The 60,577-nt window shown below is 26.0% G+C and overlaps 3 protein-coding genes across 3 annotated transcripts in view; 1 reads left to right on the top strand and 2 right to left on the bottom strand.

Moving 5' to 3' along the window:
* The window catches only part of LOC135925457 (CTP synthase 1-like), a 15,587-nt gene extending 2,392 nt beyond the window's left edge, over window positions 1-13,195 (bottom strand). The window contains exons 1-11 of the mRNA XM_065460788.1: window positions 12,966-13,195; window positions 12,753-12,923; window positions 12,613-12,713; window positions 12,455-12,571; window positions 12,328-12,408; window positions 12,200-12,280; window positions 11,994-12,151; window positions 2,091-2,223; window positions 1,679-1,767; window positions 1,102-1,196; window positions 505-887 (exon numbers count right to left, since the gene is read on the bottom strand). Of these exons, the coding sequence (XP_065316860.1) occupies window positions 505-887; window positions 1,102-1,196; window positions 1,679-1,767; window positions 2,091-2,223; window positions 11,994-12,151; window positions 12,200-12,280; window positions 12,328-12,408; window positions 12,455-12,571; window positions 12,613-12,713; window positions 12,753-12,923; window positions 12,966-13,131 (1,575 nt within the window). The 5' untranslated portion in view covers window positions 13,132-13,195. The remainder of the gene's footprint in view (window positions 1-504; window positions 888-1,101; window positions 1,197-1,678; window positions 1,768-2,090; window positions 2,224-11,993; window positions 12,152-12,199; window positions 12,281-12,327; window positions 12,409-12,454; window positions 12,572-12,612; window positions 12,714-12,752; window positions 12,924-12,965) is intronic.
* An 18,481-nt stretch (window positions 13,196-31,676) lies between these two features.
* LOC135923966 (vesicle-associated membrane protein-associated protein B-like) lies at window positions 31,677-38,189 on the bottom strand. The gene is made up of 6 exons (XM_065459004.1): window positions 38,077-38,189; window positions 37,878-38,030; window positions 37,733-37,836; window positions 37,615-37,692; window positions 37,477-37,572; window positions 31,677-32,422 (listed from the first exon to the last, which is right to left on the bottom strand). The coding sequence occupies exons 1-6, from the start codon at window positions 38,132-38,134 to the stop codon at window positions 32,123-32,125; spliced, it is 789 nt and encodes a 262-aa protein (XP_065315076.1). The 5' UTR covers window positions 38,135-38,189; the 3' UTR covers window positions 31,677-32,122.
* Window positions 38,190-43,947: 5,758 nt separating this feature from the next.
* LOC135924098 (dnaJ homolog subfamily B member 1-like) lies at window positions 43,948-55,031 on the top strand. Its single transcript, XM_065459144.1, has 3 exons — window positions 43,948-44,085; window positions 45,342-45,826; window positions 54,548-55,031. The coding sequence occupies exons 1-3, from the start codon at window positions 43,948-43,950 to the stop codon at window positions 55,029-55,031; spliced, it is 1,107 nt and encodes a 368-aa protein (XP_065315216.1).
* The last annotated feature ends 5,546 nt before the right edge of the window (window positions 55,032-60,577 follow it).

Below are 60,577 nucleotides of genomic sequence, written 5' to 3'. Positions count from 1 at the left end.
TTTTAATAAAATATATTTGAAGAAATAAAATCGGCCATCCAATTTTTTTAAAAATATATAATAAATTATTTTTCCCCTGGGAATTTAAATATCTTTTTTAAATTTAGATTTTTCATCTAATTTCTATAATAGGGAATAGCGATGATTGTAAAATGAGTCATAAATAAACCTGAAACCAACGTTAAATGAATGAATGTAAATTATAGTGCCCACAAATTGAATGTTCCAACGCAGCGTTTTAAAACGCAAATAAAAAAACGTAAACACAGCTAAGTTTAAATTGAATCGTTAATAATTTTTTTAATATAAAACGTCTAAATTTAAAACAAAAAAAATGGTGTTCAATTTAAACGAATGCATTTAAAATGCATTATTTGTGTTTTGAAACGCGTTGAAACGTTCAATTTGTGTACACTATTAGTTTTTTAAAAAAAATTTATGTTAATTAAACCTAACTAATATAATTGAAAATGATTTTTTTAAAAAATACTAATGAATGTAAACTTCGTATCTATGCCTATGCCTTTCCTCGACACTCTCAACGTCCCCGTATAATTTTTTGACCACTGAAACATAATGGATCTTTTCCGATCCTAAACTGTTTTCTTTACAACTAAACGTATTTTTAAAAATAGTCGTGCGTACGCCCAATCTCATAGTTCCGCCTTTAAATCGCGGGTTGTACTCGGGCATTTCTTTGATGATGATTATAGGAGTCTTATCTTTATTTAAAGTTGGGGAATTTGTGGGATTAAATTTGTTATTATGATGTTCTTCGGCGTCGTTGGGAATGGGCGAATGTATGAATTCGGATGAATTCGCTCCTTCAAGGTTTAGGACATCTCGAGCTATCTCTACCAAAGCTAATTGCATGCCCAAGCAGATGCCTTGGATATAAGAAATAGTGGTTTCATTTTTTTGAAAAAATTATAGGTGTTTAAAAAAAATCGTCTATTAATAAAGAAAAATCATAATTTTGAAATATCCAAATATAGTAACTTGGAATCATGTAGAATTTAAAAACAACAAAATCTAAGATAGATGGTAGAAATGTTATAGAATAAAGCTAATAAACTTACGCCAATTATTTTATTTATTTACCTAAAAATGGTTTTTTATTGATACGGGCCCATCTGATAGCCAATATTTTACCTGTGATACCACGATCTCCAAATCCACCTGGGACGATTAATCCTCTTTAAAAAGATTGATTAAAATAATGATTAGCATTAAATTTATTAAAATGTTGTTTTTTTGTTAACAACATGCTAATATTTAACTATTTGGTATTGTTATCTACATTACACTTTTCTTATCGATTCGCACTTAAATAAGTCAGCTCTTGGCTAAGTCGTTTTGGAGTAAGCTAGAGTGGATTGATCTATATAAATATTTATTGTTATATACATTTCATCTTTCTTAATTAACGGATACTTCAAAATATTTCTAGGGTTGATAAATTGATCCCTTTTAGCCTATTCCAAAACGACTCAGCCGAGTTTCCACTGACTCATCACCTAAGTGTGAATCGATACTTTTATTAGGTGAATATTCTCCTAGCAAATTAAATCAATTATAAAATTGTTTACTTAAATCAACTCTAAAGTGATAAAAAAAAATATGGAAGCTTCATTTTGATTTTAAAAATTCCTAACAGATCTAAATCCTCAATTATTACTGGCTATCTTTTAGGACACTCCAAGCCTTGTTATATTCTTCAAGATTTTCCAGTTTAAATTCATCTTCCAATTTTATGGATTCTATAAACTTCGAATATTTTTTTTTATAAAGTAAAAATTTGTAAATATTTAGATTGTAGGTAATCATTTCGGTTCCTTATTTTCCTAAATGATCAATAACGCGTGCACAACGCGAAAATAAAAATAATCATATAAGGCCAACTAATCTAAAATACTACATTTTTATTGGATCCCCTAAATCTTGATGTGGACTACGGTTAATCTATGAGATGTTTAGATCAATTGACTGTGAACCAAAATAAATGTCTTACTTAAAAAATTAATGAAGCTATAGATTAATATAAAATCTTAAAAATTTTAAGAATTTCCTATGAATGCAAAAAAATTTACTTTTATTTTAATTTTATGATTTGCTGTGATAGAAGCATGTTGTAGTGCTTTGACAACTGACGTGTAAGAATCTTCAAACTGTGTATATTTACCCACAAGAGCTATCACTACCTCTTCTTTGACACTATCAAATCTAAACAAAACAAATATAATAAATATGCCTACATCTTCTATATTAATGTTTGTGTAGCATAGAATGCATTTATTTCAATCAATAATAATTTGAATAATGATAAATTCATCTTAAAACCCCAGAGTTGTTAAAGTAACGCGCTACGCTATCTTTTTTGGTAGCTATAGCTAATAGCGAGCTACTTTTTTCCGATTATTTATTTTTTTTATCGCGCTACTTAGCTACTTTTTAAAAATAAATGAATGTTACTATAAACATGAAAATTTAAATATAATAACATAATTAATTATAATTTATTGTTTAATTTTGAAATTTTTATTTTCAATTTGTATTATAAATCTAAATCATCTGGTGTAAATTATTTAAAATGTCATGGCAAATGGATATCCAAATCGATGTGAGTCAGAGAATTATTATTAATTAAATGGAAGGTACCTGGAAGAAAATGTTCTTGATAACAATAATACAAATTTTCCATTTCCAAAATTTGAAAATATTTTCAAATTAATGTAAAACAAAAGGTGGTTACAAATTTATTTGCAAACTGTAAAAAAAATATATCCTCAAATAAATCTAGTAGCTATAACCTCAAAAAAAAACCTAAAGGTATCATTTTTAAATTCTAATACTATTTTATTTTGTAAGAATGTTCATGCCAACAGTTTTAAATAGATAGAAAAACATCCTAATAATTCTGGTATAGGGGAGACTACATTCAAAAATACCAATTCAATTTGAGCTAAAATAATTAATAATATTGCATATACCAATATTTGTCAGAAACTAGCTGATAAAGTTATTGTCGATTTTATAAGATACAGTTCAACCAATGTCATTGGTTGATAATCCATCATTTACCATGATGATTAAAACTCTAACCTATGGTACAACAATTCTTTTGTCGTTGAATACTAATGATTGAGATAACAAACAAAGATACTGTTAGAACCAAAACGAATATTTTTGAAATAAAGGATACTAATATAATAGAAAATCCCCTAGATGCGTTTTTAACTTTAAAAATACAAATGAGTATTTTTGATAATTTTTCTTATATTAAAAATATGTATATAAAATTAAATACTGCCTTGGGCTCAAGTGTAGTGTTGAGAGATATTTAGTAAGGAGAAACTTAATTTTCTGGTCGTCACTCTAGACTTGGGGATGATAGTATAGAATATAAAATGCAAAAAAAATAAATAAAAAATGAATATTACCATAGTTATTTTTATTATATAAATTATAATTTTACATAAAATTTTATAATCAAACTTACTATATTTAAATATTTATAAATGAACTATGCAATTACATTATAAGCAAAAAATAAAACAAATTTCTTTCAATTTTTTTTAAATAAAAATTATCCTAAAAAGAGGCTAAAGCTACTTTAAAAAAAATATTAGCAGTGGTGCGTTACTTTTTTTGATGGGTAGCGCTAGCGGTTGCGCGCTACTTTTAAAAGTAGGTTGTAACAACTATGTAAAAAAACAATATAATATAACGGCGTCATTAACTTTCAGTTATTGTAATTCTAAGGTTTGGCAAACTACTCAGTAGGAGTTTTGAACAAATTTTGCCCAAAATTCCAAATTTGTAAGTAAATCTTTTAAATTTTGTAAATTTTTTATAAAAATTTTCTTAAATTTTTTATCCTAAAAATTCAGGGCCCTTTGGTTTATTCTCATCGGATCTAAAATACCGATAATAAATAAAATCTTGGGGAAAAAAAATTTATATCCTTGGCTTCTAACCCACGATATTTGCTATCAAAATTATAAGATGTCATGAATATTTTTTAAATATTGTATAGATATTCGGTAGGAAAGGTAAAACAAAATAAATCCATCAAATGTTTATAGATTATATTGAAAAAATAAATATATAATTATAAAAATGAAAAGATTGTAATAATAAAAAATTATTTACAAATAAATTAAATATACGATTATTTAACAGATAAGTTAATTAGATATCGAATTTTTAGAAATTTCTATAGAGAATAATATTTATAAAAGAAATAATGAGAACAATTTTATAGGAAAAAAAACAAGAAAACAATCAGCGTAGATCCATATATAAAAATCTTTTTAAAAATAAAGCACAAGAAACTAAATGTCCTCACTGAATTGTCGTCTTAATATACGTGAAAAATTATTTAGCAATGAGTAATGCATTGCAAAGAAATTATGAATAATATAATCTTTAACAATTGGGGTTCAGATTGCTCCACAAGGTTCCTTTTTTAAAATGTAGTCGGCTAAATTTAGATTAGAGGTCTGCGGGAAAATTTTTAATCTCAACCTTGTCCCAGTAGCCCCTACAACAAAAGGGAGGGGAAGGGGAGGCACGAAATTAATATTTTTCAAAATTTGAAAGAGATACTTTTTTTTAAATATTGTTAGAGGTCTGCATTGAGCGGGGTTTCAGCCGACCTGCCCATCTAAAAAAATTTTCGAGAATGGGCAGGCGGGTGGGCGGATTAAAAAAATTGAAGCTATGGGCGGGCTGGGCGAGCGGGTTAAGAAATTTAAACAATGGGCGGGCGGGTTAAGGAAATTTAGAATTTTTGTTCAAAAACAAACTAAAAAAAATAATTGTTTAAATGATCTATAACAATATTTCTTTTTTTATTGTATGAATCGTTTTTTTTAAGTGAAGAACATATACTTAACTATATTATGTAATACACACAACAATAAAACTTTTTTCTTATTCTTAGAATAAATAAACATTTTTGTCTATTAAAAATTTCCTTTTATGGGAATATAATAAAAATTTTCTAGTGCCTTTTCCGAACGCGGTATTAGCATTGCTGGAAGATTTTTAGAACAAAGAAGAACGTGTTTGAATCCAGAAAATGTCGATTCATTATTATTTTTGCATTATAATTACATAAAATATTAATTTTACATTTATATTTTTTTCATAAATATTCAATTTGATCAAATAAATTGTCCATAATTTACATTGATTATTTTTATACTTATATTAATTTCATAAATTATAAAATTTTTGTAGAGGTGTAATTCTGAAATATTTTTATTAGATATTTAAAAAATGAAAGAATGACCATAATTAAATTTTATATAAGCGGGCTTGGGTTAAAAATTTTTTATAAATAATGGGTGGGCGGGTAAAAATTTTTAGACTAATGGGCGGACGGGCAAGGAGTTTTAGATAAATGGGTGGGCTGGGTGGGCAGGTTATTTTTAATTGAATGGGCGGGTTTTTCTCTATATTGTACCACCATGATAATGGGGAGTGGGTGGTACTTAAAAATTTTTTTTAATTTTAATTTATTGTGAAGGATATGAGTTAAATGTCAATTTGGTGCAGGGTATTCTCTATCATGTCTGCCATAAATTATTTTCATGGACTGGACATTGCAGATCTCTAATTTAAATTGAGTTTAGAAACCAAATGAAGTTATTTTGTCACTTAGCTTAGGCTTAGCCAAAAAAATCGGTTAAGGCTTAGTTTTAGCCAAAATAAATGTGCTTAAATAGGCTTAGGCTTATTCTTAGCCAAGAAAAATGCACTTAGCCTTAGCTAAAAAAATCGACCAGGCTAAATCGATTACCCACCTATACATCTATCCAAGCCAAAAATTTTAACCATAGTTTCACTATCAACCAGGGTTTTACAAAAATCTTCAAATAAAAATTTGAAGATTTTTTTCGCCCAAAATTTTGAGGAAAAAATCTTTGAAGATCAATTTTTTGCGAAGATTTTTTCGCTAAAAAAAATTTTGAGCTTGCTCAAAGAAGATTTTTGAGTAAAATAAAAAATATTTTTTGTAAAAAAATCTTCTATAATTTTGAGAAAATATTTTGAGAATTTTATAATAAAATAAAATCTTTTGTAAGGAAATCTTTATTAAAATATTTTTGAAATTTTGATCTTAAAATTTTTTGGTAAATTCTTTGAAAATAAAATTTTTGATATATATTTTTTTTTATTTTATTATGTTAATGAAAATATTTTTTTTGAATAGGTTGTAAATGTGAGAATTGGTCATAATACGACTGCATTTTTTTTAATATTTGGAATAAGTAATAATGATTATTTTAAAAATGTAATGTCATAATTTTAATGTTTTATATTTAATGTAAACTATAAAAGTGACAATTGTCATAATACTCATCTCAGAACCTTTAAAAATAATTATAATTAAAAAAGGCTAGTTGAGCATGTTTTGAGATGGTTTCAGTGATTGTAAAGCATATAAAGGTGACAATTGTCATAATATTTATTTCACATATGTTTTAATTGGAAATAGAGAAAAATGATTATTTCAAACATGAATTAATATAATGTGTAAACTATAAAAGTGACAATTGTCATAATATTCATAACAGAACCTATAAAAATAATTTTATTTTTAGGTATTAAATAGGCGAGAAAAAATTTTTTGAGCATGTTTCGAGATGGTTTTAATGATTGTAAAAATTGTCACAATGTTATTTTTGAACTTTTTTAAAGCAAGTAGATAAAAATTAATTAAATATAAAATTAAATGTGGATGTACCATAGAGCAGTGACAATTGTCATAATCGTTATTTTTGAACTTTTTTGAATTTTTTTGAAGCAACAGAGTAAAATAATAAATTGTAAACATGTTAAATTGAAATTTAAATGTGGATGTACCATAGAAAAGTGACAATTGTCATAATCGTTATTTTTAATCTTTTTTGAATTTTTTTGAAGCAAAAGGGTAAAATTATATATTGTAAACATGTTAAATAAAAATTTCAGTGAAGATGTACCATAGAAATGTGACAATTATCATAATTGTTATCTTTGAACTTTTTTTATAAGCAAATAGGTAAAAATATATATTGTAAACCTGTTAAATTAAAATTTCAGTGAATATGTACCATAGAAAAGTGACAATTGTCATAATCGTTATTTTTAATCTTTTTTGATTTTTTTTGAAGAAACTATATATTGTAAACTTATTAAATTAAAATTTCACTGAAGATCTACCATAGAAAAGTAAAATTGTCTTAATCGTCATTTTTAATCTTTTTTAATTTTTTTTGAACTTACAGGGTAAAATAATAAATTGTAAACTTGTTAAATTTAAATGTGGATGTACCATAGATAAGTGACAATTGTCATAATGGCCATTTTTAATCTTTTTGGAATTTTTTTGAAGCAAAAGGGTAAAATAATAAATTATAAACATGTAAAATTAAAATTTAAATGAGGATGTACTATAGAAATGTGACAATTGTCATAAACGTTTATTTTAATCTTTTTTGAATTTTTTTTAAGCAAAAGGGTAAAATTATATATTGTAAACATGTTAAATTAAAATTTCAGTGGAGATCTACCATAGAAAAGTGACAATTGTCATAATCGTTATTTTTAATCTTTTTTGAATTATTTTGAAGCAAAAATATAAAATTATATATTGTAAACATGTTAAATTAAAATTTAAATGAGGATGTACCATAGAAAAATGACAATTGTCATAATCATTATGATCATTTTAGAATTTATTTGCTGAAACTAGCAGGTTTTTAGCTGAAGCCCGTCCCTGGGCGGCCTAGCTTAATAATTTTAAAAAGTGCGAGCGAATCGGTTACAAAATTTTAACAATTAGCGGGCTAAAAAATTTTAACTTTAGTTTATTATTTAAAATCTATTAGGTAAACATTAAAAAGAATCTATGAATATAATTCCCAGGAAATAAAATTCCCATTTTTTAAGATATTAAAAATTACAAAATTAGTAAAATAGTCACTATCTCCAGGTCTCTTAAATCTTTCTACATCTACATGTTGGTACCAATTAACATTATATTGTTTATTATATATAATCTTTTAGATTTTTCCTCACAGGAAGAACCATCTTATTCTCAAAATATTTCAAATTCAGTTTTATTTGGTATAACAAATAATTCTTAACCCAATCAAATAAATTTTTCTACAATAAACTCTGATACCTATCATAAACCACAAAAGAAATATAGCAATTGGAGTCAGGAAAAAATATAAATAGCCATAAACAGAATAAGAGGCCATCCGTCAAACTCCCTCCTTCAAGGGGGAAAACGTATCGGTTTTGGGTACCATTACAGCAATGAAAATTAAAAAAAAATTTGAATTCAATTTTATAAAAAAAAATTATATAATACTTTTTTTCAATCTGGTGCCGCCTCGCTGGCACCAGCAAATTTCATTTTTTTGAGATTTTTATTTTCTTTAATTCATAAGGCAAAACATTAAATAAAAATAAATAAAGGAGGGAGAGAGAGAGACAATGGGAAAAACGAAAAGAAAAGAAAATGCATTTTTTATATCTTCATTTAACATTTGATTTTTTATAAATATAAATAAAAAAAACATTAAATAAATGTATCCCATCCAAATTTATAAATGGGGGTTTTATTTGGCCTCAATAAAACAATTATTTTATTCATTTTTTTTATTTTATATAACATTAATTCCTGATTTTTTATTTCAAAATATAATAAACAAGTGAAAATAAAAATAAAAGGAAAAAACAAGAAAGTTAAAATTAAAAATTACAAAATTTTTTTTTTATATATAATGCAAAATAAAAAAAATCTCAAAGATATTACTAAAGGAGCATTTTTTAATCGATTCTTCTGATATTATCCTATTAGGTACATCAGTCCTTTTCCCATTATACAAATTCACAATGAAATTACAAAAAAGTAATATTGTAATAGGTGATTTTTTTGCTTCATGGCTAGAATGCAAAATGGAGCTGGAGGAAATGGATAATAATTTATCTAAAAGTATGTTGGAATGTTTAAACATTATAGAAAGCTATCTTTTTCAAAATGACGCATTTCGTAGTGCGATATATATGGATCCTAGATTCCATTATGAAAATGGAAAATATCCTTTGGAAGAAGATAAAATATTGGCCAGGGTAAATTAATAAATTTATAATATACATCTTTTTATTTTAGGAACATATATTTGCAACTTGGAAACAATTGCAAGCTATTGACCCTCATGAAGAAAATACAACTCTAGTTATGCCTTCCACTAGTGATTATAAAAAAACAAAACTTGACCTTTACATTGAGCGTGATTGCAAGAAGGGACCTATATTTTATGAATTATGTAATAGCGATATCAAGCTAAAAATAAAATCGTTATTATACAACAAAAGATTGCCATCCTCACAAGATATTTTGCAATATTGGGTTTCAAGAAAACACCAAGATGCAGAATTATTTAAATTATCTCAAATAATTCTTGCTGCTCCTTGCACCCAGGTCTCAGTTGAGAGAGCATTTAGTGCATTGGCACTAACTGTAACCTCTCTAAGGACAAGATTAGACAAAGATATACTTGATGATATTTTAATTATAAAGCTTAATCGTACATTGTTAAATAATTATTTATATAACCTATTTCATTATAAAGTTATTGTTTACATTGAAATTTTAATAAATAAAAATTCATATATATAACTGATTTAGATTTTTTGTATGAATAGTATAATCAGAGGGGGGCGTATTTTACTAGATATATCCAAATAGTAGTTTCTAAGATCTAAAATTGATTTAAAAGATTAAAGAAAAAATATTTTTAAATTTGTTGATCCCAAAAATATCATGTTTATATTGATGCATCTTTCTAGTTCAACTCCGTTCCGGTTGGCTCTAAAAATTTAACATATATGATACTATTATCATCTGCCCAGAGGTTTAAGTGTTTCCCAACAAGATCATATTAACCTAATTTAAAAATAATGGATATGACTATGAGTAATGTGATAATTTCAAAATATATATATTAAAATAATTTTAAAAGGGAGTTGAGAATTAGATATGTCACTTATCTATGGTACATATTCACTGAAATTTTAATTTAACATGTGTACAATTTATTATTTTACCCTTTAAGTTCAAAAAAATTAAATAAAAAATTAAAAATGATAATTGTCACTTTTCTATGGTAGATCTCCACTGAAATTTTAATTTAACATGTTTACAATATATAATTTTACCCTTTTGCTTAAAAAAAATTCAAAAAAGATTAAAATAAACGTTTATGACAATTGTCACATTTCTATAGTACATCCACATTTAAATTTAACAAGTTTACAATTTATTATTTTACCATGTAAGTTCAAAAAAATTTAAAAGGGATTAAAAATGACAATTAAGACAATTTTCACTTTTCTATGGTAGATCTTCAGTGAAATTTTAATTTAATAAGTTTACAATATATAGTTTCTTCAAAAAAAATCAAAAAAGATTAAAAATAACGATTATGACAATTGTCACTTTTCTATGGTACATATTCACTGAAATTTTAATTTAACAGGTTTACAATATATATTTTTACCTATTTGCTTTAAAAAAATTCAAAAAAGTTCAAAAATAACAATTATGATAATTGTCACATTTCTATGGTACATCTTCACTGAAATTTTTATTTAACATGTTTACAATATATAATTTTACCCTTTTGCTTCAAAAAAAATCAAAAAAGATTAAAAATAACGATTATGACAATTGTCACTTTTCTATGGTACATCCACATTTAAATTTCAATTTAACATGTTTACAATTTATTATTTTACTCTGTTGCTTCAAAAAAATTCAAAAAAGTTCAAAAATAACGATTATGACAATTGTCACTGCTCTATGGTACATCCACATTTAATTTTATATTTAATAAATTTTTATCTACTTGCTTTAAAAAAGTTCAAAAATAACGATTGTGACAATTTTTACAATCATTAAAACCATCTCGAAACATGCTCAAAAAATTTTTTCTCGCCTATTTAATACCTAAAAATAAAATTATTTTTATAGGTTCTGTTATGAATATTATGACAATTGTCACTTTTATAGTTTACACATTATATTAATTCATGTTGAAATAATCATTTTTCTCTATTTCCAATTAAAACATATGTGAAATAAGTATTATGACAATTGTCACCTTTATATGCTTTACAATCACTGAAACCATCTCAAAACATGCTCAACTAGCCTTTTTTAATTATAATTATTTTTAAAGGTTCTGAGATGAGTATTATGACAATTGTCACTTTTATAGTTTACATTAAATATAAAACATTAAAATTATGACATTACATTTTTAAAATAATCATTATTACTTATTCCAAATATTAAAAAAAATGCAGTCGGTATTATGACCAATTCTCACATTCACAACCTATTCAAAAAAAATATTTTCATTAACATAATAAAATAAAAAAAAATATATATCAAAAATTTTATTTTTAAAGAATTTACCAAAAAATTTTAAGATCAAAATTTCAAAAATATTTTAATAAAGATTTCCTTACAAAAGATTTTATTTTATTATAAAATTCTCAAAATATTTTCTCAAAATTATAGAAGATTTTTTTACAAAAAATATTTTTTATTTTGCTCAAAAATCTTCTTTGAGCAAGCTCAAAATTTTTTTTAGCGAAAAAATCTTCGCATTTTTTGATCTTCAAAAGAGCAACGATCTGTGAAGATTTTTGAATTTTGAGCAAATGTTAAACCCTGCTATCAACACCGATAGGAAGTACCTACGAGCTTTTCCCATATGAAAGTTTGCATACCGAAAAATTCATTCACATAAGTAAGCATTCTTTTAGCAGGACTGCTGAACTAATATATGCCCTGGGCCACCAAAAGTTTTTGCATGACCCTAAACAGTAACACTATTGTCTGCATTTTTTAAAAAAAAATACAATGTTACTTTGTGATATGCGCAATATTAAATCTTCTAAATTTTATGTTTTATAAATCAAACTTTTCTGCTATAGATTTCCACTTTGAAAAATATTTGGTGTTCAAATTAGATAATGAGGAAGACATAGAGAGTTTATTAAATAATTGTTTGATAAAATTTTGTTCATGAATTATCACTGGCACTTGATATATATTTGATATGTCTGGAAGAGCAAACACCTTATATACAAAATAAATTAACTCATTAAATATCAATATAAAAATTACTTGATCTGAGCTAACATGGCAAAAATGTGCAATTTTGTCAATAACTGAGGGCATTAATTTATCAATGCACCTTGCCACAATCTAATAATAAAAGTTTTATAAAATCATATTTATTAAATAATTTTTACAAAATCTGGAGTCAATCCTAAACCTCTTAGATCTCTTATACTTGCTTGTGTGGGTTTTGTTTTTTGTTCACCACTAGATAACTTTATTAGATTAAATTATATATAAAAATAAGTAATTTAAATATACTTGAGGTACAAGACTAACATGAACAACACAAAAATTATCTTTTCCAACTTTAAATTGAAATTGTCTAAAAGCTTCAACAAATGGCATGCTTTCAATATCACCAATAGTGCCTCCTAACTAATAATTATATTTTTTGCAAATTATAAATTATAATTTACCTCTATAATGCAAATTTCAGGCTCAGTTTCACTATCATCTACAGGAATTTTTGATACTTTTTCAATCCACATTTGTATTGCATTTGTTATGTGAGGAACAACTATTCAATATTTAATTTATTTCTTTTTAAATAAAAAACCTTGCACTGTTTTGCCTAAATAATTTCCTTTACGCTCATTTGTTATAACATCCAGATATATCTTACCTGTAGTTATATTATTATCACTAGTTAATGTTATATCCAAAAATCTCTCATAATTTCCCAAGTCTAAATCGACCTCTCCTCCATCATTTAATACAAATACCTCTCCTATATATAAACTATTTCAAAAAATTTTAAAATGTAAATAACCATGCTCATATGGTGAGAATGTACCAGCATCAATATTTATATAAGGATCTATTTTGATAGATGTTATTTTTATACCATAGCATCTTAATAGAGTTCCAATACTACTAGCTACAACTCCCTTTCCTATCCCACTAATAACACCTCCAGTAACCAATATATATTTCATAAGATATGATATTTCCAAAATTTCCTAAGTTTTACGAAAACTTATTTCGATTTGAGATCTTAAAAAGAATGAATGCACGCCAAATTATTATGAAATTGGGAAAAAATATTTAATGACATTAATCGTCTAGTCCTATTCCGAGTATAATATTGTATAAATAATATATATATATATCTATAATTATTTATAAAATTATATATTCAATATGATAAATTATTAATTTTTGAAATTCGATGTTATATGACATATTATATATAATATGAAATCATTCAATATTTTAAATGTTAGGAAAGTTTATTTAGGTTAAAAAAATTATTAAGACAGATATGGGAATAAAAAAATCTGTTCTTATTATAATAATAATCCAATAATATATAAATATTGAAAATTCACATAATATTTTATTGTATAATATATTTCTACAACATCATATATCCATAGATAAAACATCCATAAACACAATTTGACGGAAACAATAATAATTATATGGATAATTCTAAAAACTAAATGAGGATTAGGTAACTAACTTTCACCCGATATTGTTTCATACAATCAATGAAATGTGAATAGCATTTAGATAAAATACCCAATGATATATAATATGTCATTGAAAATATCTTACAATGGCGCCTGCTACAGCCGGTGATATTGATTGCATCTGAGTTCAATATATGTTTACTTTTAATAAATTATCAATCTAGGTTGATATTAAAGTCTTTGGATAAGAATGAAAAGGAATTATATCGAAATTTAATTAATCATTTTCGTAGTTCAAATAAAACCCCCAAAAGGTTTAAGGATAATTTCTCTGTTCTATAAAGCCCTGTATTATTTTACATGTGTGCCAGTAATACTTTCTAGCTTAAGTATGCTTTGCCAGTGAAAAGGGTGATTCAATTTTAATGCATTTATATAATGATTTGCAGGATTGTAAATATGAGCAATATCAAAATTCTCATCCTATCATCATGTATATAGTAGTATACTGACTGCAGGGATACATGGTATTTCCCAATCTAATTATTGGCTTTAAGCACCTGAGTGCTGATATAATTTCCTAATTTTATAATAAATTCGGAATTTTTTGGATATCATTAACATATATTAAATTATAGAAAACCAGGGCTTTCAAAACTGCCAATTTTTGCTAGATTTAGGTTCCCGATTAAAATCGTGAACATGGCTCGATTCAGGTGAATGAACATAAGTCAAACCGCTACAATATTTTATAATTTATTTAATTTTAAAAACTAAATAAAAACTTTTTTAAAGAGCAAATAATATTTTATTCAAACCTTACTAAAGCAAAATACATTATATCATAATTATTCATATAAGTAATAAATAAATATTAAAAAACAGCATATTTATATCTATATTAAAATTACATTTAAAAAAATTAAAATACGTCTAAAAAAACATAAGTAAACAATTTTTAAAAAAAGATTTAAAAAAAAATAGGGGGGTGGGGGCAAAAAAGGAATCTCATTGAGATAAGGAAAAATTCAACGTTTTGAAAAGGGATTCTATATGAAAATGACCTAAGAAAAATATATTAGCAAGCTCGATGGCGTTGTAGCAAATTTTCCTATAGCACATTTCTAAACATTCTTTATGTAAAATCTTTCTCATGCTTATTCTCTTTTTATGAAATTTTTTTTTAGGGAGATTTCATTGTTGTAATTTACATTTTTTAATATTTTATTTTATAAAGTGATTTATTTCAACAAATGTATTAATTTCGAAATAGTGATTCGATTAAATTTATTACATTAAAAAGAGTATCATAGTAAATTATTTAAGGAATATCGTCATCAGCAGCGATATCCTAAATTTAGAATTAAATATTCCTCGTTATCCGATATATTAAGAGTCTTCTTGTCTTCATTTGTATTTTTACAAAAACTATGACGATCAGTACAAAAGACATTTTTTAAATAAAACTAAAAGGCAATCTATATAACCCAAGACATGTGGTGGTCGAACCACATATTTAGGTTGGTTCTATTTTGCATAAATCCCATTAAAACAAGGGGAGAAAAGTCTTTTATAAATGAAATTCTTAAAAAAGATCAGACTTAATTAAATGCGCATATTTTTTCTCTTCTGCCCTTTAGCATTGTTAATAAAAACTTTCTACGACTTTTTTTATCATGGAAATAAAACTATTGAATATCAATTGTAAAAGCAGTAAAAGATGTAACAGAAATTTCATTTTAGTATTATTAATAAGCGTATTTGATAACATTGGAATCATGCAAAAAATCGTTATTAGTTTTAAAATATAAATCAAAAGCTTTATATAAATTTATATTTTCACATATTGGATCCCAACATTTGATATCCACATCATTAATTTATGATTATCTTCATAATTTAATTTCTAGGAATTTATTAATGTATTTCTTATTTATTGACAAGGAACTCGAAAAAAATTTTGGAACGATAACATACGGTGGTTGTAAAACATTCCAAAAAATTAAAGCAAATTTATTTAGGTGCATAAATTGAGTGTTTCAAGCACAAATAATGCATTTCAACGGTATCGTTTTGTTAAATTATCGCTTGGCGTTAGAAACTTTTAATAAAATGCAAATTGGTTTACTTTTTTCATTAGTCATAAAAACTATAACTAATTCCTAATTACAGCTACTTATAAATAATAATTACATATTTACAATTCCTTTCATAGTAAAAAATCATAAAAAGTAAAGAAACTTTATGTTGAATTGTATTATTTCCACTATTATCATTTGATAGATAATTATATTACATATTTCATTGATTATCATTTTATTATATGATATATTACATTTTTATTTTTCAAAAGCTCAATTACATTTTTTTATCTCTTTATATATCTTTTTTTTAAAAACAATAAAAAATAACTAATACAAATTGATCTATCAAAAAAAATGTTAATATAAAATTTTGACCGATTAAATTTAAATACAAATTGATATAATATAAAATAAACCAATTGCCCAAATAAATAATAAAATAACATCGATCAACATATTCAACATTCCACCCTCCAAAGAAATTCGGCTTATGATTTCCTTGGATAGGTTGAGTGGTAACGTCATTAACATTCATGATCACCACGCAATACGCCACCCATGTTCATGGTTCAGTTTTCTTTTCAAACCGAACGATGGCTTGGCAAAGTAAAGACAACCCCTAGCTAATTTCCAAACCGGGTCGCTTGTGCATGGCATCGGACATCTAGATTCCTTTCGAGCAAGGTTTATTTCATCGTGCTTCAGCCAGCAATCTAATTTCTGAGTCGTTGCATCGATCTTGGCGCACGGAATTCTCCTTGATGGTATGTGACCATCTTGGGTTTGTAGGAGTAAGTTGATTCGAGGTCTTTTTTTGTTGTCGAGATTATCTTCTCGAGATAATTCTCTACATTACCCACTTAGAACGTTTTTAAAATGTTGTTGAAGGTGTTGAGCCATATACGTCCTAGCAGGGGGATCTTATCACAATCCACTACAATGGCTTCCATGTGAGTTTCCTTCATACTTAACGTTCACATTGGCAAGACCTAATATCTTGATAGCGCTGCCGTCATAACCAGTGAGTCTCATGTCCGTCTTACGTATTGCGGTTATGCCTACAGTGTCAGCTTCGGAAATATACTCTACCTGGTACCGGTGTCAACTTGCATCAACGTGGGTATGTTGTTGATGCTCACTGTCACGTTGTACGCGTCATATGTGTTATCCTTGACCCCCATATGGACACTTCCAAATTCTGCAGATTATATTCTTTAAGGTCTGTGTTTGAGTCGTCGTCATCATCGATTACTTCGATGTTCATAGCATGGTTCGTATTCAATTGACAATCACGATCTTTGTAATCAGAAGATCTATTGTAAGTATTATTGTCATTTTTGTACTGGTTGGGCCTCGACGAATATTTGGGAAAACCATTAATATTTTGAGGGTTGTGTCTGTGCTGATCACGACGGGGATAGTTGGTTCGGTTATCACCTCTATAGCAGTCATCCCGTTGATCAGGGCTTTGATGATGGTCACAATGATAGTCGTGGCGATTGCCATGGACGTTGTACCCACTATTGATGTATCGATCGTCGTGGTAGTTATCGTTGCGATTATCCAAACGGTTACGGTTATAGTGACAATTATCGTAACTTTGATCAAAACGATTGTCGTGGAAGTTGCTGTGCCGTCCGTTGAATAATTTATCGCGGTCGTTGTCGTAACGTATATCGTAACGTTCATGAAATAGTTTGTCACGGCAATAGTCGCAGCATAAATCATAACGTAATCACATTCTTTATTGAGTCGTGCTATACGCGTGACCCAAGCCGAGAATGTCTCATCCTTGCCTTGAGTTGCAGTATAAAATAATGATAGTTTAGCGTTCTCGGTCTTCGATGGATGTTGTAACTTGAATTTGCCAAGCAGGGCGATTGCGTCCTGGAAGTCTTCCTCACTGCAAATTGCCCCAATATTATTGAATTCGTCATCAGGAAGACTTTGGAGAAATAAAACGGTCTCTCCGTTGGAGATCTTGCTGGTGTTGAAGAAATTCTGCAATTTCCCTATGTAGGCGCTGCCATCGCTACTAAATTTGGGGAAATCCAGCTTGACAAATTCAGTCATATATGTGGAAATGTTCAAAGCATCCATCGTAAGAGGATTATAATCGATAAAGGCGTGAAATAGAATAAATGTACATTGCAAAATCAAGATCAAGTTTTGAGATAATACTTACGCAGAGTTCAGACGTAGATTGGCCTCCATGTTGGAATTGTATTATTTCTACTTTGATAGATAATTATATTACATATTTCATTGATTATCATTTTATTTTAAATCATAATTTAAATTTTATTATATGATATATTGCATTTTTATTTTTCAAAAGCTCAATTACATTTTTTTATCTCTTTATATATCTTTTTTTTAAACAATAATAAAAAAGAATAACTAATACAAATTGATCTATCAAAATAAAATGCTAATATAAAATTTTGACCGATTAAATTTAAATACAAATTGATATAATATAAAATAAATCAATTGCCAAAATAAATAATAAAATAACATCGATCATATTCAACACTTTATTAAATACATCTATAAATATAACACTATTTTTTTCTTTTTACAAAAGTTTTATTTTTGAAAATGATGTAGGCATGTTATATATGTTCTAATAATATATCAAAAGAAATTTTAGCTCACTATCAATTATATTACCTAAGATATTAGGCATTATTAAAATTTTACTAATATAAAATCATTATTTTTAAATCAAAAATAGTTCGAATATTGAATAATTTAATATTAATTAGTCTGTAACAGATAATTATGGGGAAACATCAAAAATAATTTTTGTAAACATTGGTCATCTTATGTCCAGTAGAAAATTTAAAAATATTTCTATTATTCATTTTCTATTTAAAAATAATTTCCTCAATAATTAGCGTGGCTGGGTATATAGCTAATAACATATAAAACGTATAGATGGCTCTATATATGAACATTTTAATGCAATAAAAGGCTTTTTTATCGTTTAAAATCATTTCAACGCATTAAAATTGATTTAAGAGTAAATATGTATATAGGAAAAAAAATTTATATCAAATTTTTTAGCCATATTTTAAGAATAAATAAATTTTATAAAAAAAATGTTTTTACAATGATAGCACTCGTAAATCAATTACACTACCTTAAATGATAATTAAAGATAATGTTCAGATATAGTGCCATTTATACGTTTTTTATACATTATCCAAGATACTAGTTGATAACCCATCAAGAATGACAGGAATAAACAAATCATGAACTATTATAGGAATTTTTTTTTTATTAAATAAAGGAGAACATTCAGTGAATTTTCTAAAATTTGGAGGTTAATTCCATTAAATAAGGAGATTGAAAGTATTCTTTTTTCCATTATCTATATAGAAATAACTGGTAGTAATTGAGGAATCGTTAATAGCCTGGATAACCTGATCAAACGCATGTCGCTGTAAAACATTTCAATTGGCTAACATTACCATTGCGATATCTGCTTCTATTATTGGGTCATATAAATTAGATTGAGTGATAGGGTCAGGAGATGGAAGATTAAAATCGTTGCAATTGAACCCAGGACAATCTGCACAGGTTAGAAGTATAGAGGATATTCCTGTGGTAGCAAAGGGTAAGACATTTTTTGTTGTCCTCTAAGATTGTGTAGTAGAGTATTATAAAGATATGTCGTCTTACCTGATACACCAGGAGTATCTATATAGAAAAATCTGGTAGTAATTGAGGTATCGGCAATAGCCTTGATAACCTGATCAAATGCATGTCGCTGTAAAACATTAACAGGATTTCTTACATAAAGATTTTATGAAAAAATATACGTTCACCACCACAAAATATGATAGTAAAAATTTTTTTTGTTTCAACCACAATATGGGAACTTTGCAAATAGTTAAAAATACCTATTTAACAATATCTTCCCATGCCAGAAAAATAACCTCCCTCACTAATCCTAAGTACTTATAAATTAGATTTAACAAATAAATTTAAATTATATTTAGCCAATAATTTATCTCATATTACCACCCCAAAATATGTCAGTATAAAATTTTTATCTCATTGAACTCTGGAAATGACATACAATACCAATTTATCAATATCTAGGAAAATTCTATTAAATAAATTTGACTTAAATGATAAAATAATATTAAATTTTAAAAATATTTAACTCATCCTACTGTTTTTTTACATTAATTGATTTTAAATTTAATAATATTCATTCTTACCATATTATTAGATTTTTAATTTGTTCAAATTCAAATATTTCATCCTACTGTTTTTTCTAAAATATGGAGAAATTCTATTAAATAAATTTCATTTAAATGCTAAAATAATATTAAATTTTAAAAATATTTCACTCATCCTACTGTTTTTTTCTGAAATATGGAGGCAAATTTTATTAATAAATTTAACTTACTGTTACATTTGAATATTTATTATTGTAAGATATATTTTAAAAGGTCACGTTATATATTTTAAAAGGACGTTATTTGTATATTATATTATAACTTTCCGACATGTAATATTATATTATCGAGGTTAATCAAATTGCATATTATTAGAAGTTAAATTAGATAATTATATAAATGTATATATACAAAAGAATTAAAAATAAAATTCATTATCGTTTTTTAAACTTTAATCGATTTAATACTTACTACTAATGTTGCGTAATCGGCTAATTTTAGCCGACTAAAAACAGCTTAGCCGAGATTTTAGGTGGAAAAATCGGCTAAGCTTAATTAGGTATAGCCTAAAAATCGGCTAAGCCTAAAACGGCTAAACCTAATTAGGCTAAGCGTAAAAATCGGCTAAACCTAATTAGGCTAAGCCTAAAAATCGGCTAAGCCTAAAAATTGGCTAAGCTTAAAAATCGGCTAAGCCTAAAAATTGGCTAAGCCTAAAAATTGGCTAAAAATAAATTAGTCAAAATATTATTTATTTATTTTAGTAAAATAATTTATTTTATTTATATTTAATGTAAATATTTTATTATTATCAACAAATAAACATGATATGATTTAATATTTTTTATTTATATTATTATATTTTGAAATGAAAATAAATTTATTTATTTGATGTTTTTTTAATAAAAAAAATAATATGCTGCTATATTGTAAAAATGTAATATTCTTTATAATATAATTTATTAGTGATTTTCACAATCTTCTTTGTAAATACATCTTTTATTGAGGAATTATATTGTAAATTTTATTAGATAAATAAACAATCTTTTAGGTGAAATCTTTTATCATTTTTTTAAAATTATCTATTTATTATTAAATGAGGTGGATTTTATGAAACTTTTTTATGTTATTTTATATGATCTTTTTAAGGATAATATTTTAATGTGACAATTGTCATCATCGTTCTTTTATAAGTTTTTTAAATTTTTTTGAAGAAAGTATGTTAAAATAAGTATTAATAACATGTGTAAATACAAATTTAGTGAAGATGTACCAATGAAAAGTGATAATTGTCATAATCGTTATTTTTAAAGTTTTTCGAATTTTTTTGACGAAAATATGTTAAAATAAGAATTAATAACATGTGTAAATATAAATTTAGTGAAGATGTACCAATGAAAAGTGACAATTATCATAATAGTTAATTTTAAAGTTTTTTGAATTTTTTGACGAAAATTTGTTAAAATAAGTATTAATAACATGTGAAAATATAAATTTAGTGAAGATGCACCATAGAAAAGTGACAATTGTCATAATCGTTATTTTTAAAGTTTTTTGAATTTTTTTGACGAAAATTTGTTAAAATAAGTATTAATAACATGTGTAAATATAAATTTAGTGAAGATGCACCATAGAAAAGTGACAATTGTCATAATCGTTATTTTTAAAGTTTTTTTAATTATTTTGAAGAAAATATGTTAAAATAAATATTAAAAACATGTTTAAATAAAAATTTAGTGAAGATGTACCATAGAAAAGTGACAATTGTCATAATCGTTATTTTTAAAGTTTTTGAATTTTTTGACGAAAATATGTTAAAATAAGTATTAATAACATGTGTAAATAAAAATTTAGTGAAGATGTATCAATGAAAAGTGACAATTGTCATAATTGTTATTTTTAAAGTTTTTTAAAGAAATTTTAAAAATAACGATTATGACAATTGTCACTTTTCTATAGTACATCTTCACTAAATTTTTATTTAAACATGTTATTATTACTCATTTTAAAATATTTTCGTCAACAAAAATCAAAAAACTTAAAAAATAATGATTATGACAATTGTCGCTTATCTAGAGTGTATCTTCACTAAATTTTTATTTAAACATGTTATATATACTTATTTTAAAATATTTTCGTCAAAAAAATTCAAAAAACTTTAAGAATAACGATTATGACAATTGTCACTTTTCATTGGTACATCTTCACTAAATTTATATTTACACATGTTAATAATACTTATTTTAACATATTTTCGTCAAAAAATTCAAAATCTTTAAAAATAACGATTATGACAATTGTCATTGTCACTTGTCATTGTCTTCACTAAATTTATATTTACACATGTTATTAATACTTATTTTAACATATTTTCGTCAAAAAATTCAAAAAACTTTAAAAATAACCATTATGACAATGTCAATTTTCTATGGTACATCTTCACTAAATTTTATTTAAACATGTTATCAATACTAATTTTAACATATTTTCTTCAAAAAAATTCAAAAAACTTATAAAATAACGATCATGACTAATTGTCACTTTTCTATGGTACATCTTCACTAAATTTTTATTTAAACATGTTTTTAATACTTATTTTAACATATTTTCTTCAAAAAAATTCCAAAAACTTATAAAATAACGATTATGATAATTGTCGTATCAGGTCAATTCAGCGAAACTTTTATCGCGAAACACTTTTTCGCGAAACTTTTATCGCGAATGTCGTTTATCGCGAAGGAATTTTATAGCGAAGGCAATATCGCGAAACCAATTCCGCGAATTTTTTTCCGCGAAACTTTTATAGCGAAGACAATATCGCGAACTTATTATCGCGAATTTATTTCTGCGAAACCTTGACCGCGAATACATTATAGCGAAACTTTGATCGCGAACTCGTTATAGCGAATTTATTTCCGCGAAACCTTAACCACGAATACTTTATAGCGAATACATTTTAGCGAAACTTTGATCGCGAACTCGTTATAGCGAATTTATTTCCGCGAAACTTTAACCGCGAATACTTTATAGCGAATACATTATAGCGAAACTTTGATCGCGAACTCATTATCGCGAATTTATTTCCGCGAAACCTAAACCGCAAATACTTTAGAGCGAATAAAATTTAGCGAAACTTATAGCAAAACTTTAATCGCCAACTCTTTATAGCGAATTTTCTACCGCGAATGTATGTGCGCGAAATTATTATAGCGAGCGCATGACTTCGAAAATTACGAATTCATTTTAAGTGAAATTGATATATTCAATATCAATTTACCAACCGAAGTTTCTTAAATCATAAACGCGAATGTTTTAAGAATATTTTATTACGTATTGTTTATTTAATAAGCATGTAACATTTATCTGATGTGATACAAAATACATTACTCTTTCTGGTCTCACTCACTCATGGTTGTAAGTATGGAGGGGACATTTTGGGTTAAGTTTTTACCAGAATAAGTTAACCCCTTCCCCCCCCCCATGTGCTTTATGTCATTTAAAGAAAATTTCCTGATATACCTTTTTTCCAATCTAGATGAAAAATTATATGGAAAGCTAAGAATTTTTTATTGATTTTCTCAGATTATTTTTAAAAATTATAGAAGATTTTACTGATAATTAATGCCTCCTAATTATAATTTTTAGATAATGCACATCGATATAACTTTCTGATATAATAGTAACTAATTTATTTGAATATTTTGACCTCTCCTTTTTCTTCTTATCGCATTTTAATAAATAGAAATAACTGCAAAGTTATGATTATCAAAAAAAAAATTCAAAATATTCTATTGGATTACATTGTAATATTTATGAAGAATAAATTATGGAAATAAATCATTCGATCTTCAGTTATTTTAGTTTTTTATTTTTGCTGATTTCACAAGTCTAACTAAACAATATAAAAATTAAAAAAACGTATAATAGTTTTCATCATTTTATAAAATAATACCAGTTCAATTTAAATCAGGCGTTTTTATGAAAACACCGCTAAACGCTCTTTCTCAATTTGTAAGCACTTTTACTCATTTTTTCTAATAAAATGGAATTAAAATAAATTAGGATTTTTTGAAAATAAATAGAAAATGTTCCAAATCAAGAAAATAAAGATATTCCAATATCAGGAAGGCTTATATTTACATTTTTATTTAATTCTTTCATAATATTCGAACTTCTTTAAATATCATGTTTAAGATATTTATATCTATAATTACCATAATAATTTGATAATTCTGAGAAATTTCTTTATCGCTTCAACTTGTGTATCAGAACAGTGGCATAGACAGGATTTATATACTTAATATCATCGCCGTTAAATTTGGCGACTGTATAGTTCTACGAACTAATTGTAAATTATATCAATATTTCTTGCTTTATTAGTACCAATTGAGTACTTAAACGAGTATAATAGCTAGTAAAAGGAAAAAACTATTAGTAATAAAATTTTGGCAAATCTATGATTTAAGCAACTTAAATAATTTATTCCGAAAATTTCATCGATGTTCCTTATTAATTATAATTTAATTCGTTTAGACAGTATAAAGAAAAAGTTTATTAGCAAAATAAGAAAAATTGCCTAATTCAGGCATTATTGATAGAATGGAAAATAGCTGGTTTGCGCTAATATTTATTAATTCTTCAGTCATTTTTTTCACACACAAAAAGGCAACCGTGCTATAAGAAAAATAAAATCTATATCACCCATTAAAGCGTAAAATCAACCAAATTTCCGGAAGCAATAAATCTGGAACTTAAATCAATAATTATTACATTGATTCTTCAATTCATTTGGTAGATAGTTTTTACTGACAAAATAAGATAAAATTGCCAAGATTAACAACATGCGAAAACAAACAAATATTTTTAGGTAAGCTCTACTATATGAAATGCCAGATTATTACTTAGTATTACATCAATCAGTTTTTCCAGTCAATAAACAAAAACTAGTTTTAATAAGCGAAATAGACAATAGCAAACCTTTAAGTATGAACCAAAAAGTATTAGAATTTCAAAAATTTGAAACATTATAAGATTAAACAAAGAATCTAAAGAAGGCAATTATAATAAAAAAAATTAAATGAAATATCTTAAAAAAATATTACTATATTTATTTATAAAATCAACTTTTTTCCTATTTCAAAATATGAGGATTTAAAGATACTCGATATTTTAGCCAAAAGAAAATTAAGCTTGGAAACTTTTCCGACAGATGACATAACTTGCGGCAACTTTGGAAAATGTTATATCAAAATGAGAAGGATTGGTTATGGTAAAATTTAAAACAATTAGGATAGCTAATTATTTTCATCAAGTGAATAGGTTGAGCTATTGTTTAATAACGTAATATTAAGTGCGCTTAACCTCTCTGAGAAGCGTTCCGTTTTATAATTATAATTTGTAAAAAAAATTGTGAAAATGGATTATAAAATAAAATGATGGTATTGTTTATTCCTAGATTTGTAAGATTTTTTTATGTTGTTTTTTAAATAAGAATTTTCTTTAGACTATGGAAGGAGTTTTATCAATTTACAAGAAAGTTGTCATTAATCATATTTCCCAGTGAGGGAGGTTTAGCTCTTCCCCTTTGTCTACGCCAATGTTTAGAACACTTATTTAAAAACGATTTTATAAACTGTAAAATCCAAGCTGATAATAGTTATTCTTACCATATTCTCCATAATTAATAATAAATCGTTTATAATTACATTAGCATTTTAATTATTTCATCTAAAACCGCATACAATTAAAATAAAGCCTAGCGAAGAATGATTTTAAAATTATTGGTGGATGTTTTAGAGAAAATAACTCAATATTCCTATAAGTTCTTTGTAATAAGTGAAAAGGTAAGACATCTCATATACATTTCTTACGTAAATTTCTTAAATCTAGTTTTCATAAAAAAATTTAGATTTATTATTATTCAGCGAGATTTTTTAATTTTTAATGCCACTCTTCGCGGGTAAATAAAAATATTTTTTAAAAAAATATAACCAAAAAAATGATGTATTTTAATTTTAGTTTTATTATTCAATGACATGCACATGAAGCCACCTAAGCTCAATTACATTGTTATCAAATCAAATGAGAATATAGTATATTTAAAAAAGTTAACAAAATGCCAATATTTAAATAATTATGAACCTTAAGGAATTTTAGAGCTATAATATAACAAAATTAATTCAAGCAATTTTTTTTCCATCGTAACTTGAACTGCGAACTCATAAGAGGAGCATCATTGAAATTAGAGGGGGGATAGTTAGTTATGAAATAATTATCATTATTTGAATAAAATTGGAAAGGGATGAATTGTATTTTCTTTTTTTAATTATTTTTATTTGGTAGGTGGTTAGTTTTGAGAGGGTTGATATCATTTATAGATATGTAACAAACCCCTGATTATATTCTCCACAGTCCTTTTCTTAAGTTAAAATAGGAAATGGTATAGCGTATTATCTTATTTTAATAGATCCCTTTAGGCCATATTTTTTGATATCTAATTCACATTTAGAATAAATATCCTTACAAAAAAAATTTAATTATAAAAAGTTTTTTAAAAAATTATTTTTTTATTTATTGAATATGTGAAGGAAAAAGTAGAGCATTGTCATATCATATCGTCTAAGCCAATAGTTTGTTTGTTTAATATATAACTGAAGTGTAAAATTTTAAAAGAATCACTGATTTGGACAAAGACTGGTTAAAAATAACCATGGGAAAAAACATCGGACAAAAACATCCCAATATAAAAAAATTTACATGCTTTAATGAATAAAAGGAAAATGTAATCCTCATTTTAAACTTTGCCCTTTAGTGTAATACTTGAGTATTTATAATAATATTTTACTAATAATGTTGCTCATCAAAAGTGATCATATTTGTAAGGGAAAACAACTATATGACTCAAGGGGTAGGAATATGAAATTTAAAATAATTTTATAATGTATGACGAAAGGTAGTTATTTTTGAAATATTAATCGTAGGATTGATGTGGTAGAGAAAGATCACATATAATAGAATTTGTAAATATCCTCATAAAATCTGTATCTTGACGAATGAGTCGGTATGTAGCTTGCTAAATTTTATACCAAAGTAGACCTTCCTATATTTTTGTCACAAAAAATAATGCAAATATAAAAAATTTGAGCCTATAATATAAAAACAAACAAAATTTTTATTATTGTATTTTATAAGGTTCTGAAATAAAGAGGAAAGAATGGCGAAAATATTTATAATTTATAACCAAGGGAATGGCACCAGCCAGACGAGAAATTTTTTTTTTTAAATTTCGGCTATACTTTTTTTTTAATAGTTATAATTTATCAATTATGTCATTAATTATTTGTTAATTTTTATAAGTGTGGCTATATTTTTATTATATTTTAAAATTATTTATTCAATAAGAACCCAAATCAAAATATTATATTTAAATTAATTGAGATTCATGCTGAGATATTATACTAAATCACGCACCCCCCCCCCTTCCCAAATAAACAGAAAAGATAAAAAGATATCTTTAAAGATCGTAAAATATAACTTGAAATATTTTGATCACCACCTGTAGTATGCCTAATTCTCTTATTATATTACATACTTCATTAAATTCACTATGAGTAAAATGCTCTTCTTAATATTAAGAACTCAATAAATAGCAGTATTGTGATCACATGTATTTATATCGTTTTTTCTTTTTCAAACATATTTTTATATTCAGATCTTATAGAATATTTGACTATATGACCAGGTCAAATATTCCCCCGTTTAATTGACCCGTCAAAATCTAGTCATTTGACTGGTTAATTGACTGACTGCTAACCCTCGCCAAAATTGATTGATAAATTTATAAATATTAGGTCTAGTGTTGTTAAACGGCTTATTTTGAGCCGATTTTTAAAAACGGCTAACTCAATATTTTAGCCAGAAAAATATTGCCTAAGCCTTGAGATTTTTTAATAGATGTTCAAACCTTTGTTCCTTCTACAAACAAAATCTTCAGTCTTGCTTAATATTATTCAGGATGAAATATTGAGTTAGTCGTTTTTAAAAATCGGCTCAAAAAGAGCCGTTTAACAACACTAATTAGGTCATCAGACATTAAATAGGAATGCTACCCAGATATCTATTTCGCCAGTAAATATCAAGATTTAACTAATAAACTCAATGATTAATATATTGATAAAGCTGAGTTCATTGTGCGCGATTATTATAAAATAAGAACTTCGAAGAAAAGGATAGGATAGCGAAAAAGTGTATTTCAATAACAAATTTCATAAACAAGATCTAAGTTTATTAATCATTATATAAATTTTTTAAGGTTAAAAGAAAATTACAAACTATCATTGTGAATCAATCTTCAACCTATTTTAAAAAAATATTATTCAAATAATTTAATTATAAAAAAGTGATTCAAAATAAATTAGTCATTATTAGCAATTATCGCGATATTAAATTCTCTATAATATCTTCACGATATATGTTTCGCGATAATAACTTCTCTATAAAATTTTCGCGATAATGTATTCGCTTTAAAGGTTTCGCGATAAAGATTTCGCTATAAAATTTTCGCGATTATTGATTCGCGATAAAAGTTTCGCGGTAATGTATTCGCATTAAAGGTTTCGCTATAAAAAATTCGCGATATTGTATTCGAGGTAATGTATTCGCTATAAAAAATTCGTGATATTGCATTCGCGGAATAGTATTCGCGATAAAAGTTTTGCTATAAAATCCATTCGCGATAAAAGTTTCGCTGAATTGACATGGAACCGATAATTATCACTTTTCTATGGTACATCTTCACTAAATTTTTATTTAAACATGTTTTTACTACTTATTTTAACATATTTTCTTCAAAAAACTTTAAAAATAACGATTATGACAAATGTTACTTTTCATTGGTACATCTTCACTAAATTTATATTTACACATGTTATTAATACTTATTTTAACATATTTTCGTCAAAAAAATTCAAAAAACTTTAAAAATAACGATTATGACAATTGTCACTTTTCATTGGTACATCTTCACTAAATTTATATTTACACATGTTATTAATACTTAATTTAATATATTTTCATCAAAAAACTTTAAAAATAACGATTATGACAATTGTCACTTTTCTATGGTACATCTTCACTAAATCTTTATTTAAACATGTTTTTAATACTAATTTTAACATATTTTCTTCAAAAAAATTGAAAAAACTTTAAAAATAACGATTATGACAATTGTCAATTTTCTATAGTACATCTTCACTAAATTTTTATTTAAACATGTTATTAATACTTATTTTAACATATTGTCGTCAAAAAAATTCAAAAAACTTTAAAAATAACGATTATGACAATTGTCACTTTTCTTTGGTACATCTTCACTAAATTTATATTTACACATGTTATTAATACTTATTTTAACCTATTTTCTTCAAAAAAATTCAAAAAACTTATAAAATAACGATTATGACAATTGTCACATTAAAATATTAACCTTAAAAAGATCATATAAAATCATCAAAAAAAGTTTCATAAAATCCACCTCATTTAATAAAAAAATAGATAATTTTAAAAAAATTATAAAATATTTCACATAAAAGATTGTTTATTTATCTAATAAACTTTACAATATAATTCCTCAATAAAAGATGTATTTATAAAGAAGATTGTGAAAATCACTAATAAATTATATTAAAATTTTACAATATAGCAGCATATTATTTTTTTTATTAAAATAACATCAAATAAATAAATTTATTTTCATTTCAAAATATAATAATATAAATAAAAAATATTAAATCATATCATGTTTATTTGTTGATAATAATAAAATATAAATAAAATAAATTATTTTACTAAAATAAATAAATAATAATTAATATTAAGCATCGATGCAGAATTTTGACTAATTTAATTTTAGCAGATTTATATAGGCTTAGCCGATTTTTAGGCTTAGTTTTTAGCCGATTACGCAACACTACTTACTACTTTATTATTAACACTCACAAATCATAATTAGTTTAATTTAACTTATAAACATTAATTGATTTTAAATTTAATAATATTCATTCTTATCATATTATTAGATTTTTAACTTGTTCAAATTCAAATATTTCATTCATCCTACTGTTTTTTCCTGAAATATGTAGGAAAATTCTATTATATAAATTATAATATTAAATTTTATTTATATAATAATTTTAATTGACAGAGTAAGAAATAATTTATACTTTGATTAAAAATTGGTAAATTTAAAAAGGTTGTGATCTTCTTAAAAATCATTTTGATTAATTAATTAATAAAACAAAGAAAATAAATTTAAACCAATGAAATAAGACATTAATAAGCCAATAAAAATAACAGCAAAATAATAAAGTATATAAGAAAGATTATATTACAAAATATCATATAGAAGGTGGCTGAGTGGGAAGAACGCTTGCCTTTAAAACGTTAAGTCATGGGTTCGAATCCCATTATTTACAAAAAATTTAACATTAGAAAGATATAGTCTCCATCGATTTATTTAACATTAAGAAGATAGGAAAAATAAAAATTAACATTAAGAAGATAGGAAAGTTGGAAAAATAAAAATTAACATTAAGGATATACGAAAACGTTCATTTCTTGATTACGGTGATTATATATATAGATTTTACTTTTGTCAATGAAATTGTTCGAAAATGAAAATTGATGCTCATAATATATTCGAATATTAATTTTTAATTTTGAAATGGACATAAGACTACCAATATTTAAAATAATTTAATTTTGATGTTTCCCACATAATTATCAATTAATGACTTTGATTCAATATTTGAACTATAAAATTTAACATAAGTAAAAAATTTAAAAAGCCGATTTTTGTTTCTTTCAATCTTCATTATCTCAGGTAATAATTGCTAATGAGATAAAAATATTATTTCATATATTAGTACAACATATATAACGTGCCTACAAATTTTTATTAAAATCGAAAGGGATTAGCCAGAATTCTAGATTTTCTAACTTATTTAATAAATATAATTGTAATATTTGATTCATATTATAAAGATCAACGAATAAAACTTGTCTTTAATACAATTATATATTTTTTCAAGAAAGCGTTCTGCAAGTTTCTAAAATGTGGAAGGTTACTTAAACAGAACTTTTTTTTCCGAAACGGGAACATAAAAATATCAATGCTCCATATCCCTAAGATTTAACTAGAAAGGTAAGGTTTGAGCTTCTTTTATTCATTTAAATATGTTTTAAAATCATAAATCATCTCAGTATTAAAATCGGTAGCCTGGTTCGGGTTGATTTTTAAAAACATCCCAATTAAGATTATATCCATAATAATATTGTGTAAGACACTTCTCAAATCTTGAGGCTTAAACAATATTATTTTGGCTAAAATCTTAATCGGACAGCTTTTAAAAATTGACCCAAATCAGGCTTTTTAACAACACTATACCGATTATATCTTATGGTTACAAATATTATATTCTAACCAAAAACAGTATTCAGATTTTGGACATATTTTAAACTAGTTACCTGCGAAATCTCATAAACATCAAGGAGATTGATAAAGTATCTAAGGAAAGGTTATACAAAACAGGAAGCCTCTACCAAGCTATGTCCAATAAAGACAACTGATTTTTGTTGAGAACCAAATTTATTAATAATGTTTATTATATTTCTTACCCAAAATAAATTCATAGCAAATAAAATATTTATTTTTTATTATAAATTTCTAATTAAGAAAATATTAATTTTTTATTGTAACTTTCTACTTATTAAGATAAAATTTATTTTGTACAAATGGCAAATATTTTATAAAACGACATCAATTTTATAGAACACATTTAAATAATGTCAAACGAGAGAGAAAAAACTATAAATTTTTTGGTTCTTTTTAATAATGTCGTATATCCACATAATAATAAGTGATGAGGAATGGAGACGTTTTGAAATATCTAAAAAGTATATATTACAATTTATCCCTACCTAACACATTTAAATTACAACAAAAAAAGCATAATATTTGGTAAACGTTAAAACACTTAAATAGTAAAAAAGATGAAGATTTTTTTAAAAAAAAACAACTTTTCTACAATGAAAATTAATTAAGGGTTTTTTAGTCATTAGGCAACAAACCTATATTGTATTATAATTTAATGCTATAATGATTGAATAATATTAATGAAACTGATAAATTTAACATACTCCATAAGCCTTACCATGTATTACAAATATACTAAAATATGATCAAAAAAATATTTTGGCTATAATCATGCCAAGTATGAGAGCCACTAATATGCAAACTAATACGGGAACGTTGGTGATTATGTCACAAGCATTTGATAAGAGAGAAGGAGATTTTGTGTGTAGAGAAGTGATTGGTTTATTTCTAGATGATAAATCGTGTGCACCTCGGGGATATCTATCATCCTTTTTAAAATCATCAAATCTATCTGTAAGTGAGACATGTTGGGAACCTGCAACTAATTCTTGTTTCTGAGGTCTTTTGTATAATGTACTGGAAGCATTTTCGAGAGAACTAAAATCCTGTAACCATAAATATACAAATTACAATGCCATTTTTAAAAAAAAACCAATTATAAAAATAATTTTAAACAATCAAAAACTAATATTAATTACCTGAAAGAAAAATATTACTATATGAAATGAAAATGCACTTATGCAAATGAATTCTGATCATATTCTTTCTGTAATATTTATTAAAAGTAAAATGTAATTTAATACTTACTCTTTAATCAAAATGTCGCATAAAAAATTAATAAATCTAAAAGTTTCTTTAATTTATTTATTAACTGAGAAAGCTTGTCCATTTCTTTGTAATTCAAATTTAAATAATCCTCCTTTTATTTGTAAGATTTTATGGTTTAATTAATTTTTTTTAAATGGCTTTGTGTATAGCAAATAAAAATCATCAATAATATGTAGAATAATTTGCACATTCTGTATATTTTTACCATTTAACTTTCACTTACTATGATATTTGATATATTATACCATTTCAGAATAAAAAAGTTATTAACTGTTGCCAAGTTTCTGTTGTGATTCTATCATTTGTTGACTAGTTTTCTGAAAATATGCCTTTGTACCAGGACAATGTTGAATGGTCATCCTAATTCCCTATTAGGGCTGTGCTGATCCACATACTTTTCACCAATCTAATACCTATCCGATATTTACACTGATTTTTCACCACCCAATACCGATCCGATATTTATACTGATTTTTCCCCACCCCCCATTGAACCAAATGTAAAAGAAATTAATATTTTTTATGCAAAAAATCGAATTATGCATTTAATTTAATTTTTTTATTTCTACAATTAAGACTAATTAAAAAAATATATAATTCATTTTATGTTGGTATAAATTATAAAATTGTAATATTTAATATATAAAATTTTAATATATTAGATTTTTTAAAATATGAGAGCCTCTAGATTTTCTGGCAATAAGCTTCTACGATATGGACTATCTATATCCCATGCCGTACTGAAGGCAGACTCAGATGATTCCACAGATAATGCATTTTGCAAAATTATTTTTGTCTTTTGTAAAATATTTCCATAATTCAGATATCATATTTAAAAAAATTCTTTTATTTAAAGTATAATTAATAAATTGTAAAATATTTCCATAATTCAGATACCATATTTAAAAAATTGTTTTATTTAAAGTAAATAATAAAATTGGCGTTATTATTTAAAAAGATTTAAAATAAATAAAACTTTGAGTGTTCCTTTCTATTTTTATAAAAAAAACTTTTAAAATACTATAAATCTATTTTTAAAAAGAAATAAAATTTAGAGTGTTGTGCATTTGCATTGCATTGTTTAAAAAAAATCATTTATAAAATATTATAATAATGTAAAATAAATATACATAACACTAAATAACCAAAAAAAGAAAAGTAAAAAGATCGGATCGGATCAATTTTCTTACAGGTATTGGTCCGATCCGATGTTTTTGGAAAACGTTAAATATTGGTGCCGATCCGATATTTAATATCGGCACAGCTTTATTCCTTATATTTCCATTGGTTTGAACTCGTAACTTAATGGTATTTACAATATATTCATCTTATGTAATTTGTGGATCTGAATGAATGGCATAGGGTTATATCCTTATTGAAATTATATTTTCCCTCAGGAAATAGCATATAGCTTTATGGGATAAGATGCTGAGAATATTTCTTACTATTTTGAGAATTTACCGTACTTCAATAAAGCAGAGCCTCCTTAAAACTTACAATCATATAAATCCAGATAATTTGAAGATTGTTACCATATTATCTATCTAAATTTGGTTTTCATTAATAAATGTTACATATAATTCAATTCAATTTCCAGTAAATCCACTCATCATATAAATGTAGAATATAGATATATAAAATGAGTAACAAATGGATCTTAAAACAACTTTCCTAAGAGCCAAGTTACACTCATTGGAGATATCTAATAGTCTTTGTGTTATTTTTTTAACTAGAATGTAATCATTTCTCCCCTGCTTCTTTTACTTTTTCCTAGTAACTCTCCAATATTTACCAATGTATCTGATCTTTGAATATCTCTAACAATGGATCTATTATTTTTTTAAGTTCTTCATGATTTCCCTTCACATCCATAATTTTTCTATGAATATCTGCGAGTCATTAGAAAATGGAGGGTAATTGTTTAAAAATAGAAGTTTTTTTAAATATTATTATAACAGCAGATGATTATTTTAAAAAAAACTAAAAAATACCATTATATCATGGATTACAATAAAAAATAATAATAAATGCATTTGTTGGAGGTGAATATTATAATTATTTTAATAATCCCTTAAAAATTCATAAAATATTTCCATTTTAAAATTAATAAAAAAATAAATAACTATCTTGTTTTAATCATTAATAACAAATTAAACTGATTTCTAGCCCAAAATCTTTATTGTAGAATGCATTTTAATTTAAGCTGATCAAAATTCATCCTAGATATCTTGAAAAGGGTTCCATGTCAAATATTTATTATAGCGAAAACTATTCCAAAAAAATTATATCAAGATTAAAATTTTATATTGAAGTTAATAAAGCTAAAACTATTTCACAAAAACATTAACACAATAATTGCAAATAAATATTGTCGATTATATTTTAGAATATTTATTTAGAATATTTATTCCTAAGGCCATATTAATTCAATAATATTTTAAAAAATAAATTGAGACATTCGACAAAAAACAGGGTCTATTCAGAGTTAAAATTTTACATGTTCAGATTTAGAGGTTTTGAAGAGCATAAAGAAATATTGACTCAATATATAATTTTAATTCTACTCCATATAAACATTTACTAGCAAAAAAATCAAAATAATTTATTTTACAATTATTTTATTTTTTATATTATTTAATCCAAAAGGCACTCATCAAACAAATTAAACAAGCCAAAACTAAACATTATATTTAAATAATTGCTTATATTTAAATTAAATTCAACAATTGTATATCTAGGAATATTGGTTTGTTTTCCTTTCTCGGTTTTGTGTTTTTGTCCAAATATCTTACTTTAAAAAATAAATATAAGAACAAGATAAGAAATGTATTCCTGTTATATTATTAGCATATTAAATTATTATTTAAAATAAAATTTTACCTACAAAACAAAAAATATATAAAAATTTTGAAAAATGTGAAGAAAATATTTTTTTATTTATTATTTATTAAGAAATTTTTTTGATACCTTGATAGTTCAGAATTAAAATAGAATTCTCAGAATTAAGACTGAAATGTTTAGAATTATTCCTATTGCTCAGATAAAATACCAAATTGTCCTGAAAAAATTAATTACTCAGATATAAAATTGAAAACTCAGAAAAACATATGTTCACACAGAACCAAACATTTAATGGCTAAGAAATATTTTTTATTATATACTATTGATTTTAAGAATTTGTGTATGATTATAAATTTTAAAAAAAATATTGGCCCCTATGGTTTTCTCTAAAAAAAATCACTGGTTACTAGGACGTATACACTGAATAAATTATTTTATAAATATCAGAGAACTGCAAGTCCAGCCCTAAACCCAGCCTGGGCCATATTTAATTTTCCAAGCCTGAATTTTTTTCTTCTAAATTCTGGATATACGGTGCTATTCACTTAAAAGATAAATAAAGTCATTCAAGTTTATTTTTATATAATATTTTCAAATTATAATAGCTTTAATTTGACAATTGTCAAGATGTTATATTATAACAGGCCCACATACCACCAGATTGATCTGTTGAAAATCTAGAGGAATTTCTAATGAATAGGTCAATAAATTTTTTACTTGAAACAAGGTTATTGTACCCCCCCCCCACACAATATATATCATAAGGTTATATCAATATGCAATTTGCATAAAATATATTTAGAAAACAGGTAGAAAATGTGGTGTGAATCTCTATGAAACTTGTTATATATCATATTAGACATTATAATAGAATTATAATTTACATCATAAGTTTTTATTATTTGAATAATTAAAATTTAAAATTTGTCCTCTGCAACAGCTTTAAGTTCTAGGAGTTCAGATAAAACAACAATTTTCTAGAGGAAATAAGTGATTTAAAAAAAAGGATAATTAAGAAATATGATTAAAAAGAAATTCAAATAAAATTAATTCGGATAGAGAAAAAAAATAAAAATTTTTACTTAGCAAAATCATCTATGATTTTTTTTAAATTGAGACAAGCATAAATATCTTATCTTTCAGTATTTTTATCATAAGTAAGAAAAAATTCCAAGCACATCAAATGATGTGTTAAAATTTATTTTAAATTCTATAAGATGCATTTTTAAATTTTCAAGATTAGGAGGGTGGGGGGGGGGGGTTGATAAATTGTTTAGCTAAAAATATATACCTATTGAAAAATCCTGACCATAATAATGACAGGATTTTAAGTAATGATAATGTTTAAAAACTTAGGTCCATATGAAATTCATGAATATTCTTAAGAGTTAAACTATCGGAAAGTTTTGGTGCACTGAATTTATCTATCTTGAAAAACCATTTTCAATTTTTTCTCATTAATTATTTTAAAAAATTGATAATTTATTCGAGGCTCCAACCTTGATTAGAAATTTTTATATGTAAAAATATTCATTCTAATTTTAAAAAAACTAGGACTGTGCCGATTCACAAATTTTCCACCAATTCAATATTTAGATTAATTTTTATATACCACGTATCTTAGAACCAATGTCATAAAAATCCAGTATTAACATAGCAAAAAATATAAAATACGAGCAAAAAAACACTTTCCATTTCTCAGCAATATGATAAGTAGACAAATAATCATAGCCCTATTTAAATAATTCAAATTTGATATGAACTTGTAATAATGTATAAATTAGTTAAATCCTTTTGTCCAATAAGCTCATTAAAAACTTTTAAATAAAAATTAGGTGTTCTGAGAATTTTATGGTAATATTTATTAGATTTAGGAAAATGTTATCTATGCTCCAAGCAATTTTTATTTATAGATAATGGTTAACAAAAAAATTATTATATTATAAAGTATTTAAGAAAGAGTAAATTAATAATTTCATAAATGGAATTACTTCATCATGTTGAATAGATTTTGGTTGAGATATATTGGTATTTGATGAAGAAGTGATATTGCTTTTGTTAACTAGTGATTGATCAAATGCAGAATTCTATAAAACTTATATACTCACACATATATAATTTAATCTTACATCTATAATATCAGATGGCATTTCAAAGATACATTTAAGTTTTGTATTAATAATATCATTTGGATCTGCCTCTTTCCACTAGAATATTTAAAATGTATGTATTAAATTAGTCAATTACTAATTTATCCATATCCATAGGCTGTAATGGGGCAACTATAGACTGTACCATAAATTTATGCTTTGTTTTATCAAATGTATTGTAATCAAATGGTTGCAGCATAACTAAAAATTAATTGGCAAACATCAAATATAAAAGGTATCACTTGCAACATCTATAGCAGCTTTAGGATCAATTCTACCACTATTAGGTCGAACACAGTACATTTTTGGTGCTGTAGTTTTTACCTTAAAACATACTGGCTGTTCTGATATATTAGTTAATTTTAGACACGAAGTAGCCACTTCATTAAAAGGACCTAATATTATATATAAGCTTAAAAAAATTAAAATTTATAGCAAAACCTTTAAAAAGTAGATCACTAGGCGGCTCTAAAATTAAGAGCTGAGTTGCTTTTGCCATATAATTATGAAAGAGTGCGTTTAAAAAATAAGGAATTTACTAATCGACTTGCAATATTAAATGCTTCATCTTATATTTAATTTTAAATAAAATGTAAAGAGAAATCAAGAAAATAATTAAAATATTTATTATGCTTAATTATTAATTGTACTAGAATATTTCTTTCTTTATTTATTTATTGTAAAGAATTGATATCTATATTCCTTTTTATGAGGCCCTGCTGAATACTGAAGCCAGTTAGACGGACTGATTTCCATCTAGCTTCCAGGGGCGTCATTAGCCTTTACAATCTCAGGGGCTCAACGCCTATTTTACTTTTCTAATTGAAATTTCCAAACTTTGAACAATTATTCTGAATTTCATATTATACTTACAAATAATAAAAGTAAACAATACAAGACATTTCTAAATATATTATTTTTTAATACAAAATATTTATCCATTTATTACAATATTAAATATTTTCGATTGAGAATATAAAAAAAATTTTGTATAAAGAATACAAGTGATAAATAAGGTTAGCCTCAATGAGTGGCCTCTACAACGGCAGGGGTCCGAAGCAACTGCTTCTAAAAAAATTTAGTGTGGGTACCTTTTTTAAAAAATTATTATTTAAATTTAATTCGTTTATTGTTTTACTATAGCCATGCATAACCAAATGATTTTAGGTTTATAATATCGGACTCAATTTCGTGATTCCATTAGTACATATTAAATTATATAAAAAGTGGGGGATTTTATTATTATATTTTAATATATTTTGGTCGATATTTAGCAAATTAAGTGATATTGCTAGATTTCTTGTCATAAAATTAAGCGGAACTTTAAGATTCTTAAAAATATAGGCAATAAGATAAGAGCCCTTACATCAGAACCAAAATAATACTATTTTTTAAAATAAAAACTTACCAATAACTATTTTAAAATATAACTATTCATGTTTTTTGGGAACTTGCAGTCCCACCTCCGTTTTTTTAAAATAATGTTTTATTTTATTTTATTTTATATTTGATATGTTAATTTTAATATTATAAACTATGTAAATAAACATTTACAAAAAAAAATTTGTTAATTTCAAACAGCGTGTACATGAGCGGGAGGGGTAGGAACAGTTTGCATCCTATTTTTTTGAGGGGGGGGGGGGGGTAGAGAATAGACTGTTTTAATGGGGGTAGGATAAAAAAAAATTTTTTTTTTTTGGGGGGGGGGGGGGGTCTATTAAATTTTGAGATAAAATAGGACAAAATTTATTGCTGTAAAAATTAATACTTTTATTATAGAATTATTATAATACAATTCATCGACCAAATCTATAACAATTGTTTTCCAAATAAATCTTTCTCCTATCCTTTTAAATGTAATTTAAAAGGTTTAGATGTTTCAGCAAGCTCATAATGCCATAATAATTAATTCATTGTAAATAATGAAGGTTTTAATTGAATTTATTATCTAAAAAAATATATTCTTTATATTTACAAAATATCGATAGTTGGTAGTAGAGATAGATTAAGTTAAGTTATCCTAGATAAATTCTCAGAAAAGAGTATCAATAAATTAAAAGGGTGAAAATAATAATAGACAGACACCGCCGGAAATTTTTTAGGGGTGTAGGCATAGGTTTTTGAAGGGGGTTTGCTTCCAGTGAAAATCCTGTCATGTACGCTGATTTCAAAATATGCCCAAATAATCAAAAAAAATATAAATTCTTATTAATAATTGCACATACCATAATATAAGATATAATAAATGGACAGACCATATTAGAAAAAGACATAATAGGCTTAATTTTAAAAGATAAGCCTTTAAATTGTAGCATTTAAGATTATTTTTTAAAATTGGACGAATAGCAAAAAAAATTTTTTATTAAATATTTAATTGTTTATACTTATCTTACAAAAATATGCAAACGGGGGGTGTAATTATTACACGTGACGTAGAGTAGAATCTAAAAATTTGTCATATTCTGATTGTAAATTTATTTAATTAAAATATTTTTACTAATACATTATTTAGCTATTTCTTCTTCTGATGATGATAATTCAGAAATTTATGATTCACTTTGGAAAAACTATTCTTTTATTTTACCTTATCGTCTACTTTTAAATTTTCTGCTTTCCCTAATTTAACAATTTTATATAAATATTTATTAACCATTATTATTACTTCATGTACTGCCCAAAGGGTCATGAGTAAAATTAAATTAATTAAAACAAGACTTCGTAGTACCATGAAAGATCCATTTCTTAATAATTTAACAATTTTATCAATAGAAAAAATTTATTTAAACAATTAAATATTGATAAAATTATAAATTATTTTGCTTTCTATTTCCCTAATTTGTCTGAATTAATTTAAAAATAATATTTTTGAAGTAAATATTATTTTACATTTTATTTATATTATATTAAAGATTGATGCAATAAAAATTATTTTTGAAGTGTCAAAAAATAATTAACCATTTTTTCGAAAGGGGTGGGGAGTACTTTTTAGGGGGGAAGGGGGGTATTCTGCTTCCATCACTCAGAAAGTGTAGGGGCCACTGACCTAAATTGATAATGGCTTTTAAAAACCACACAGGGCGATATAATTCTTAGCAACCTACATTGACAAAAGGTCATTAAACTAATATAGCTTTGTGTTACCATTTTAGACAATGTTTTATAGAATTGACTAATAAGGAAAATTTTGTAGGCCTTACCAAATAAATAGAGATAATATAAACGACTATACCAAATCATAAGACTATATGGTGGTTAGACCTAGAAGACATTATGAAGTTGATAAGTAATCGAGAAAAATATTGTGAGATATTAAATTTCTAAAAGATTATCATCCATTTTTAATGATATATAAATGACTAAAAAGTTGACCATTATTGCTCATCTAAACTATGCAATAAAAGGCTCTCAGCCGCAGGAGTAACAATCTACATAGCCCTTTAGCCTCACAAATAATAGATGATGGTTAATTTGCAGTCTAGCCATGACACTCACTATGTAAACTCTTATCAGAATTTATTATGTTATATAAATTGATAAAAAAAACACAAATATAAAAGAAATAATTATGTAAATATATTGAAGCCTTGAGTTATTTACACGGCAAGGATGCTATATTAGAAAGAAACACTTTGTAACTATAAAAGGACCAGAGTAAAATGATGAAAGCAATTAAGATTTTATATACTATTGTACCACCTTGAGTTGGCATATTAAACCTTAAAATAATAGTAATTGTAATAATATCAAAAATATACTCGTATTAAAAATTTTACTTAAAACTGATTTTCAAAGAAGAAGAAAAATAGCTTTCCTAAAAACACAAAAAGGGAATGAAAAAGAATATCTAATAAGATAACATCCATTGTTGGATGAAATAATAAATTCTTTAATTTTAATAATATTTTTAATTAAATAGCTAGCGTTAAAGAATTGAATGTAAATGGTTACTTATATTATCAAAAACATTTATTAGTAAAATTATTTAAATATTAACTCTAATATATTCTATAACTGTCAAATACGACTGTAGAAGTGATATTTTGCCTAATATTTTATAACCAATTTTATATAATAGAGGATTATTAACTACATGTCTACTTACTTTTTATAAATAAATCTCTTATACTTATTTGGACCTTGAAAATTTTTTTAGGAAGAGGCATGGTATTAAATTTAAAAACAAATAATATAATTGATTAGTAGTTTTGCACTCGGCTAATTACAATATTAAATTTGTTAATTTTCAATTAATATATGATTATATTTATTTAATTAGGGTTATAAAATAATTTAAATAATAAAAAACAATTATGCTTTAACTGTTGATACTAAATTTATTTAGACATTATGAGTGATATTGATATTCCATTTTTATCACAGAATTTGAAAGCTTACATAGTGAAAATATATAATTTATATGTATTAATCTAATCTAATAAATAAAATTGCACTCATTTAATAAAAATTCAGATAGTCTTATTAATTTTTAAATAATAAAATATAATTTTTATGTATTAATCTAATCTAATAATTAAAATAAAACTCATTTAATAAAAATTTAGATAGTCTTTTTAAATAATAAATCTATATATAATACTTAATACAATTATAAAAGAAATCGTTCAGAGGGCGTTCAAAAAATTTATTTTTTAGTTTAGGGGGATATTAGGGAGACACTTTTTGGACACATTATACATTTGGTAAGGAAGGAATTAGTTTATTGAATATAATGTTACTATTTACAGAATCAGACGATGGTAACAAAATAACACCATGCTCACGCTAATCTATAAATAATATTTAAATTAGTAATCTTACTATAGGACAGAAATAGTGGCTGGTTAAAAAAAATCAAATGTGATAAAGGGGACAGCTGATTAAAAAATAACCCTTTTTTCTTAAAAAATTTGGATTAATATAATATTAATACTTTTTTCAAATTGAACGAACGTAAAAAAAAGAACGCGTTCCTCAAAAAATAAGAACGCGTTCACGTTCAAAGTTCGTCAAAAAGTAAGTCCTTCACTAATTTTTCAAAAAACGAACTTCGTTCACGAATGCATTTGAACGTTTTCGTTTACAATATTTGTGATAAATAGTCATTAGTGTGAAGTCTAAGAATAAAAATAAATTGTATCTAAAAAATAAGAATACTAATTAATATTTTTAAATATAATTCAAAGGGCGTCGTATTGCTGGAATGTTCAAATTTTTTTACCAAGAACTAATAGAATTTTAAGAAAAATTGTATTGTAAAATATTGATTATAAATTAAGATGAGGAGCATCTATAGTTTGAAGATTTGTTAAATCTCTTTTTAATGAAGCTTTAGTGCTAAAAATAAAATTGGGGAGTCTTTTCCCTCAGTAATAATCAAGACAGGGTTATGAGGTTCCCACAATGATTAGGAGACTACCGCAATTTAAAAGATAAAACTTCCACGAAACTGTAGGCCCATTTAGTGAAATCGTATAACCTTATAAATATTATAATAGAGTTGTTGCATAAATTGGCACGACAATCTAAAAGTAGAACAAATCGATATTCTAAGTGTTTTTTTAGAGCAATAGACCTGGGTTTGAACTATAGGTGGCTTCTAGTCATTAATAGCTTTTTAGAATTTAGCCTAATGAGCCATTTGATATTAATTATTATACGGAGTGGGTCAATAGAGGATAGTCTAAATCTCTTTGAGAATGGAAGTTGACCTATAAAATCTTGAAGGATCTTATTATCTTAAGGAATTAGTGTTTGAGAATTAATACTAATATCACCTGAAAACATATTGTTTGAATAAATAAATATGAATAGTTGTATGAAAGATTAAAAACCTATACCCTCTTGTTTGCATTGAAGGTAGATATGTGTGAAGGATTACACAAACGATTTTTAATTTTAACCCGTAATCGATAAAATTATCCCAGAACAAAAATAGGGATGAAGGAGAGCGATAAGGTTTTTTCAGAACATTGAAAAACGAGTGGGCCGAAATTTTAACTTAGAGGCAATGATATTAAGAACGGGTTTTCGATTTAATAATATCTGTATAGATTGCATAACTTGCATATACTACAAACAATTCACGATTTAACCAACTGAATCCAAGTGCTCTAGGCGTTATAGAATTAAGAATAATACACTATTTTTTTGTCGATGTTCAATTACAAAAGTTGTAAATAAAAATGATGACAAGATTGTCTTTAATTTAAATAAATAGGACAATCAAAATAAGAGTTTTGTTTGATAATCAATGATAAGAAAATTAAAAATTTTTTTTTATAATGATTGTTAAAATAATGAATGTTTAACTAAATGTCAAAAGATTTCTACAAAGTTTTGGGTCTTAACAAGAATGCAACACCGGATGAAATCAAAAAAGCATATAGAAAAATGGCTTTACAATATCATCCGGATAAAAATAAAGAACCCGGGGCGGAAGATAAATTTAAAGTAAATTTTTTAAATATATCTTTATTAGATTATCAGTGCTAAGATTAGTTTTTACTTTAAGTATCCTCCCCCCCCTCCTCCTTAGGAAATTTAGTAGATATCATTTCAAACTATTTTAAAAAAAATTACACTACACTCCTCTCCCTCCCCATAAAAAAATATAGTTAACAATTTTTTGAAATAATGACTATAATTTTAAATTTTCAGAAAAAGAATTTTATGTGAAAGAAATGAAAACCCAAAATTATTTTTAAAAAATGTAACATAACCAAAGGCCTGCAATAAGTGGACCTAAAGATAATAAAATTAATGGGGAAAACCTCACTTAATAGTGCTATCTCCCACCCTTTAGAAATGTCCTAGCTATTCCTATGCAGAGGTGAATTCGAAACTAATATATTATATAATTTTTACCAATTGTCTTAAATTTTCAGGCATAAGGGAAATTATCTCAAATTGCAACATTTAGATATAGAAACATTCCATCTAATGATGATAAAGATTTTAGGACATAATTTTAGAAGAAAAATATTTAACTTAGAGCAACCAAGTATTATTTTATCATGTTTTGTCGTGAGTAAGGATTGCTGGAGCATTTCAGACCGAGGCACGTAGGATAAATATAGGGATCAACTTTAAATATTGTTTTATGAAAATATTAATTTTCTAAGTTGTCCTAAACCCTGACCAGGAAAAGAAGTTAATAAATCAAACACTTCAAATAATATATAGGGACTTCTACTCTGGAGAAGGGGGGGGAGGTATGGCGCACAATTTTTATTAAGAGAGGGGGGTGGGTAGGTCGGGAATATATAATTAGGGTTCACAAATTCAGAAAGCTGAAAATTGTTTGGCAGAACATTTTGAGATCACAGACCAAGCAAGGACCAAAACTTCCGCTAAATGGAGTTTAAATTCCTGAATCCCAATTAGCGTTCAAGCCATGTTATGAAGTTGCCATCATCATATAAATAAAATTTGGAGGGAATTAGGGGAGGTTTTATTTGAATTTCTTTTAGTTGTCATGAATATTTTTTTTGCTAATTTAGGTGTTTTTCCTTTCTAATTTTTATTTATTTTTTTTTCTAATTGAATTTGGTAGGAGGAATAGGTGATAAATTTGGTGAAGAGGGTGAGGGAGTAGAGGGCGAAAGAGTCATTGACTTAAAGAGGTAGAAGTTCCTAAAATCCTATAATAAAATTCAACTTTATTCATGTTGTATATAATTAAAAACTCAAAATATATAAATTTATAGAATGTATCAGAAGCTTATGACGTGTTAAGTGATCCCGAGAAAAGAAAAACTTATGACAGAATTGGATCATCACAAAAATTGCCTTTTAAAAATCGTCATGCGGATTTTTACGATCCGTTTACAGCCTTTTCAAATCCAAAAGGATATTCCAGGGTTTGGTTTACGGAAAACAGTAGATCAGGCCCCAGCTCTTCATCGACTTTTAGTTTCGAAACGGACGATCCATTTAGGATTTTCGAAAGATTTTTTGGAACTAATAACCCTTTTCAAGCTTTTGATTCAGAATTAGAAAATCATATTTCGATATTTGATACGCCTCAATTACATTTTACGTCCTTCCCGTCTACATCCAAAAAACGACGCTTTAGACAACAGGCGCCTACGTACAAAACCCTGGAAATTACTTTGGAGGATATTTTAAATGGAGTTACCAAAAAAATGAAAGTTGTAAGTAAAGTATACGATGACGACGGAGTGGAATTTAAGTAACATGTTTTATAATTTAAAAATGATTTTCAGAGATTTACAGGCATGCCCCAAATCTATGCCCAATTATAATAACCAAGCCATATAAAAAAAAATTAAAAATTTAAATAAATAGGGGTCAAAAAATTTTTTTTTTAACAAACCGTGCCGGGTAGAAATTATTTTTCTATAATCCCGGGTTCGGCTGAGCCGATTATTTTTCGACTATTATCATATACAATAATAAATATATCATATATTTAAAAGTTATATCATAGAATGATGTATCAGTCATATTCATTAACTTTTCATATTTCTTATTTCAACGGAATTTATATCTCTCGTTAGAAAATACTTAACAAGTTTATATAAGAAAAGTAAAATTGTTTTTAAAAATAATTATTATTTAGGTTGCTAATTTATATTTTTTTTGTAAGTTATTTTCTAATATTTAATAAAATTTAATTATCATTTTGTTGGATTTGATTAATTATATTGTAATTACTTAAATAGCAACTATTTCTTTCTTACATATAATTCATGTGATTTTTAGTCAATCAAACATATAATATTCTGTAGCGTCACTAACCTTTACAATCGCAGAAGGGCTCAAAAATTATTTTTTTAAATTTATAAATTTTTTTTTGCTAATATTTTTGAAAATACCTTTTTTTAGCTAACAATTTCAAAATGAACCTTTTTTATTAAATTTTTCAGTCGGCTTGAGCAGTGATCTGCATCGGCCTAATTTTTCAAGCCCGGCCGGCTCGAAATTTTTTATAAAGTTTTGCCCCGGCGTCTACTTTCTATAAATAAAATCACATATTTTTATTTTACATAAAAAATTCAACATAAATTGATAAATTTAGATATATTTTAAAAAATTGACCCGACCTGGCCCCAATTTTCTTAAAAAATATTAGGCCCCGGGTCGGGCCTACTTTTGCAGACCTCTAGGTTTGAGCCCCTGTGTCCACCCGCAGTAACACCACTGATAACATTACAAAATAATGAAAAATTCATTTCGTCAAAAATGAGCACAAGCTTCATTTTATATTAAAGAAGATAATTTTAAAAGTTATTAGATATAAAATGATTTCATATTCGTTGAAACTCTAAAATGCCGGTTTGATATATTTTTTTATTTTAAAACTGGTTAGTGAAAAAAATAATTGTACACCCGGGCCGGGGCCATATAATTAGTACCTTTGCAGGACAAGGAGCTGGCTAACCTTTACAATCTCAGGGGGCTCAACTAAAAAAAATTTATGGGAGGATTCGCCCCCCATGCCCCCCAATTTGCGGGACTTCAGCCCATTTTGCCCGGCCTTCGGCCGCGTTTTATATTTATATATTATTCTTTTTTAAAATTTGTTAACTCTGAACAATGCGATATGTATGAATTGGAGATGGCGTCCTTGGCTGCGGGTGCAGTTTAGACCGTGTCTGGCGTAAGGTTGAACGGGTAGGCTGCATTGGTGGTAAGAATGTGAATGTGTAAGCGAGCATCCAAGTCTAAAGCCTATAGTAACTCACAGTTGGTCATTGGTTAAGAGATTATATAAGGTTTGGCTTGGAAGTGCCATTCATGATCACCGTATTTATTGTTGTTTTATAATATTTGTATATCGCTGATTTCGGTAGAGTTAAGACTATTTTGTAATTTTTTTATTAGGGGTTCGATGATAGATTTGTTAGAGATTTAGGTAGAAAATGTATAACCGCCTGGGGTTAGGAGATTCCATCTTTCTATTGCTGCTGAAAGAAGATCATCATGAGGAGTTATGAATGATGAGATCACAGAATTGAGCGATAGGCGATTTTATATAAATAGAAAAAGGGAAAGTAGTTCTAAAGGGATCAAGTCGATACCACCTAGTTTAGCGGGTAACTGGGCTAGGTGCCAATTAAAGTATGATAATGAAAGGTTGAGGATCCTTTCTATAAAGGTCTTTAAACGAATATTGTGTTGAATGAAAAATTTTGAGGAGGTGAATGAGGAGGATGAGTAGAAGAGATATGAGATTTTGGGAAGATATAAACACTTTTTTAATAAGTAAAAAATCTGGTGCGATGGAATGTGGTTGATAAACTTTTCCAAGTTTTGCATCTCAGAAATATCGATAATTTCTTCGGATATATTATTATTAAGTAATGGGGAGCACAATAGTTGGATATCTTCTTTTTCGATAATAGTGTATTCTTTAAATAAATCTAAGGGAATCTCGGGGTTGAGGAAGCAAATTTCAGTTTTAGTTTTATTTAATTCTAAACCTATTTTAGAGCATTCTCTTTCCGGGTAGTTAAGAGCTTTGCTTATTTGATGTGGATTACCGCAAAGGCTGCCATCAACAAGGTACCATAGGTTTAGGTCGAGATCAAAATCAAATGTAAGATCTTTCATCATATTATGGATAGCTAAGCAGAAAAGAATATGGCCGAGGAGGTCGCCCTGTTGTACCTCCTCTTCAGAGTATATAACGCTACCATTAAAGATGAGGGGAGCGCTATTGTTATAGCAGATGTCTATGAAGCGCGAGTATTGGGGGAAATTATCGAAAAAAGATTCGAGTGTCGTGGAACGTGAAATTGTATTGAAAGCATTCTTAAAATTGATTTTACATAAAACTGAGTTTATTGGTGGATGTTGGAGGTAGATTCGTAGGCAGTGAGAGCCTATATCTACGCCTCCTTTAGTTCCGCATCTTAATTGGTATTTGCCAAGCAGGGAATGAGTATCGGATTATATATTTTTTGCTATAATTTTAGCTATCAGGCGTCTGAAAAATGAACCGATTGCATATTAACTGTAATATATTATATAACTGTCAAATACGTCTATAAAAGCCGTATTTTATCTAATATTTTATAAACAACTGTATATAATAGAGCATTATAAACTATATGTCTAATTACTTACTTTTTATAAATAAATCTCTTATACTATTTGGACCTAGAAAATATTTTTAGGAATAGGTATTGTCACAATGAGGAGATTGTCATTGTGAATCAAAACCTAAATATAAAAAGAAATATATATATAAAAGAAATTAATAATAATTAGGAATGTTGAAAGTGGAACTTTTGAAACCTAAAAAATAAAAATAGAAAACAAATATATATATAAAAAAGAAATTAATAATAATTAGGAATCACGAAATCATGAAATCAATTTAATCCTTTATTCAAAATTATAACATTATTAAATTAACAAAATTATAAAAGTAAAAATAATAAAAAAGATTAATAAAAATAAAATAAAAAATAAAATACAAAAAAGTTAATAATTATAAAAGATTCTGAAATTGTAAAAATTGGAGTATACTCTTTTCAATCTTCTTTATAACTAATATTCATAACTTAAATTAATTTCAGTTCTCACTATTCAAATATAATATTTTTATCACGCGTTATGATAATAAATCCAAAAGAACTCTTTATGCAAATTAAATATAAAGTACAAATTTAACGAATCTAAAATTTATTTACATATTACAACAGGTATAATAATAAAATTTAAAAATAAATATACCGTTGATTAGTCATTTGGAATTCGGCTAATTACAATATTAAATTTTTTAGTTTTCAATCAATAAATGATTATATTTATTTAATTACGATATATAATAATTTAAATAATAATTTTAATAATAATAGTCAATTAAGCTTCAACTGATAATGCTAAATTAATATTTAGTGAGTGATATTGATAATCTATTTTTAACACAAAATTTGATTGCAAGCTGATATAGTGAAAATATAATTTATATGTATTAATCTAATCTAATATTTAAAATAGTATTCATTTAATAAATATTTAGACAGTCTTATTAATTTTTAAATAATAAAATTAAATCTATATATTACTTAATAGAATTATAAAAGAAATCGTTCAGGGGGCAATTAAAAAAATTTATTTTCAGTTCAAGGAGTTAAGATTCCATTAAAAAAAAATTTTTTTGCTTCAGGGGGCTATTTAAATTTTTCAGGGGGCTCGAACCCCTGCGCCCCCCCCCCCTAGTGACGCCACTGTGTAGGACTCTGAAAATTATATATTCTTACGCCATATAGTAAATTTAAGATATTGTTGCTTGGTTGTTATAGTGATACATCTCAATCATTTCTTCAATAAATATAAAAGATTAATTTTGTGCTATCGCGTGAAATTTAAACTTCAGTCAGAGATCAAGTCTCATCTTTTAAATACAAATTAAAAAAGATAGATTTTTTTACACTACGAAAGTAATTTTTTTAAATTATATATATTTCGTTTATTCAATTTTTTTATTCAAATTGATTTAGTGAGTCTATATTTTTCATTCTATCTTAAATCTTGATACCTTAGAAATTTCTTAATTTGAATAACCTTTTTTATTTATACTCTTTACCAAATAGATTCATTAATAAAATGTATATTTTAGTTAGCATTATATATTAGCCTAAGCTTTAGAATTAGTTATTTCAAAAGTTTAGCAGTCTTAATGATTAGGACGGCGTCTTAGTAAGAGATTCAGATTCATATGAAATATTTGAACATATAACTCCAATCAAAATATAATGAGATTTTAACTATTTTACTTCTCTATCTGTTAAATTTACCGACAAGAAATATCTACAAAGATCTTAAAATCACAAGATTCAAAAATATTTTGAGTTTGTTAAAAAGGAATCTTAATGTAGTTAACCGTAATTTATTTGAATCGCAATTTAAAATCCGATATTTAAGACTCAGCCTAAAGTTGCCGTATAGTTTTTGTTTCTCTTGTAACTAGTTTCTGTCAAGCGGAAAACCTGATTGATGAATTAGTAAGTACTAATCAAACATTATATATTGATGCACCCAAACATTTAGTGTTTCTATACATTTTCCATCATGATGCCAATTTTGGAAATTTTTACTTATTTTGAATGCGTTTTTCTTTAAACTACTAATCTACTAAACTTTTTGAAGTACTAAAACATACTAAATACGCACTAACTACTAATATAAGTTTTAGAGTTATGGCCATCAGAAGTTTGGCTAACTTAATGCTTAAAACATGAAATCATAATTTTTATTTGGCTTATAATTCCTTTACCTTTTTTGGTTGCCAAATTGATTGAAGAATTAATAAATAAGGCATTAAATATTAACCTAAGAGCTACTTAATAATTTGGTGTAAGTTTCAGAATTAATGTTTCCAAAAGCTTGGTTCACTTCATGCTTAAAGCGTGACCTAATAGTATTCATTTTGTTTATAACTATGTTTCTTTTCTTATGGTTCCCTAAACTGTTTGAGAAATTAATAAGTACTAGTCAGGCAATAAATATCAGCATAAACGAGATATTTAGCTCTTCAATGTTTTCCATTCTGGCATGATGCTAATTTTAGAAATTTTTACTTATTTTACTAATAAATTTTATTTTGTAAACCAACCGGATTAAAATGATATTTAAACACTAACATTGATAAAATTTTCAGAATAAATGCACATAAAATAATAAAAATGATTAAAATACTAATAAAATATAAAGTTAATGAAAAAGTAACACGTGAATTTATTTTATTTTTTAAAAGTAATGTGTTACTAAACAGCACTAAAAAAACTGAAAAATAGAATTTCAAATAGAATTTCAAATAGAATAGGATTAGTGAAGGTTAGAGGGGTCAGTAAGAATAGAACTATTTATTTGAGGTGTATTTTCAGAATATGATGTCTATTTTAAATTTTTTCAAAAGAAATTAGATCCAAAATTGAAAGCAACCCCCCCCCCCCCCACACAACATCTTTAAGATGGTTGTCTCAAATAAAAACTATGATATCACATATTTTATCTTTTCACACAATCAAAACTGTAAGAGTGACTATCTAACCATTTTCCACCAAGTCAAAAAATATCTTTATATGCTTTTTTAAACTAATAGTATTATATATTATTTCTATATTATGAGTTTTAAAAGGTCATAATGTGTCAAAATCGTTTTTTTTTTCAAATCGTATAAATTTGATCCAAAACATTATGTAACTGATGAAAAAGACGGAATGGAAATTAAAATAATATTTCAAAAAAAAACATTGCTAGATAAATTTTGAAAAATTTTAATTTATGTTAATGTTATGATAGATAGAGACTCACTATACTGAAAATTATTATATTCCTAACTCGTTCAGTTTTACATGAAAAAGGAGACAATCATTATAACAATCAAACGACCAAAATATTTTGTAAATATTTACAATATAGGTTTCTCTAATTGCGCATGCTTCGGCGCTCTGTTGTTTTTTTTAAAAAATGATTTAATATAATTATTACGATTTACGTTAAAAAAAATTATTTTTACTATGATAAGAAAAATCTATTTTTATTGCGTTAAAATATTATCGGGAATTAAAGTTAATAGGCCATGTTCAAGTTCGACTTATTACTAAACAGCCGGCTGCTTACGGCTATACAGCTTTAATTAAATAGCCTAAGAAGTACATTTAAAAAAACCCAAATAAACAACAAAAAAAGCCAGAAAATAAATTACAAAAAATGGCAATGCCACCAACACTTAAAACAAATCATAATAGGATGTCCTAGTTCAGAAGTTGTTTAGCCTAGGCTAAACAAAAATAAATCAAACCAGGAGACGACCATATTGCTTATTTTTTTTTATAAATGAAAGAAAAAATCATGCCAATATTGGGCAATATGCAATAGATATTTTTGGTATGTTTTTTTTTATTACATTCAAAAAAAATAAATAGAGAAACCAAATATATAATTGCTTATACAAAGTCATTCTAATAAGCGTGGGGAAGTAAAGAAAAAAAATGATTATTTTTTCTTATGGCTGTTTCCAAAATATTAAAAAATGTTAAATTCGTAAACTTTTGAAACTTTATCATAAAAGAAGAATTAAGCATCCTAAAAATAAAAACATGTCCAAAATATATTTCTATAAAATTTTAAAACTTTTTCAATTTTTCAAAAACAGATTTTGACACAGAAGGTGTTTTTTCAATTGAAAAAAAAAATTATTTAAAAAATGTTAACTTTTATACGAGAAGCGGGGGGGGGGGGGGTAATTTTTTTATATTATAATGGTTTTTTTGGAGCTTTAAAAATTTATTAGAACTAATCATATAAAATTTATTAGAACCAATCATATTTGAAAATATGATAATTTCAAACACAATTAATAGAATATTGGGAAAAATATTTAAGAGCGAATATAATACTGTTAAAAAATATTATAGCTATATAAAGCGGTATACAAATCAAATTAACATATTATAATTTAATAAGTTAATCAAAATAATAGTATATATAAATGAAAATTTCATCTTCTTTGCCATTGCGCCAATTTTTCAATAATTTATTCTGCGTTAGGTTAGGTCTCGATGTATATGTATATTAGTAAAGCTAGCAATCGATTTTAAGATGTCATACTTTTGAGATAAGTATTTATTCTCTGTAATGAAGAAAAGGTTCTCTCATTTGTGCTTGTATAATTGCCAAAATATAGAGGAATTTTAATATATTTGGAAAAACTCATAAAATTTATTTTAAACTATGTAATATACTTACAGTGTATTTCTTGGAGGATTATCTATTAAATTTAATCTTTCAAACCATTTAAATTCTGAAATTAAATGGCCTTCAGATACATTTATATCCTCTGAATAAGATTAGCTAAATATTTAATTTATCCATATCAAGATTTAGTATATCCTCAGATCAGAGGGAGTTTAAAGATATAGTATTCGTAAATTGGATGGTGCCATATGTTAAATCACAAATAGTTCATTGATTTGAGTCAAAAATGTATCCAAAAGGGGAATAAAAACAGTTATATTATAAAAATCTTAATTGAGTCCACGTTATTATTGGAACGATTTGTTTGTCGGTATCATATAACTTCGCATCGCCTCAACAATCACATAAATCTCGAGAAATTCTTAGTCGATATTATCTCTTAGTTTTCTAAGTTGTAATATAATAATATTTGCAATTCTCATACCTTCAGCCAAATACATATCATTTTTTTGAAAATTATTGCTTAAAATTGTTATGTAATATATAATTTATTAACACATTCCAATGAAAAAAATTGCCACTAACATTAAATCCAATAATACGGGCCATTCCGATATTTTCCCAAGTGCACTTCAAATAGACTAATCAAGATACATAAAATGCTGTAAAAGCTTGATAGCGGTCGAAGGCCCTATCTTGTCGGGTTTGCTTTTCGCAGTTTCTTTCTTCCTGTAACACAAGAAGATCCATAAATAATTATATTCAGCAAATTCTGTCTATTTGGATATCTGAACATTTCATATACGGAAGAAATTTTTTAATAAATTTTTTTTTGGTTGATAAAATTTTATAATATCCATCAGTGTTTAAGGTTTAAAAAATGTAAGAAAATATAATTTAAATTTTCGTGAGATAAAATATTGCTATACAAGGAATAAATATTTAATTAATTTTCTTTTAGCTAATATTTAGAATAGAATATAGCCTATTTGAGAATACTTTGCAATTCTTATGAAACTATCATATATTTTTTCAAAATTTTTGCTACAAGGAGAGGGAGGATTATCCCCTTTTCGCTAACTACGTGCCTGATAACATTACATTAACTTTTATAACATTTACTCTCCTAGCTATTAATACTGAGCCCTTATATATATATTCCACATGTCGAAAAAAAATCTCCATCTATTGGTTACCTGAAGTTTAATCGTAATAATAATTTTTAATAAAATAAAAGAGAAAACGAAAGAATACTGGAAATCAAGGTTAGGCCAGGAGTGAGAAATGATTCCCAAATTGTGTTTCCTAAAGCGGGAAATAAGATGCCGGGTGAAAGTTGTCAAGCCGACATTATATTTATATTACACGAAAAACCTCACCCATTATTCATTAGACAAGGCACGTGGGGACAAGATTTAAAGTACGTAGCTAAAGTTAGCCTGAAAGAAGCCTTATGTGGGGTAGCAATTAGTGTACCCTTGTTGGAAGGTAATGGACAAACTTATAGGTTGGAGGTTTCGAATAAAGTCTTGCATACCAAATCCGAGATCAGAATAACAGGCAAAGGTCTACCTTACTCAACCGATTCAACTACTAATTTTAATTCTAATTCTAAAAAGGAACTAGATAAGAGAGGTGACATCATAGTAATCTTTGACATCATATTCCCAGAGATGTTATCACAAAATAGTAAGAAAAAATTGAATATGGCTTTACCGTGATAATTTATTTTGGGATAAAAAATTATAATGATTATTAATAATTTTTTTATAATTAAAGGTTTAAAATGAAATGGGAAGTATATGTTTTATAAAAGCAAATATACTTCATTTAGAATCGATTTAACCGTCCATCTCAAGGGATTTCCAGTGTTATTTACAATTTAGTTTAAATGAAAAATAGCTTTTCAATTATTTTTAGTATATAAATGATAAAATTATAAGTGTTAACGAAAGGAAAAAAAACATTACTAAGATAATTTGTTGATACTTGTAGTGTAAACATTTTTAATCCTCTCACTGGTACTTTTTTGGCAAACGTTTCCAATAATTTTCTTTAAATTTATATCTGGTAGACTTCTATTCCTTTCCCCTGGTTAGGAAACATAACCTTTGGAACTTTAAATATTTCGATCGACTTAGATGAAATCTCTTCTTGGGAGTAATGGGCAAAAAGTCTGAGAAAAAAAAACTCGACCAAAAAACTTTGCAGAAAAAACCTACGGGAAAATAAAGTGCGGAAAAGAAACTTTTAGAAGAAAATAGGAAAAAAAATCTCAAGGACAATTTAGGAATATTAAATTGGGAAAAATAATTACAAAAAACAACAAACTTTGAAATAAAAAATTACGAGAAAAATCTCTATAAGAATAAAAGTCTCCGGAAAATAAATCTGCATATATTTTTTAAAAAAATAGTGCGATATTTAAGGCTAGTGATAATGCATGCATGCCATTTCCCAAACAACGATCAAATTTTGTCAATATAAATCACACTTATTTTTTTAATATACATTAACGGAATCATGTGGTCGAGTTCAATCTACTGTACCACCAAGTTGGCTTCAGCAAAAAACATGACCCTTGCTGCGGATCAACGCACTCATCGATTAGGCCACAGACGATATTCGATTTTTTTTTTCAAATATAATAATGAATAAATGACGTGTTTAAATATTTTATAAAACTATTCTTAAGTTTTTTTCCCCTTGAGATTGTTTTTCTACAGTTTTTTTATTTCAAATATTTTTTTCTCCATAATTTCCGCAGAATTTAACTAATCCAACTAGTGTCTGGAGCTGTGTATAGAATCTCATCGCCTCGCCATATTTGTATGATTGTTCCATATTTAATTTGGTTCTTAGTCAGTTATTTCTTTGGAATAAAAGTTTGGAATCAAAATTAACAATTAAATGAAAACTCAAAAAGAAAACCAATTATTCTGTGTACTCCAGGGTTCCTTAGCTACAGTTTCCGGTTCGGAAAGCGTCCCGTAAATTATTGCCACACGAGTTTGTGAATCCAATTTGTTGCAGCGAAGCTTGAATGTCGTACCCCCATCCTATATCCCAATTTTAATTTAAATCAACACATATGCATGTAGTGGAATAATTTTAATTCTCCTTTTTTTATTCTTCGTAAATGAGTTTTTAATAAAACTAATAAAATTTATATTATTCTCATTTCTTTTCTTTTTTTCTCCATATGTTGTAAGTAAAGGAATACTCATGACCATATGGATTAACATTCGGGAATTACAACCAAACGAATTGAGAGTCATATAATTGCTAGTAGGGTCCTTTGTCAAATAGTCAATAAGATTAATCGCTACTGCTATTGTTATCCATTCACGGACATATTCACACGCAATTATCAATACGCTAGGCTTGTCTTAAATACTGAGATCTTGACTCAAAATAGGACATTAGTTGATCTATTTTCCCAAGTATAACCTATATCATAAAATTTCGCTCTTGCTGGATAGTCTCTTCCAAGTTCTTGTAAACTATAAATATTTTCTAACCTATATACTTGGAGAGATAAGGTATAATTGAGATTTAATGGGATTTAGACCTTTTTTTTCTTTTTCGATGTCAAGTTTGTAATTAGGGGATCATTATTTTTATTTTTTCCTGATCCATCATATACCACTCTTTTCACCTGGCTGAATTTGGTATATTTTTTTCAACACTTCAATTTAAAAATTTGTAGTAAGGTCGTTGAATCAACATCTGCCCTTAAATATTGAAATTAAAATCAGGCAATTTAATAAAACTTACCCTTTCCAAATTCGTTTTTATATTTTTTTAAAAGAATTTAAATCATATTTATCATGGTTAGCCACTTAAATAATTTTATATCCTTTGTATTATTTACCCTCGCTATTACAATATAAACTTGTGAGTATGACGAATACTAAACTCAAAATTTAGAATATTAAATATAAGAATAATTGTCATAATATCTTCACATTTTGCTATTTAAATATAGTCTGACACATAAAGAACGCATGAAATATTAAAAGTAGCACTAAATAATATCATTGTATGATATTACCATTTTTTATAATTTGAAATGATAATAGCGAATTCTAAGAAGGTTTAATGTAAAATTTCTGAATGTATTAAAAATAAATATCGATAAGATTGTACGTGATATAAAAGGATTGTGATATTTAGATTTTACGATCTGCAACGGTAGAAAATGACTATGAGTAGAGTTTTTTGAAAGTTATATAATAAGGAATGATGGTAATTAGTTAGCATGTTTGGTTAAAGAGGGGTTAAGGAAGAATCCTAAATATGTTGGGATATTTAAAAGCTAAGGAACATTAAAGTATAATATGCCCAAATGAATAATTTTGGTATAGTAATTCTAGATTAAATAGATGGTAAAGATTCAGGCTAAACAATCATGGGATGTTTAAAAAAACATTATTTATTAAAAATTAATCATACAAACCGGTCTAATATTTCCAACAATTTAGAAAATGAAGATTAGGGAATTGCAATATTTTATAGAAATGATTTACTGTTTGTAGTATAAAAATGATATAATGATAGATATTACCGAAATAAAAAGTATTCCTTTCAATATTTGTTGATATTTATAGCTAATCAACATTTTATTAGTTCTCTTTGATCTTTTGTTCATGAATGCATGTTTCTTATAATTTTCTTTTAATTTAATAAAATCATCTAACAAATTTAGACCAGTAAAGTTTCTATTATTTTTTCCTGGCTCAGGAAACAAAACTTTTAGAGCGGTAAATATTTCTATCGACGTTGGTGAGATTTGTTCTTGGGGCAGCAAAAATGCATATTTATGTTTGTTTCTCAATTCAATCACCATAGAGTACTTAACTTTGACATATTTGTAGATCCAATCCATACTAGAGCCTGGAGCTATGTATAAAATCACACTGGCTTGCCCATATTCGTATATCGTCCCATTTATAGCCTCTATAGTTTGTACAATGGCTTTTCCAATTTGCATATGTTCTTCGTGATCTTCAGTTATTTCGTTGGTATAAGCATTTGGAAACAAAATCAACTGCCCGCATGAATGAAGGCTCAAAAAGAAAACCAATTTATCTTTATGCTCTAGAGCAAAGTCCCTTACAGCTACTGTTTCTGGCTCAGAAAAAGGGTGAGGTCCCGAAAATTGCTCATAACATGTGTTTGTGTATTCAATTTGTTGAGCCAGAGAAACTTGAATGTCTTTACCCCAACCTATGTCCCAATTTCGATTTAAATCAACCCCTATGCATGGGATGGAATCATCTCTGGATTCCCTTTTTTTAACTTTGGTAAATATGTTTTTAATAGAACTAGCAATATCTATGGTACTATCATTTCTTTTATTTTTTCTCCATAACCTGGCAGTAGTAAAGGAATACTCATAACCATCTGGATTAACAATCGGGAATATAAACCAATCTAATTGAGAAGTCATATAATTGCTAGTAGGGTCTTTCAGCAAGTAATGAATAAGATTAATAGCTACTGCTGTTGCTATCCATTCTCGTGCATGTTCTCCAGCGATTATCAATACGCTAGGTTTGTCTTGAATACTGAGATCTTGACTCAAAAGTAGACCTTTTATTGATCTATTTTCCCAAGTAGAACCTATATCTAATACTTTTGCTTTTGTTGGATAGTCCCTTTCGAGTTCGTGTAACCAATTATAAATATTTTCCAACCTATTATAAGCCTGGGTAGATAAGGTCTCATGTAGATTTAATAGAATTTCGACGTTTTTCTGCTTTTCTATGTCAAAGTGAGTTTGTAATTCAGGGATCATTATCTTCATTTTTTCATGATTCATCATATACCATTCCTCCGTTGAATCATCAGGCTGAATTTGACGCTTCTTTTTAACATCGCAATTATAGAAATTTATAGCTAGGTCATTGAATGTATCAGGGCCGACTATCAAATTCAACTTTTGTCCAACATGCAGTGGTTTACTCAAAAATTCAACATCTTCCCTTAAATAATGAAACTTAAATCATGCAATTTAAAATAACTTACCTTACCCTTTCAAAATAGATCTTTTATATATTTTTACTAAATAATTTAAATCATATTTATCATGGATAGTCACTTCAATCATTTTATATCCTTTGTATTCTTTACCTCCGCTAATACAATATAAGCTTGTGAGTATGACGAATGAGAATCTCAAAATTCTATAAAACCATGGCAGAAAAATCACGAATTGTAGAATATTAGAAGTAAGAATAGTTGTCATAATATTTTCTCATTCCACTATTTAATTCTAGACTAACACATAAAAAAAGAATTAAATATTAAGATAAACATTAAATAATAGCATTGTATAATCTTAACATTTTTATAACTTGAAATAATAGAGAATTCTAAGAATGTTTACTGTTAAATTTCTGAACATATGAAAAATATAAATCTAGAGATTAAATGTGATATAATAGTGAAAGGACTATAATATATAAATCATATATTCTTATCTCGAGAAAAAACTACAAAATGATTTATTGGTATAGAACTTGTAATAAAAAAAAGAGTGTAGTATAAAATACAATAAGTAACAAAGGTAATTAGTTAGCATGATTGGTGAAAAATGGGTGGGAAAAAATCTGACTATTATGGGAAACTACAAGAGAATATTAAAAATTTGGCACTTCCTTTTAACATCGATATAGAAATCTTAAGCAATGCCTTTGAATGTATCAGGCCCGACTATCTAATTCAACTTTTATCCAACATTCAGCTGTTTTCTTAAAAATACAACATTCATCCTTAAATAATGAAACTATTAAATAATTTAATGGTTAGCCACTTCGATAATTTATATCCTTTGTCTTATTCACCCTCATTAATACAATATAAGCTTATGAGGAATACGAAAATTCTATAAACTATGGCGGAGATATCACAAATTGTAGGATATATGATATATATATGAATCAGGACCGTGAGAGGGGGGAGAGATCCTCGAGGGGAAATTTTTTTGGTCTCCAAATCTGGCCTCATGAAAAAATTTTTGGCCCTCAAAAATGGCCGACAAATAAAAAATGTATTAGTTATTAAATTTTAAATAACAATTAAATCTAAATAAGAATGCAACAAAGTTTTTAGACATATATTATTTAATTTATACAAAATAATAAATATGAATATACCTAAAAAATATTAGTTATAAAATATCCATTCACTCATTAGTCGCTGAAATGATTAATTTAGACAAAAGGGATTCAGCTATTGAAAAAATGTCTTATCTGTTAAGAAG

This window comes from Gordionus sp. m RMFG-2023, chromosome 2, assembly GCF_954871325.1.
Source record: "Gordionus sp. m RMFG-2023 chromosome 2, tfGorSpeb1-WG-v2, whole genome shotgun sequence".
Classification (NCBI taxonomy): Eukaryota; Metazoa; Nematomorpha; class Gordioida; order Chordodea; family Parachordodidae; genus Gordionus; species Gordionus sp. m RMFG-2023.
Note: the sequence above shows the minus strand (reverse complement) of the source record. Positions and strands in the feature narration are given on the sequence as shown.

Coding starts and splice junctions, on each gene's coding strand:
- LOC135923966 (XM_065459004.1), bottom strand. CDS start 38,134: ATGGCAAAAGCAACTCAGCTCTTAATTTTAGAGCCGCCTAGTGATCTA. Junction 37,693..37,732: donor CTATGGATATGGATAAATTA/GTAATTGACTAA, acceptor TAAATATTCTAG/TGGAAAGAGGCAGATCCAAA. Junction 32,423..37,476: donor AATCTATTCAACATGATGAA/GTAATTCCATTT, acceptor TTATGGTTACAG/GATTTTAGTTCTCTCGAAAA.
- LOC135924098 (XM_065459144.1), top strand. CDS start 43,948: ATGTCAAAAGATTTCTACAAAGTTTTGGGTCTTAACAAGAATGCAACA. Junction 44,086..45,341: donor GGGCGGAAGATAAATTTAAA/GTAAATTTTTTA, acceptor ATAAATTTATAG/AATGTATCAGAAGCTTATGA. Junction 45,827..54,547: donor GACGACGGAGTGGAATTTAA/GTAACATGTTTT, acceptor ATAAAATAAAAG/AGAAAACGAAAGAATACTGG.